At 46.8% G+C, this 72,089-nt stretch overlaps 1 pseudogene; it reads left to right on the top strand.

The window, feature by feature from the left end:
* The first annotated feature begins 29,789 nt into the window (after positions 1-29,789).
* Positions 29,790-44,203, top strand: LOC146869701 (major histocompatibility complex class I-related protein 1-like; annotated as a pseudogene).
* Positions 44,204-72,089: the final 27,886 nt, after the last annotated feature.

Raw genomic sequence — 72,089 nt, 5'->3', positions numbered from 1 at the left:
AACATGTCATGCAACAAAAATCGCTGAAACCATCCTCATTGAAAGCATTGACATCGCCTCTCTGACGGAAACCTGGCTCAATGACCACTCCTCATCAATCCTTGACCTGCTCTCCCCCCCTGGTTACTCCATCCTCAGAAAAGACAGGCTTGATAAAATTGGAGGGGGCCTCGCTATAATTTATAAAGAAGAACTTCAACTCACACCTGTCCAGCACCCTGACCTTACTACTTTTGAATACTTTGGTGGTGAACTTACAGTTCAGGGTTCCCCCCCCTATTCGCCTACATTATATCAACCATCCCCCTGGTGACCCTCTTTCCTTTGTTGAAGAATTGTCTGATCTTCTTATCCAATCATCGATTTCCAAATCTAGAAACCTCTTCCTCGGGGACTTTAACCTCCACTGGAACAAAATCGACGATCCCTAGGTCAATCTCATCACTGACTTTCTTGATATCAGTGACTTGAAACAACTCTACAATTCTCCAACACACTCCAAAGGTGCCACTCTTGACGCGATTTTCACTAGCAAGGAGCTGGCTTCTCTTTCCCACATTATCCCCATTGACTGGTCCGAACCACCACCTCATCCTCTTCATGATCAACATCTCTGTACCCCCCCTTCCACTAATACAATCAAACAAATGAAGCTGACCAGAAATCTTCACCTTATTCCTCTGGGCAAGCTGGAGACTAAACTAAAAGCTCATCTACGGCTTACTCCTCTCTCCAAAGAACCAGTGACCTTACAGAACATTACAACAAATCCATCGTTGAAGTCCTTGACCAAATTGCCCCAGCCAAATTAAAACTGCAAAAAAGTAAACCTTCCAAATCCTGTTTCAATACCGACCTCAACAATGAGAGACGCGCTCTCAGGCAGACTGAACGCACATGGAGGCAACATCCTTCCCCCTGAAATCTTGTCCTCATCAGAGCCGCAAGGGCCAATTAAAAAAAACACATCTTTAATGAAAAGACCTCCTTCTTCCGTTCACAACTTGACCGGGCAAGAAATAGACCTAGGGAACTATTTAGCATTGTCAAAAACCAAACTGCCTCAGCCCCCCCCAAACTTATGGCAACGGTCGAGAGATGTGAAGAAATTGCTAGCTTCTTCTCGGATAAAATCCACTAAGATTGATCAAACCTTCGTCTTAACTCTCCTCCCGCATAGCCAACCTCCCCACCTTAACATTCCCTCTAAGTTCTCCATCCACCCCTACCCCTCCCCCGGACTCTTCCCAACTTCCCCCCATTGTCACCCTTTCTTAACCCTACTACACCATCCCCCAGCTAAAAAACAATGCATCCTGGAATAGCTTTTGTCCAGTTTCAGAACGAGATGTTCTCAACATCATCACCAAGCTTAAACCATCCTCACATACCAGAGATCCCCTCTCTGCCTATCTTGTACGAGACCTAAACACATCATCGACCCATATTGGACCACTATCATCAAATCCTCCCTAGCCTCCGATAGTGTCCCTGCTTCCCTTCAGCTAGGACAAATTACACCCACCATCAAAAACGCTACAGCTAACCCCAATGACTTAAATAATCTGCGCCCTATTTCTAACCTTCCTCTCCTATCTAAGGCCCTGGATAAATGCGCCCTGCTCCAGTTGGACAAACACATCGACTCATTCAACCTCTTAGCTGCTTTACAATCAGGTTTTCGAAAGGGCTGTAGCACTGAAACAGCCATGCTCAACATTATTGATGACATCCATCACTCCTTAGACAAGGGTGAATCCTCCCTTCTCATTCTTCTCGACCTCTCTGCTGCTTTTGATACTGTTAACCATGCTGCCCTATTCAATATTCTCAAAGACAGTTTTGGCTTGGACGGTGCTGTTCTCAAGTGGTTCACCTCCTTTTTCCAACAAAGATCCCAACAAACTAAACTCAGCGATTGCCTTTCTAAACCTCTGTCAGTCACCATGGGGGTCCCCCAGGGCTCTATTCTCTCTCCCACTCTATTCAACCTCTTCATGGAACCCCTCAACCTTATTCTTAAACAAGCGAAAATCTGTTGCCACCTCTATGCTGATCACACCCAACTTTACTATAGGATCAAATCCCATGCCGATGTTCTACATCTCAATGATGCCTTGACTAAGATTCAATTGTGGTTCCATCACAACCACCTCAAATTTAACCCTTAAAAAACCAAAATCATTCTATTCTCCCCTAAAAACAACTCACTCCCTATTCAACACTGGATCTCTGACATCAAAGCTCTCAACTACTCTCTCTCCATCTCTAACTCAGTCAAATCCCTCGGCATTAGCGTCTACCAGAGCCTCAGTCTTACTCCCCACATAAAAAATTCGGCCAAAGGTGCTCTCTTCACACCCTTTATTCCTGCAGATGACTTTAAATCAGTTGTGCAATCATTGGTCCTGTCTAGAATTGACTACGGCAATGCCATTCTCGCTGGAACTCCTAAAGTCCACCTAGCCCCTATCAAATCCGTTCTTAACCTCGCTGCCAGGCTTATTACTGACTGTAAGCGGTTTGATCACATCTACCCCATCCTCAAAGACCTTAAATGGCTTCCTATTGAAGGCACAAAGCCCTCCATCAAAACACCCCATCTTCCCTCTCTGACAAACTCCACAAAGTGGGCTGCACTAGAACAATGAGGAGCACTAACGCTCTCGTCCTTGTCCCTCCTTTATTAAAAAAGAAATCAACACAGTCTTGCGCTTTCTCTGGGAACGCGCCCTCCGTCTGGAATGCCCCCCCTAAAGATCTACGTTGCAACCCCTCCTATCCCAGCTTCAAAAAAGACCTCAAGCTGCTCCTTCTCAATAAATACTGGGGTCCTTAATATATTGTCACTGGCTACTAATTCTTACCCCTGCCTTGTCTGTTTAGGTCCCGTCTACTATTGTGTCACCCGCCCACCCCCACCTCTTTCTATTCTTTCATTTCAACCGCCCCCCCTCTTTATTTTTTGGATAATACTCACCTTCTTCCACCTGCTTTCCCCTTACCCCTCACCCTCCACAGTTGTCCTTCACTTTCTCGCCCTCCCTCCTCCTCACACACTAACTAACTTTGCTTTCTTCCAGCTCTACTATATTCGATCTGTTGTTTGAATTAGGTCTTCCTAGTTAATTTACCCATTTTAAAAAAAACACTGTCTCAAATTTTCAAATTACCGTGTCTCATTACCTCAATGTACTAAAGTTATATTGTAATTCTGTATTACCAAATCCTGTAAAACGCTCTGATACTCTTGGGTCCAGCCAGTGCTATATAAAACCTTTAAAATAAATAAATAAATAAATAAAAAATACAACACTGATGGCGAACCAGGATTGTCTCTTCCACATAGGTTTGACTTTGACAATTGACAGTGTTTTCACGGGTGTAAGTCAACCATAGGAAGCTCATCAGAGTTCCAGTGCTTCTTCCTTTCCCACGCTCCTCGCTGTTCCCCTAAAATATAATTCTTTAACTCTTGTTACACTTAGGAGTTGGGTCTATATTTCAAGAGTGACTAAGGTGTGGCCTGCGGAATTGCTGTTCAGATTCATGGCTCTCACATGTTGCAAGTCCGACAAGTTATTCACGCCATGTCTGTATGCTCCGTGTTGACCAGTCAGCCTTCGGGTGGTCTTCCCTCCAACCTTTTGTCTTACTCCTCCATTTTTGATGATCTCGTTTTTGTTGGACGTAGCACTCTGCACACTTTACCACTGCTGACCAGTGCTAAAGTGCTTGTGCTCACTCCTTTAAACATAGTGAAATTGGCTTACACCAATTGGTGTATTAACTTTACTGCTAAGTCCCTAGTTAAGTGGTAGTACATGTTCCTAGGGCCTTTAGATGCTACTAGTGAGCCTGCAGCACTCATTGTGCCACCCACTTAGGTAGCCCTTTAAACATGTCTCAGGCCTGCCATTGCAGCCTGTAGTGCAGTTTTGATCTGCTATTTCGACCTGGCATATTAAACCTTTTTACAGAGATACATCTTTATTTTCAATACATATAAGTCACCCCTAGGGTAGGTTTTGAACAGCCATTAGGGCACGGTACAGTATATTCAAACAGCTGGACATGTATCTTTAATTTTTACATGTCCTGGTAGTGAGAAACTCTTAAATTCATTTTCACTACTGAAAGGCTTGCCTCCCCTTAGGATAATATTGGGTTACCTTATCATATTTAATATGTGATAACTTTAAATTGGGAGCAGGTAGGAATTTCCAGTTTGGTGGCTAACAAATTGTATTTAAAACCATCTTTAATGGTGAAGTCGAGTTTGAAGTCATAATATTGAAAAGGCCATTTTTACAAATTTGGCATTTTATTGTCCCAACCATTTGGTACTTTCAGTTCATATCCTGAATCACATGACTAGGTGCAGGTGTCAGTTTGCCTTTGTGTATTGCTTCCAGACAGTGAGGCAACGGTGGAATAGGTGTTGGCAGGATGGGGCATCTCGGATTTGAAAGGGAGCGGTGCTTTCACCTGCCACACTTGCACATCACAAAGACTCTGCCCAGCACACTTATAAAGAGTTTCACACTGGTATTTTGTGCCCTCAGACATGCTGGGGCCAGGGCGGAGAGGTGGGAAATTCCAAACACCTCTAGAGGTGGAAACTTCCAGAACCTTCTACTATTTCAAAGCTGCCACCAAGTATAACCATTGGACCTTCAGACCCAACTCTTCAGGGCACCTCTGGACCTGTGGAAGACTCAGAAGAAGGACTGCTGTGCTGCTCTGCTGGGGGAAAGGACTACCTCGCTGCCCTGCTAGTCTGTTGCTATCTGCCCTGCTTCCTGAATGAGAAGAACCGCTCCTCCACTTTGAACCCAGGACCGCCAGAGTCCCTACAGGGGCTAGTTGGCTGACCACCTGAACAAAACCTCAGGGACAGAAAAGGCTTCAATCATCCTGAACCCTTACCTGGGCTCTGCCTAATGGGAGTCCTATCACCCCACAAGTCGGGCGCCTGCTGTCCCGGACCCCTGGAAGCAGGGCTAAATCTGCTCTGCCAGCCCAGCTGTGGTCTCATCAGAACAGATGCTGCACTACGCAAGCCCGATGCCGCTCTTTGCAGTGCCTCATTGGAACTGGTACAGCAGGGTGCAGCGTCGATGCACAGCTGCATCGCAGCCTGCACAGCTGTTTGGAAATGCCGCTGTGCGATGCATCTTCGACACAGACCTCGCACCCTCTCATCTGAACTGATGCAGTGCAACGCAGCCTTAATGAAAGCCCACATGGCAGCTCTCGCAGCTCATCGAAGCCACCTCTTCATGAAGCATCTTTGATGCGGATCTCGCATCGCTTCTCGAGACCGCTGCTGCACGGCACATCGCGCCGCAACCAGGATTTAAGGTACAGTTCTTAGTTGGACTAACTTGGTCCTTGTTTCCCACCCACACACCCTCACAATTGGCCTAAACCTGCGACTTTGTCCCAGTCCGACGTGACCAGATTACCTAGGTTAGCGCTTAGTAATCTTATGCAATATTTTTACCTATACATTTAAAAGTGAACATCACCAGTTTTACTAATTGGATTTTTTGTCATTTTGGTGTCAAATACTTTATTAAATTTCACTCTGGGGCATGACCTGTGTGGCCAGGATGGAGGACGTGCTCGATTGAGCTCCCGTCTGCCGCCCCCGGGGGCAAAGTTACAGCGAAGTGAGCTGCAGCAGCTGGGGAAGCATGACCCCTCAGTGCAGCCCAGCTGGGGAGTGGCCTAGGGGTTAAAGTTGATTACAGAGTAGGACCAGGGGTCACATCACCAATGGAGATGAGGCCGGCATCAGCCTTTCCTTGCGGTGCAAAGATTGGGTGACCAGAATTTTAAAGCCCAAAAAATGGACATTCACGAAACCAGAAGAAGGACTGCAGTTTTACTTCAAGCAAGGGCACAGACTGACAGCTCTCCTCAGCAGAGAATGACAGAACAGGCAGTTAGAACATACATAAAATGCAATTTTTAAACCCAGAAGCTTGCCTGTTAATTAAATTACTTTCTTGAAACAACTGCTAACTACCTATGCTTTGAAAAACATAAAAAAGCACCTCCCACAGTTTTCAGTCGCCCCTCTCAAAAACCGGGACACGAGCTAAATTTCCTGAAATCTGCCGGGACAGCAGGTGAAAAACTGGGACCGTCCGGGTAAATGCGGGACGTCTGGTCACCCTATGCAGAGAGGACCAGACACGAGCGAGCACACCCCTTCGGACTGACTGACGGGTCCTCTGGCCTGGTCACCAGGGCAGACTCTCTTGGTGGACCTTGGAGCATATTATGGGGCACTGCCCTGGGGCTTCAGGGTCTGGGATAGTGGCATTGGGTGGCCCCAGGACAAGCCCTTTCAGGTAGGTAGAGATGGTCGGCAGTCATTCTGGAATCTGCTTCAGCCCCCCATTGATCGGCGTCCCCTTGGCCTGCACCATATGCTGCAAAGCGGAGCCTACCTCGCAGTGCACTGGGCTGGGACTTGGCCCGGGCCTTCTAGGGCGTCCTGGCGGGGATCATATTGGGGCTTAGAGCCAAGGGATCTGGCAGCTCCAGGATCGCCATGAGGGGTCTGGGCTGGCTGCTGGAGAATAGACAGGAGTTAAGGGCCGACTGCTCCTGCTGGCCAGGTAACCGCCCCTGAAGCAAGCGGGTTAGCGCCCCCCTTGAAATGGACTTGGGCATTGGCCCACTAACGGTGGAGGAACACCTGGGGTGGGCACGACCCCTGACTACCTTTCTTATACGTCACAGGGGTGGGGAGCTGAGAGACAGGACATCATTGGCTGTGACAAGGCACCACAGTGCCAGGCTGAGATGGGCGTATCCCTCACATGCTTCTCTCCCCCTCCAAGTTGCGAGTTATCCATGACTCCAAGACTGTGTTCTTTGACCCACCCAAAGATACCTGGACCTTGCTCACTGACCAACAACCACTCATAACCAACCAACCACCACCGTGGCAGTTGACCGATACACCCAATGTGACGGGTCGCGTGAACTAGAGGACGAAAGGAAGGCGACTACGGAAGCGATCACAAAGAAGACGTGGGGACCATCAGAAGTGAAGGCCTCCACGGAATCCAAAGGAGAAAAGTCAGATCATTGAACAGCAACTGAACACACGTTCCAGCCACAATCTGTCGCCGATAAGGACCACACCCCGGGAGAAGTCCCCAATGTTAATTGAGAAAAATCATATAGCATGCCAGCACCATTATACCCTCTGACAGCGATCCCAAGTATCGGTTTCTCTGGGGTTGGCTGATGGATGTTTTTGAAGGCAATGCAGAGGGTCTTGTACTTGATGCGCCTAGCCACCTGCAGCCAATGTAGTCGGCGGATACCGTTGGTCATGGAGCAAGTTCTAGGGAGGCCAAGAAGAGTTCTAGCAGCCGCATTTTGAACCCTCTGCAGATGAAGGATTTCAGCCTTGTTCACCCCCAGGTAGAGTGAACTGGCGTAGACTGGGATGGAGCTCGGGATGGTCCCCCAAGGCAGGGAAGGGTCTGGTGGAATGGTCAAGAGGGCTGAGACTCAGTGATTCCTGGCGGGTTTGAAATTCCAGGAAACAAGAATATGCACATGCTTCGGCAGCACAAGGGTCGCTGTCTCATATAGATTGTTTTTTCCAGCTAAAGATCTCCTCTACTCAACGGGATCACAGATACTCCCCCACGGGATGTCAGACCATGCACCGGTGCTGACTCTCTTTGGTGCCCCATAAGTGAGGAATCGTCCAATGTGGCACCTTGATGCATGACTCCTGGTGGACCACCAGTTTACGGATTACTTGATTGACGAGCCATACGCCTTCCTAGACATAAAAGGGGCACAGTAGAGTCGCTGGGGTTTTGTGAGGCGCATGCAAATCCTCAATAAGAGGTATCACCCGATCCGTAGTTAGGGGAATGGACCCTGAAAAATGGAGCTGCATAACGGAAATGGAAGCCTCAATACTGGCGCGGTAGGGGGGGACCCCAGTAGGTTGATAGACCAGATGCTGCACCAGCTAGAGCTCGATGGAGCGATGCTGCTCTAACTATGCATGGAGGAAGCTCGGAAGGGCTGGATGGCCTCAGTGCGGCGAGTGTAGGAATGGGGGGAGACATCGAGCAAGCTCTTACACTGGTTGGCCTTGAAGAATTCAGTAGCTAGGGTGATACCAAGCATAGCAGATGAGGCTGAGCAAATGGTTGAGGATTCCCAGGGGATTGCAGAGGTCTTTGCCCGATATTACGGAAAGTTATATGAGGTACTGGTCTACCCAGAACGTGAATCATTGACACATCTGCTAGTCGACCTTCGGTGGCCCAACTGGCGGTGGAAGACAGGGCGGCCCTGAAACAAACCATTACTCTCGTGGAGTTGGGAAACACATTGGCAGATCTAAATTCTGGAAAGACGCTGTGTCTACCCAGTGGAATACTACCGCAAGCTTTGGCTGGATGTTCTCCGTCACCTACTCAACTTATTTACTGAGGCTAACTCGAACGGTCATTTCCCACCAGAGTAGACCTGGCAACGCTGTTGGTCCCTTCCAAGCCAGGCTGCCCTCGCCATGACCATGCATTGTATAGGCCCATCTCCTTTATTGATATGGAGATGAAGTTACTCACAAAACCTCTTGCCAACTGCCTGCTATGGGTCATTCCGCATCTGGTCCACCCGGACCAATGTGGTTTTATTCCACGCTGTAGTACCAGATGCTGTATTCGTAGGGTGCCCCTGGCACTGGCTCACACTGAGGCCCTGGGTGGTCCGACAGCTCATATATTCATAGATTTCGGTAAGACATTTGATACCAACAGCTGGTCGTATTTGGAGGAAACCCATATTGGGATGTTGTTTGGACCCAAGTTTCGTGCCTTCATCAGGGTCCCTTACCCTGGTCCACAGGCCTGGGTGTGTGTCAATGGGGTGCAGTCCCATAGCTTTACCATCAGGAGGGGCACCAGACAGGGATTTTCCCTTTCTACCCTTCAGTTTGCATTCGTCATGGAGCCTTTGGGGGTCTAGATCCGGTGCGATGCCCAGGTCTGGGGATTTGACTGGGGCCTTACAACAGAAGATCGAATAGCCCTCTATGCTGACAATATCCTGCTGTTCCTATCTCGACCGGCTGACACCGGACCTTGACTCCTCCGTATATTAGATGTCTTCAGAGTGGCCTCGGAATTAAAGGTCAACTGGGACAGGGGGGCGTGGCTTGGCTGCCGAGCGGAATGGCTGCCTGAAACCGCAGCTCCGCCGATCGAGCACAGAAATCCTTCAATTATTTGCTGAACTGGGGTGCGAGCTCGGACCTCCCCGCCCGAGACGGTAGTCCAGAGTGTCCGCCCTGTGCTCTGGCTGTTCTGACCCCGTCGGAGACACGTGGGCGGAGAGCGGCCCGCGGGAAGCACGGAGACGCGGCGGCCTACAACAATCGCGAGAGCCGGGGCCTTGCGTGTGGAGGGCCCGAAACCTGTTCGAGGGGTGAGGCAGAGGCTGTTCGATCGCCCCAGGAGACGCGCGCCCCGCCGGATGTTCACCCCCTACGGCTGAAACAGTGAAGCTGAGACAGCGGCGGCTGGTGTGGAGGGACACCGAACGTGGACTGGAGGTGCGTCTAGGGGAGAGGCCCGAACGCACTGCTGCGCTCTGGGAGCTAGCTGGCTACCGGGGACGGCGCAAAAGGTCTTGATGCTTGCGATCGGCAGGCGCTGCTGGGCCCTGCTCTGGGAGCATGTGTTGCCGAACCTCATGGTCTGAGACTCTGATCTGTTCCTTTCTCTCGCCTGCCCCTGGATTGAATGCCGGTGAACAGTGCCGGGCCCGATCGGATGATTGCAGTGGCGGCCATTTTCCCTGAAGCAATAGTTCTATGGTCGAAGGTTCCAGGGCGACGATCGGAGAGTCGTGGTCGGCTGCCGTGCATGCCCCGACCATACTGCAGTGATGTTGGGGCGTTGACCTGGGATGCGGACAGTGAACGGCTGTACTAGTGTTGGCCTGCTCCGACGGCCTGCGCTGTGACTCTCCCCGCTTGGTCCGTTTCTCTGTGCCCTATGCGTGCCCCGCCACTGGGGACCCAGCCCTCCTACCTACCAACGAGGCCTAACCGCCCTGCTGCCCTCGACGAGACGCTGGTGGTTGGCGACTGGCGGCGACTGGCGGCGACTGGTGCAGTGTGAGGAGTTCGCGGCTCGGCCGCCCACACATACTACCGGCGCCGGGTGGCGTCCGGTGAGCGGCCATGGGCAAACCGGACACGCGGCAGCCGAAAATCACCTTCGACAAGTCCAAGCAGAAGCCGCCGGACCCAGACCCAGACCTCCGTGAGGCTGAGTCTTCTCGAGCAGACCGGAGTGGTGCTCAGGATGTGGACATTAAAGCCATGTTTCAGGAACTGAAAACAAGTTTACATGGCATTGATGGCAAAATGGATGCGCTGGCGGCCCGCATGGACGGTATCACGTCTCGCATGGACAAACAAGAGGGGAGAGTGGAATCGCTAGAAACACGTGTGGCCGACACGGAGGAAAATCAGACCGGCCTTGCCGGCCAACTGCGGGGCATGGATAAGATCCTGACACTCATACAACAGAAAAATGAGGATTTGGAAGCGCGCTCGAGGCGCAACAACGTCCGCATCACGGGTGTGGCGGAAACGACGGACATAACCAACATGGAGCTCTTTGTTGAACAAATGTGTAAGGATCTGTTTGGGTCGGGTTTGTCTTCGATGTTCCTGGTCGAGAGGGCTCACAGATCATTGGGGCCCAGGCCTAAACCGGGTGCACCGCCCCGGCCTATTATTGCACGAATCTTAAATTATAGGGACCGGGACGTGATCTTACGAATGGCAAGAGACATGTCAGACGTGCAATACAAGGGCAACCACATTGCACTATATACGGACTATACGATGCAGGTTCAGGCCGCTCGAAGGGAATTTTTGCCGGCGAAGAAACTTTTTCAACAGGCGGGCACCAAATACTCCCTCATCTACCCTGCTAAACTCCGGGTCCAAGGTCCCGGTAAACCGTCCTTCTTTGTTGACGCGAAGGCGGCTCTGAAATATGCCAAACAACTGTTAAAGGACCAAAAGTCTCAGGCACCTGCAGATGACCCGGACCAGCGGGACAGGCTAAGTGATGTTGAATGACTGCTCCTGTATGCTTCTTGTTAAGTCGCTGGGTATTGCCTGTCCGCGCTGTGCTGGGCCATAGAGAATGTTTAATTCCCTGGAGAACCAATTTCAGATGCTGGAAGGGAGCTGAGCAGGACTGCGGGATTGGGGGGGGAGGGTCCTTGAGCTGGTACACTAGGCCCGCGCTCGATCGCCCTGTCATGAGTACAGGGCTTGTGGGTGGCCAACCTGCGTACCTCAAGGGATGATTCCCATTCATTGTTCACATCTAGGGACTGTAGTTACAGTTGTCGTAGTTGGGAGGGGGACCTGGGAGGTCATTGCACAACCTGATTGGGGGGTTGGAGCGGGTGGGGTAGGGGTTTGGTCGTGGTTGGGGGTTTTTGTTGAGTTCTATTTAAGTTTCAGAGCTGGGTCGGAGGAGGCGAAAACTGCTATTGAATCGCACATTGTGCACTGCACGCTGCCATGTCGACAGTCACCTATCAAGAGGTGTTCTGGCATTTGCCGGGCAGGCTGCCCAGATGGCCGGGTGGGAAGTGTGCTGTCTGTCAGAGAAGGGTTGCAGGAAGTGACGCAACGAGGAACAGGTCCGTGGCCTGATCGAGTTTTATTCCAATGCTTGTTGCCGTGTGGAGGTTCCCTACCTTGTCGGCGGGCTTACAGATTGCTGAGGCATGGCGGCCCCCATATGTTGAGACCCGCTGGGTTGGAAATGCTTGCTTCGAGATTTGGCAGGAATTGGCCGGGTGACTGGGGGGTTGGTGTATGTCTGATGCTTGCCCGAACTTTGTTAACACGCCTGGTGCTGTGAATAGCATAAAGTGTATTACCTGGAATGTACGGGGCATGAATGATAGACGGAAAGTGAGACTGATACAGGCCTTCCTAATTAGAAAAGGTGCGGACATTTGCCTTCTGCAAGAGACGCACCTGACGGCCAATGCTGCGCAGCTGCTCAGGCACAATCGATGGGGTGAGGTAGTCCACGCTCACTATTCTAACTACTCTAGAGGGGTGGCGATACTTATCAGAAAGGGGCTTCACTGGAGGACGCATGAGGAAATCAGGGACGCAGGGGGCAGGTATGTTCTGTTGGTCGGTTCGCTGTGCGGCGCGAGAGGGATTCTGGTGAATGTGCATGGCCCGAATGACGATAATCCAGAGTTCTACGAGGAATTGTGGCATAGGGTGCGGACCTGTGGACCTGCGGCGATATTGTGGGGAGGTGACTATAATGTGGTACTGTCAGATACTAAATATAGGCAGGGCACAACTCGGGAACATCACCCCAGGGCGTCGGAGGCGCTTGGCCATATTATGCAAGAGGCAGGGCTGGTGGACTCCTGGAGGACACTGCACCCTGAGGCCCGCGCCGGTACGTGTATCACAGCTCATCGTGCGGCCTGGTCCAGATTGGACTTCTGGCTGCTGTCCAGAGATTTGCACTCATCGGTGTTAGAGGTGACTCACTTCCCGCGGTCTCTTTCTGATCATGCCCCGGTTTGCTTGACGCTATCCACGCCGCCGCAGTACATTCAGCCGTTTAGTTGGAGGTTCCCCTCCCGTGCGCTGCGCGACCAGGTCTTCCAGCATTCTTTGCGGGAAAGATTGGAGGAATACTTCGCACTCAACGAGGGCTCAGTAGATTCACCTGGCGTGCTCTGGGAGGCCTGTAAGGCAGTAACCAGGGGTCATTGCATGGCGCTAAAAACTGGGGTTCTGCGCTCCATTAGAGATACCCTGAGCAAGTTGGAATCTGAACTAGCCCAGCTTGAAGCTGCGATGATGGCGGCCCCTTCTGGTGGTGCGAGTGCAGCCTTCAGGACGAAACTGACCAAGTATCAAGAGGAGGCGGAGAGGGAGGTCGCGTTCTTGTCCAAAGATTCTCAGGCCAGACGTTACGGAGAGGGTGATCGAGCTGGAAGAACACTAGCAAACATGCTGCGCCCGCCACGTGGGTCGGAGCATATTCTTGAGCTACACGGGTCAGGGGGTGAAGTGATTCGAGATCCTCCGGCTATACTGACAGTGATGACAGATTACTATAAGGTCTTGTATACCTCTAAGGTGACACCTGATGACACTATTATTAGTGACTACCTGGACACCATAGCACTTGCGTGGTTCAGTAATAATGCCCGACAATATATGGACCTACCCTTCACGCAGGAGGACATTCGAGCGGTGATAGCCGCTATGCCACTCAGCAAGGCACCAGGCCCCGACGGGCTGACGGCGGCCTTCTACAAGGAATATGCAGACCTACTGGTCCCGCGATTGCACAGTGTTTTTGAGGAAGCGATGGAGTTGGGCATCCTCCCTACCTCGATGCGAGAGGCCCTTATCATTACGCTGCTTAAACCTGGCAAAAATCCTGTTACCCCGGACTCATATCGCCCACTCTCGCTAATTAATCTTGACGCCAAAAGTTACGCGAAATTACTCGCTGACCGTCTGAAATTTATGCTGCCACAGATAGCGTTGTCCGATCAGTCGGGCTTTGTAATGGGGAGGTCCACTTCCCACAATCTAAGAGTGCTGTTTGGGCTCCTACATTATTTGGATCCCAAGGTACAAGCCGCGGCCGCATTGCTTGACGCCACTAAGGCGTTCGACTCATTAGAGTGGAAATTCCTACGGGCGTAATTCACTCGCATGGGTTTCAGCCCCTCCTTTGCCAGGCGTATTGGAATACTCTATAATCACCCGACGGCTAGGGTGCGGGTTAATGGTCAGACGTCTGCCCCGATCCCCATCACCAGAGGGACTCGGCAGGGCTGCCCCTTGTCGCCATTGCTGTTCGCCATTGCGACGGAGCCGCTGGCGGCTCGTTTGCGCCAACATCACACTCATCGCAGTATTGGCTTCACATCGCGTGGCCTGTTGGTGTCTATGTACGCCGACGACATAACCATATATATGATGAATCCATCGGACAACTTTGACCCACTGATGCGCGAGGTGACAAGATACAGTGGCCTCACAGGTATCGATATCAACTGGTCGAAGTCGGCGATGTTCCCGCTGACGGACGGTACGAGTCAATGCCATACGGAATTCCCGATTGACTGGGTCACTGATGAGATTAAATACCTGGGCGTACGCTTTAGCCGATCGGTGCAGGACATATGGCTGGCCAATTTTGGTGTGGCCGTGGAGTGGCTGGAGTGTAAGGTGAGGCGCTGGAAGGCGCTGCCGCTATCACTGATGGGCCGCATAGCAATTGCTAAAATGGTGGTCGTTCCTAAGTTTCTTTACTTATTCGTTAACATCCCCCTGCCACTCACTAAGTCGTTCTTCCGTCGGCTTCGCTCCGCCTTGCTTGAACTTGTCTGGGCGGGTAAGCAGCCCAGAGTGGCCTGGAACCTCCTCACACTTCCCTTCCGTCAGGGAGGCCTCGCGGCCCCGGACATGGAACTATATGCGTACAGTGCTCAGGCCCAATACCTGCACTTCTGGCAGCACCCGATCCCTTACCAGCCGCACGTGGCTATTGAGATGGACGTTGCGGCCCCCTTCATGCAGCGGTGTATCAGAGATACAGACGCTCCCGGGATGACATTGATACTGTTGAAATGGTCCGCTGGGCCTGGTCAAGCATTGCCAAACGTGCGGGCGTTGATGATTTATATGCGCCGAGCATGCCCCTTGCGGATAATCCACTATTGGGGCCATTGACGGACGCGGCGGTGGTGCGGCGGGCGCAGGCCAGCGGCCTGAAGGTGGCGGGAGACTTGTACCTGGATGATACCTTCCTTGCATTGCCGGATATGGCGGCAGCGCCGGAACCGACGGCCTCGGAGCTTCTTCTCTACTATCAACTGCGGTCTGCATGCAAGGGCAGGTACCCTATGTTTCCAGATGCTCCGCCGACGCTTGCGGCCCTGGAGGACGTACTCTCGAATTCCTCCGCGCGCAAACTGATCACACGTATTTATAGAGCTACTCAAAACACAGCTCCGGTTGTGCACACTGACTCTAGATCCTCGTGGGAACATGAAGCGGGTATATCTATTACCAAGAAACAGTGGGAGTACTGTTGCTCCCAACTTGAAAACCTATCCCCTAATTATAGGCTGCGGTTGGTACACTTCAACTATCTGCACCGGACTTACCGTACGCCCATGCAACTGTGTAGGATGGGACTGCGGTCTGATGCGAACTGTTGGAGATGCGGTGAGAAGGAGGCCGCGTTCTATCACCTTGTATGGGTGTGTGGTCCCATACGCGACTTCTGGATTGCAGTCTTCAATACCGTGGGGCAGATTGTGGGGGTGGAACTGGAGCCGGACCCACTTGTGGCCCTCTTGGGATTCGTTAGAAATGTGCCTAAGGCCTCAGGTAGGCTTGTGGCCCTTTAACTATTACTTGCCAAGCGTCAAGTAGCGCTACACTGGAAGAAGGCGATGCCGCCGAAAGTGGCGGCCTGGATAAGATCGGCGGTGTACTGTAGGGAGCAGCTGACCTCATACTGGGACCAGCTGCCACAGCGCTCGCGGCCTGTAGATATATGGCAGCCACTGGTGGATTGGTTGGCTAGAACGACAGCGTTGGAAGATGACTAGGCGGTCTGATTGTGGCGTTGGTGACGTGGCGAGGTTGGAGTTTGACTGTGGTGTGCTGTACGTGGTGATCCGCCTGACATAAGTGATCTGGGGTTTGGGGCTCGCTTTCTGTGGGGGGTTGTCAGTCGATTGCGTTGTCTGGGTGGGCTGTGGGCGCAGCGTGAAGGTGATTATGACATTTCGATTATTCATTGTTTGCTTCCTTTCGACTCGGGCTCTCTGTTAGTTTTGTTTTGTTCGGTCCATTGCAAAATGTTGTATTGCTGTTCGAATGTACGACCTCAAATGCTTGGGCGGAGTTCCGCCTCGCAAACTAGCTGCCTGCCTCCGGGTTGTTGGCTGAATAGCAGTGTACTCTTCGATGGAACAATAAAGGTTTTGGAAAACAAAAAAAAAAAAAACAAAAAAAAGTCAACTGGGACAAATCCCTGCTGGTCTCCTTGAGGGGTGATCACCGGGACGAGAATTGGTAACCTCAAGTCCCAATACGTCGTTTTCAATATCTGGGGATTTGCATGTCCTGGAAACCAGGCCTTATCTGGAGCCTGAATATTTGTTTGGTGACGCTGAGGGCTCGGGAGGGCATGGCGCGATAGGACAAGCGCCCCCTTAAACTTATTGATATGATAGCACTCTTCAAAATGATGGCCCTCCTGAGCTCCTCTATTTATTTCAAAAGTACCCGCTATACATCCCAAGAACCTGGTTCACAGCTATCACGGCTTAGGGTGCAGATTTATATGAGCCGACAAACCCCAAGAGTGACATTCTGCAAATGTGTCCACTCGGTCTACAATAGCGGCTTCACTATGGCAGACGTTCGCCTGTACTACTAGTTGACTCAACTCTTGTCCATCAATGATTGGATGCATGGGAGCTGGGGAGATCCAGCGTATCAGGGTGAGCCGTCCCTTTTAGACTTGAATACGATGTTGAGTATCCTTTATGGGGCACCCATTTCGGCCATTCTCCCGGAGGTAACACAGGTGGTGTTTCAGGCTTGCAGAGCGGCCCTCAGATGGACCAGTTGGAACTGCAAAGTTACACTAGAAACCCCCTTGCGGGTGGGCCAGTGGTTGGGCCATGTCTCAAAACAGGGGGGAGTTTAAAGGTTGGGACCATACAGAAGTATCAAAGCTGGGTATGTCTGGGAACGGGGACACATGAGGACGTCACAGAATTTGAGCACAGACTTTCAAATGCTGACCTTTCAATTTTTTCGGTATCTCCATCTCCGACACGTGCTCCATGAATATCACGGAGATCTAGAAGAGGTCCCAGAATTTAACCCTCTGGAGTTTAGGTTGCTTATGGGTCATCTGGGAAAGGGTAGAATATCTCAGCTTGATAAGACCCTGGTAGTCAACTCACCTGACCTGTTGGATCCCTTGAGAGAGAAGTTGGAGGACTAGGTGGGAGCATTGGACGAGGCCGATTGGAGGCATGCATGTGTGGTAACCAGCACACTAGTGATTCCACTAAGGCTCCAATTTGAGCAATTCAAATACCTCCATCAGGCAAATATCCCATTCTTGAGAAACATGGAGGTTACTGGAAGCAAAGAAATGCAGAGTTTAGAGATTTCAAAAGTTTCAAAAATAAGTGAAGTATCTACAAAGACTTCAAAAAAGATAAAACCGAATGAGGACAAGAATGTAATAGGTTTTGCATTTTCAAACACTTCAGGAGTTTCATGTTTCTGTAATGTATTAGTTAATGTTCTATTCCACCCACAACCGGTGTTTGAGAACATGCAACAAAACAAAGATAAACCTTTAAAAGAAGCTGTTAAACTCTGTTGAGTTTAGTATATGTGTGTTCCTCAACTGCATTTATACACAATGTTGTTGATCACTTTAAGGTTGGTTCACAGTTCACTTTGAATGTGCAACATGATGCTCAGGAATTTTTAATGATAGTGCTAAATATGCTAGTAAATGAGGGAACTGAAATTAGTGACTTATTTAATACGCTATTCATGGAATCGGAATCACAAGTGTGTTAATTGCTCCTATTCCGGCAGAGCACACATTGATTCAGAGTGATTTGTGTAACTTACAGAACCAGATAACAGGTCAGCAGCTTACTAAAAACTCTTGGTTAAGACTGTGCAGAAGAACTGCTGTCAAGAGTGCAGGTCAGAACTGCTGTCTACATTAGTTGTGAGACACAGTTCAAAATATCTTATTCTCATGCTAAAGAGATGTAGAGGAGATGGAGGTAAAATAAACATTAATATCACCAACTTCAAAGCTGGTCAGATATATCCATTTACCGGGACACATACACTGCTGTTGCCATCATTTTCCACTACGGAAAGTCGATCACCTCTGGTCCCTACACTGTGTACCTTAAAAATTAATCTGGCTGGACTAAATGTAACAGCACACGTCTTATAGTAAATCAAAGATAACCCTGGAAGCCTCCAATCTCTTATCTCAAATTGTTGGAACCAAAGTTCTAGAAAAAATTATATTTGCATGATTTTATATACATTTAAACAGGCAGAAAGTGTGAAAGTTCCTATTAATTTTCATTATGTGGCCTACCAAGGATAACAACTGTGTAATGAATGAAATGTATCTAATAGTAATGAATTCGTTTTCTATAAAATAACTTAATAATAATATATATGCATGATATAAGTATATTAGATCAGTTTACTAAACAGATTATTTTACTAATTAAACTTACAAACAGTTACTAAAAGTAATGTTCAATAACTAGTCTTTTGCTTTCTACTCTGACTTAGTTCAAAGATGTAGGGTTTTAAAAAAAATCTTAATGGTTTATTATTTCCTCATAACTCATTGATGGTTTGCATTATTGTGAATTATTCACAGCAAATACACTGTTTGTATTCTCACATAAAAGTATGTCATGTATGATACCAGGATATATTCAATGTGAATACAATTTCTGAGAATAAAAAAATATATATAGATTAGTTTTGTAATAAATAACTTTAATAATGATATAGCATTAACATATACACAATGTACATAACATATGATACCCTTTTTGTCAGGATAGATCTAAAAAGAGATATGATTGGAGAGCAGAGTCATGTACTACACATGTTACTACACAGCACTGTGACTGTGGGGAGATCTCTTACCGAAAACTTAACTTGCTGCACAGTCTCCACTGTGAATGCCATTCATCCTGATGAAAGAGGACTGACCATAGCCCACTATATCCCCACATCCTACTGAACACACATATTAACCTGGAGAAATGTATGGAGAGCAGTATTCTTGAACAGGGTAGTGTTCCCTTACACCTCAGAACATACACCTGCTACGCTTTGGAGAAGATTCACCAGAACTGTCCTTTCCTATGTACTACTATCAATACCCACCATGCAAGATGGAGGTCTCAGTGAAGGTGTCAGTCCCTCCATACACTTTACTAAACACATCCATCGCCCTGGGAAGAATTCTCACACATGAGGCGACTGCGTTCCCACGTGGTGCTTCAGTCACCCATCGCCCTGGGGAGAATGTTCACACAAGAAGCGACTCTATTCCCAAGTGGTGCTTCCGTCCCCCATCACCATGGTGAGGACTCCCAGTGGAGAACAGGTGTTCTCTAAATCCTACTAACACTCATCATCTATGGGTGAGGTCTGTCTGAAGGTCTCAGCTCTTCAAAACACTCCGTTATATGCATCTATCGCCCTAAAGAGGCAAATTTGTTCCCATCGGCTACTATTTTGAGTTACTACCCTAGTGACCTCTCTCACTGGACAGTTTATTTTTACCACACACTTTAATACATACATTTGTTTTTCTAGGCATCAGTGTTACTTGCGAGGCTACTCTCTCCCTTTACCCTAATATCAAAAGGCATTTTCTAGTACGTAGTGTGATCTACTACATACACTCATAGCTCTCAAAAAGAAGTCTTACCTTAGAGAGCACTTCTTGCACAGATTATAATACACACATTTCAGAGACAAAATAGATATGTTAGCAGACAGGCAAAGTCTCTCTATACAATGCACTACACACGCTAGTCATTCAAAACAAAAGTCACAACAAAGTCTAACTAGGCCTGGGCGAGAAATTCCGCTCCACTCGCAGAGTTTGCAGAGCTTTTCCCACACTCCGGACCAGAGTTTTTTCCTAGCTCACAATCGCCAGCGGTAAGTTGGCGAGGGAGGACAGTCATATTTCAGACCACCGCCTGGCGAGATTTCTCAATGCTGGCGTTTGGGGATGGCCGCTACCGCTCACATTGAGAAACATTCCGTTTGTGTTGTGGAAGCTGACGCTCGTGTAGAACATCTACTCCAGCGGCAGAAAGAAGCAGCGCCCTCTTGCGCTGCTCGTGATGCAGTTCATGCTGATTTTACAGCGCAGGACACACACCTGGTGCTAAATATCAGCACAAAATAACGCATGCCACCACTTATGGAACTCCATGTAGCCTTGCAGAGTTTTTTGCTCACTTCACGGAGTTCCAGGTAGCGGCACTCCGCCCAGGCCTGATGAAGTCATCTCACCCTGCTCAGAATCTAGTGCAAACATTCAGCATTAAAGACAGCGGTCTCAGAGCAGAGGCCCCTCCCTCGTTGTAGTCTAAAACATACAGCTATCACCATAGAGGGCAGTTCCTCTTCATACTCAGTAGAGACATCAGTGCCTCCACACACCCTGCTGTGCACAGTCAACACACTGGTGAGATGTGTTAACAGACAGGCCAGTCTTTCCCCCATACTCTTCTATACAATCTTTTCACTCTGGGAAGAGGTGTGGGTAGAGAGAATGGGCCTTCACAGACAGATAATAGGACAGTTCCATTCAAATGTGTATACTGCAGACAATGCAGTGACATTTTTGTAGAAATTGTATATTTAAATGACTAATGAAAAGATTATTCCATATATTAAGTAAGATAATACTAAATAGTGAGCAATGTGTAATCTCATAAGAATGTTATGGAACTTGAAAAAAATAGAAGAGATGTGTTCTTGTGGTCCTCCAGCGAGAGTCTTGCGGGAGACTTTTTTTATTTTTTTTAAAGGGGGGGGGGGGGGGCTTTAATATAAACATGGTAGATAATGTTATCATGTAGCCCCCAAAAGAGCCTTTTTCAAGTTTTTAACTTTTTAGAATTTTTTTTTATCCAGGTTTTTTTTCAATTTCTTTTTTTTTGCATGGGGAAAAAACTAAAACATACTGGCTAATCAAAAATTTGGACAGAGAGCTTGGAGAAAAAAAACCTGAAAATTGTTTAGGTGGGCATTTGTGCTCCTGCACAAATTTGTCCTGAACACTATTGCAGAGGGCATACACAAAAATAACAGTACCACCCAACTGGCAGTATAGTACCTTGATGGCATATCCAGGATCACACTGCCTTGCCTGTCTTTGAACCTGCACAGATGCTTATTGTCCTGCCAGTGCTGTGGCAACAGCACTGGAGAAGGATGTACTTCATCACATGCAAGGCGTGCTGGATGCATCGATTTTAAATGAAGTCACATGCCTGTTGTCTCAAAACTGTACCAGTGCCTGTTGCCTCTTGAAAATTAATTCCCACAGAAACCTTTTTGGTGCGCTCAGCTATAATAAAAAGAAATCTCAAACAAAGGAGGTCTTGATGGGTTTCGGGTCCACTGGTGCAGTGCTTGGTCCTAAAACCTCTCTATCAGTGTACGAAGATGACATTTTTTCCAAACAACTACACAAAAGACTACATGGATGGAGAGATTCTTAGAGCTCTGTCCATAGCAGAATCCAAAACAAAAATGAGGGGCAAGGGTGGATTCTTCCTTTTGGAACTACTGACATTGATATTAACCAATCATAATGTTTTAATGGGTGTCTCTTTGCTCTCGGGTCCTCTGGTGATCAGTTTGCTGGAGTCTCACAGGATCACAAAAACGCAGAAAAACATTGTTGATGGTTGTAATGTTGTCATGGATAGTTAATTTTTGTCATTTTCACAATACCTGTAGGATCAGAGTTCCTTCAGAACTACTATTTATATGAAAGGATATCTGATGCACGTCAACTGAGTTCGCCCTGGGTCCCTGCCAATCAGGTTCCCAAGGCCTGTGTTCTTTCCCAAAACTGTGCGTTTTTTTTCACAATTGGCACACCTGCAGCTCACATATAAGTCCCTTTTGAAAGGTACTAGTGGTACTAAGGGCCTTGTGACCGAAGAAGGCCTCTGAGGGCTGCAGCATATGTTGTGCTATGCTCAGAGACCCCTCATCCAAGACATACATGCTGCCATTGCACACTGTATGTTTTGGTGCAGACAAAACTTAAAAGTCGACATGGCACACATGCCTGTGTCCCATGCCCATCCACCACTGTCTGTGGCATAGCTAATTCACTCACAGCCCTAGGGAAGGGTGCACTATACCACCAGTAAGGGCACAGCTGCGTAACCAGGACCAGGACCAGGACCAGGAACTGAACCACTGTAGACAGAACTCAGCAAGAACCCTGCCACCTGCAACTGGATCTGTTGTCCCTCCAGAAACCCTGCAAGGCCTCCAAGAAACTCCAGAAACCTGTCAGCCTTCACCCGGTCACCAAGAATCTCTGGGCTAGAGGTTCTAGTCCCCAGCATCCGCCGGTAAAGAAACCTCAGCAATTGAGGACAGGCACTTGTCTTGACGTGAGTCACTGCTGCAAAAAAAAACAACCGAGATCGCAGTGGGAGAGTACCAGCATTCGTGTCGATGCAACTCTGCCCTGCCAGAAGAAAGCACAGCATCTGGATGGCTACCATGACCTAGCGGGATCCTCTCGGCACAATGAGTTAAGCTGTTCACAGCTCCACTCCTGAGAACCCATATCCTCCTGAAAGTGGCCCTATTGACCTCCTCCTGCACTGCCTGCACGACCATTGACTGTCCAACAATGGAACTCGTACATCCCTGCGAATCTTCATCCCCACAACCTCAACTGCTGAGTTGGGGGGCCTCAATTTAATCTACAGTAACTTGCTGACAAAGAATGAGAGGGTAAAGGTGTTGGCAGACTATTGAATTCTATCGATCTTCATTGTTCTCTACTGATAATCTGTGCATACTGAATATTTCACCCCTTCGGGTGCCCTTAGTCTCCATTGACTAACACTGGGCTCAGTGACCTCTGCACCTGCCGCCCCAGTGCCTCTGGTGGTGCAGTACCTCCCTTACATTGAACCCGGCCCAGTGTTGGTCTAAACCCTCGATGCCTGGAAGAGTAAGTTGTGTACTTACCTATTTGTTCATAACACTGTTTTCCTCCCCTAGGAATGCATTGCATTTCCCATCCTATTGCATACAAAAGTCTATCTATTTCTATTGCAAAGCTCTACCGTCCTATACTGATATCACTAAAGTACTTCTATTACTGTAAAGCATTGTTTACTGCTTTGCAAAACAATTCCTACTGCGTATGAAAAGTATTGCTACTTTTGAACTGTTACTTAACTGCAACTGAGTTCTTCTTGGGTCTCAAAATAAAATAATAAAGTAAATATTTTTGATGTAAAACAGTTGGTTTTGATTCAATCTTTGAGTATGTGCAATCATTTCTTGCTTGATCGTGTACAATAAATGCTTAACACAGCCCTCTGATAAGCCTAACTGCTTGACCACACTACCAAAAGTAGACCTTTTAGTATTATCTACTTTAGACTTTGTAAGCTTCTGGGGATCCACTGGACTCTGTGCACATTATTCCTTACGTTGGTATAGTATATACCAAGCCAGCTTCCTACACTATTATCATCCCAATTTCCAATATACAGTCTTGCAAGTGGTCCGCAAAAGCAAACCAGGAAGTTCTAACTTTTGCCCCCACGGACTGCACGTGGGGAATTGTGAGCTTGACTCTCGTGACCCACCCATGGGAGTTCTATTATGATAAAATAAATATAATATAAACACTTAAATAACATCCTTATTGAACATTTGTTATAAACACTCACACAACACAAAAATCACAAGTGTATACAACAGTATCCAACAATCTTTATGACTGTGCATATCTTGTGAGTGGCTCGCATGACTCTCCAGAGAGTAGAGACACCCATTAAAAAAAGATGTGATTGGTTGATACTAATTCCATACATTATTGAAGGAAGTGATCACTCTCCTATTTTTGTTTGCAATCAGTTCTTTGATATGGAAATATCTACAGAGCCTTGGGGGGATCTTGTCTTACATTATTATTAAAATTGGTGAAATGATGTCTACTTCTGATAGTGATGAACAGAGAGAAGCAGGGCCACCTGAACCTTTTCACCCACCCAAAGAGCTGATTGTGAGGCAAATCTTCAAGATGGCAACAGGTGGGAAGAAGGTGTCTGCAAAGCATGTAAAACGCAAAGTGTGCCATAAGGAGTTTAGTAGAGGCACTAGAAAACCGTACAGTATGGGGACAACAGGAATATTGTGGCACCTAAAGGCAATGCATCCCCAACGTCCAGCTCATGCAGAGATACAGAGGAGTGCAGAGCTAGATGCCTCATCAGGTGCCTCTACATCTCTTCAGAGAGCCCAATCAGCGGCACCTAAGGTTGTAGCAAGGCGGGCCAATAACAAACCTGGCCTATTTAAATAACACAGTATTCTGCAGTCTTTTGTAAAATACAATTTTCTCATCAGAACTAAGTGTTGCAGCCCATGACAAGTTACTACAGGACCATACCTGGCCTCTAGGGATTTGGTTTTTTTTCTGTACTTTTTAAAAAAAGTTTAGAATTCCAAATTTTTTCGGAAAGTTCCTTACTTATGTTTTCCAGTATAAAAAACAAAAACAACAAACAAATCACAAAATGGTTATAAAAAAGCTCTTTTCAGAGCTGCCTATTCTTGTAAAAAAAAAAACACTAAATGATATGTTGTTTGCATTTTCTGTAACTATATGTTACCACTGCCTAACAGTCTATACCCTAAAATTACTTTATTCTAATAAAAATTAACACTAACATTATTGGTGAATCATAGTTCTCTCATTTGTAATTTTAGATTTAAATACTATTAGAGCATTGGAAAGTAAAGAGCTCTGTTGAACACAATGAAATGGCTCACGACTTATAATAGATGTAATCAGCCTAGTGTTCCACTTCCAACAGTCTAATGTATGTCTCTCTGTATGCTCTTTTTGGATTTAGAAAATCTACCCTCTGTGGGTGGAATATTCTAAAAGCCTCACAGCTGTACTCCCTCGGGCTATACTGGTTGTTAAAGGCCCTCTTCTTCATTATAGGCCTTCAGCTGAGGCTCAGTCCTACAACTCGGGTTTAGGGTCTTCAACAACTGGGATAGCCCTCAGTAGTGGGTTATAATCCTATGAGCGGACAGATGAATCTTGTCACACCAAAACCATACCACCCATTATCTTATTATAGAAAATTGGCTCCTTATCTTACCACACAAGTTGGTAGGATGACACCACTGCGTAGGCTGACCTATGTCAATACCCTACCTAATATACATTTCATGAAATCCTATAAAGGAAACCTACATGCCCCATGGGAGGAGAGTGGGGGAGAGACCCCTGTAGTCACACATTCGTCAAGGTGCGTCTCTCGCCGTAACCTATGTTCGTCTACTCTCCTCATCAATTCTCCAGAGCCAATACTCTATATTAGGTAGAGTATTGACATAGGTCAGCCTACGCAGGGGTGTCATCCTACCAACTTGTGTGGTAAGATAAGGAGCCTGTTATATATTTAGGTTGCCCTGATGAATGCCACTGACCCCTTGGGCCAGATAGGCAGAAACATGTTGACAACATTTACCACTACAGTGATGGGGCAATAAGTTTCCCATGCTCACCCGTCTTGTATTGTAATATCATATAATCCCCTCCTCAGAATAAAATTCCTTCTGGCGATTATACTGATTTTTAAACACACTCACTATATGGGCCCCCACTTAGCTTTAGAAGTGCCTCCCTGTCTCCAGGTGTAGGCCGCTCTCCATCAAACCTGGTTTTTGGAGAGCGAGGACTGCCGATGATGAAGCATTACACCTGGTGGTGTGTTAGGACAGTCCTTAACTTTTTGTGAGATGCCATCACCCATTTCACTTAGCATTTTCTAAAGTAAGAAAATACCAACGTTATAAACGTGCAAAAAGAACAATTGATGGACAGGATGCTGAACAATGTCAAACCTTCACCCCCAGTAGAGAGATCATGGCCAAAATGCATACTTTTTTGCACACCATGCCATTCCAGTTCAGACCCAGCCATATGCAAATCAGTCTTGACCCTGTGCCTCATGGGAAGAATCTCTCCCGAACTGCCAGGCTAGGTCCTCCCCGGACCAGAACAAGCATCCTGCATTTTCTGGATTTTACCCCTCATCAGCCTGGCTAGCTTGACTCCAGTGGCATGGAGAGCACAGCATCCATTTCTTGGCATACCCCCTCACTTAGTGCGATAAATGCAATAGAACTATTGATGGACAGGATGCTGAACAATGTCAAGCCTTCATACCCAGCACAGAGATCAGGCCTAAATCCATACTTTTGCACACCATGCCATTCCAGTTTGGACCCAGCCATATGCAAATCAGTCTTGAACCTGTCCAGCCCGATCTACAAGGCCAAGTCCTCCCTGGACCAGAAACAAGCATCCTGGGACTGGTTTGGGTGTATCATGCATAATGCGCTTGAGCTATATAAAAATAGAGTTGGCGCTCAGGAACTCCAAATCCACCACGCTCATAGGGGAGTTTGAGGACCTCCCAGTGAACACGAGGCAGAGAACCAGCCCATATTTAATTGAATGAGCAGCCCTCCCAAAGAAGCAAAAAACTACCGGTAAGAGCAAAAGGAATATTTTTTAAAAGATAAAGAAATCGGGGTAGGACTCTTATTTTATTAATTGCAATGCGCCCTGCCATGCCCAGCGGAAGCTGAATTCACCTTTCCACCTGTGCATCTAGTTTCATTAGCTCAGGTCCATATTTACGGCAAATGACTTCCGAGTGGTCCCTGTGAACATGGATGCCCAGATATTTGGCAGAGTCTGCACACCATTGCAGGGGAATGTCAAGATCACATGGTACTGTGGTGTCTGTGAGTGGAAACAACTCGAACTTGCTCCAGTTAATGCCCAATCTGGAAATCATGTCGAACTGCAGCAGCTTGCACACTAGTGGGGGTACATTGGTCTCCAGGTCACGAATGAACAACAGTATGTCATCAGCATTAAGGGAAGCCAATTGGGTCCCATGGGGGAATCTAGGCCCCTGTGAATATATCTTTTCTGAAGATGGCGCGCAAGAGGGTCCACATCAATAATAAACAAGAGGGGGGAAAGCTGCAGCCGTGTCAGGTGCCGCGTGTTAAAGGAAAAAGGGTCTTTGAGCGTACCGTTTAGATTAAATTTAGCTACTGGTTCCTGATATAAAGGGTGAATCAGCTTACGAAATCTGCTAGGCCAGCCCAACTTTGCCAGTGAAGCGTGCAAAAAGGCCCACTTGATGGAGTCAAATGCCTTTTCTGCATCTAGTAATGCAACCACTGAGGAGACAGAAGGAGAATTTTAATAAGTACTGCAAAGAGGGTGCAGAGATTTATTGAGGTGGCGTGGTGCAGCACACAGCCGGACTGCATGGGGGAGATTATGCAGTCCATTAACAAAGAGAGGCTAGTGGCTGAGACTTTAGCCAGAATTTTAGTATAAAAATTGAGAATAGATAATGGCCGATATGAAGAACAGTGGTAAGAGGGCCTATTGGGTATAAGCAGGATCGTAATGACTGCTTCCCTCAACGCAGGGAGTAAATGGCCACGCTCAAGAGATTCCGCATACATTTCCAATAAATGTGGGCCCAGTAATTGTTTATAGGCCTTATAGAAGTCCCCAGTGAACACATCTAAGCCAGGCACTTTAGACCCACTAAAGTCGTCTATAGACGGCAAGTACTCAGCCAAAACATCTTCCCTGGCGCTCAGTGCGAGTTGTGTAGAACAACTTATAATAGTCAGACAAGTCTGAATTTTAGCAACATCTGTAACTTCTGTGCCATCCGGTCTACACAAATGTGTTACATATGTAGCATGGTATGGTGGGGCGGAGCAGATGCGCTAGCATACGGCCCATTCATTCGCCTTCACCATACTGACGCGCCCAAGCATACGTTCCCAAGTATACAATCTCACGTTAAGCTAGGTCATGGAAGTCATGCAACAATTTCAACCTATCGTGAAGCTGATAATAAAGAGTTGCATCCCTATTAGCTGAGTCCAGAAGCCGAAGCTCCACTTTAGTGAGGTCAGCACAAATACTACGAAGCATTCCTGCATGTTTTGAAATGCATACCCCTCGCACATAGGCTTTAAAGGCCTCCCGCAGTATGGTGGGGATCTCAACAGAGCCAGTATTTATGAAAAAAAATAGACAACAGCCCCCTGAACTCCAGAGCGGAAAACTGTGTCGTGGAGCGCATTAGATAGGAAGCACCACTGTCGAAACATAGGGGTGAAACGGGTATGGGTAATGTCATCACAACAGGGGCATGGTCTGAGAGCGTGTGTGGTAAATGAGCGATAGTGTGCAGTCACAGGAGCGCATTCGGAAACATATACCAATAATCAATGCACATCCACGCAGTATGTGGGGCAGAGTAAAAGGTATATCCCCTCTGTGTTGGAAATTTATGGCCCCATGCATCCGAAAGATGAAATGTGTTAAGAAGGTCTTTGATGGCCCGCTAACCCATCCATCACAAACAGGTAGCGACCAGCATTGTCTGCGACAGTCCGCAGCAGTTGGAAAGGGACACTGTTATGTATATGAATACATACATGATGTGAATAAAAACAATAGTGAGAAAAATATTGATGTGTGCCCATGTAGCTGCTGGGAAACTAGGAGGTAAAACCGTCTCCTGAAGAAAGGCTACGTGGATCCCGTTCCTGCACAACTAGGCTTGGACTTCTCTCCCTTTACAAGGATTATTAAAACCTCTGATATTCCATGACATGCAGGAGTGTGTGATAACCTCGTCTCTACTAGTGTTAGAAAGCATAGCACTGGAAGCTAATGTTCCATAAAAGGAGCGTATAAGGGAAAACCTAGTATGTACCACAACGGTAAGAAGGCTTCAACAATAAACAATACAGAAAACAATTCCAAACACCCACGCCCACTCCAGAAAAAAACTAAACCAGAGAACCCATTTAACACCGAAAAAACTTGTTGATACAAATATAGTGCTGTATACCATAGGGGTGACAACGCCCATTAGAGCAGGCCCGGAAGAAACAATATTGTACATTAATAATAGATATTGAGCAAAATAAGCAATGTATAAACAGATGGCATAGCACAGGACATCGTAATGCATAGTCCAACTATGTGACCTATTTGGAGGGTTGCCTTAATGAGCACAATAAACATTAGCAAAAAAACTCCGGGGACCAGTTACACTGTACGTGCCTCAGGCGAAGCAGGTGCCGCGCCCCCTGAATTAGCTATGCTGGGGCTCGTGACAGATGGAGACTTGCTGGATGAGTGTTTTTTGCATACCTTTTCAGCATCCGCAAGAACATTAAAGATATAAGGCCGGCCATTTAGCTCTGCCCGAAGCCTAAGGGTAAATCATCCCATATTTTGGGCCAAGCTTTTGAAGAGAGCATTTAACATGAGTAAATTTACGACAGACCTCCTGTACCATCTTCGTATAGTCAAGATATAGCGACACTGCAGACCCCTGATATTGTAGAGGTCTTCAGTCACAGGCTAGGCATGGAGAGGTGTCACGGCCTCTGAATGTCAAGGGCCTGGCAATGATTTGCTGGAGCCATGCCCCCTGAATTAGCCAAGGCCCAAGAGTCCGATTTGCTCTCTCAATTATACGGCATCTGAAAAAGACTTTCTATCATAGAGTTATGCCAGTAGTTGTTCCACAAAGCGGTCCATGCATCCCACGTTGGTGGATTCAGGAATGCCAGCAATACGAATGTTATTTCGGTGGGACCTCGCCTCTAGGTCTTCATTCTAAGTTGCAATAGTTTTGAGGAGCCGCTCCACACGTTCAAGACAATTTGCTGTATCTGCGTTACCATCCTTAATTTCCGAGATCCTGCGCTCTGCGCTGTTGATTCTCACATTATGGCATCCAGGCGCTCAGACAGAGCATCAACGCATCGCACCAGAGTGTCAAATCTGGAGTCTATAGACGTGAAGCCAGCCCGCAGCTCAGCCATGATAGAAGCTGTGCCATCTGACAGAGGGTCCACCATTGCATGGTCTGAAGTACTAATAGATTATGAGGGTGAACGGGGTCCCAGCAGGGTCAAAAGTAAGCTCTTTCTGCTTATTGTCACTATGACTCGTTGTAGGCGAGAGTATGTGCCCCAATCAATTCAAAAGAGTTAAAGCACAGCCTTTGTCCCCAGCACTTGGCATCATAGTTCACCCACGTCATGGAAATGGGCAGAATCACCAGCAAGCTGAGCATAGGAAGAGACAGGAGAAAGGCAAGGAAGGCCCAGGGCCAGGCAACAGGAGTGCATCAATAACCAAATGAGTGTCACATCAAAGGCCTAGCCCAGGACCTCCACAGGTACTCCGGCCCCTGGCACTCGTCACACCGCCACCCCCCCTCCACAGGGCCTCCAAAGGCCTCGTCAGGCCACGGTGTATGTGCCGCTCAGCAGGTATCAGGTCTGGGCTTAGATCTGGTCACCGACATCCAGTGTCGATTTCTCTGGCCAGTGGCTTCCTAATCTGCATCCTGCACCGTTACAGGAGTGGCAGATCGCTCAATAATGAAGAGTTTCCGGGCATTGCTCAAGAATTTCTATGCCGTGCGGACGTCTTAATCAACACTAGTCAGCTGTGGTAAAGTGCCTAGAGTCCTAAAGCCAGAAAAACTAATTTTTATCAAACAGACAAAAACAGGAGGTCAAAAGCAAAAAGACAGGGTAAACCACAAAGAGCTGCCAGGTCTAACAATGAGTGATGTCATATGTGAGGTCATAAGCAGTGCATGGTGGGGCGCATGTTGTAGTTAGCTCTGCTAACTATAAAAGGTGAAATTCTGTGTTATTTTAGTTCAAAATGTTTTGTTGACACTGACATATTCACCTAACTATAACATCACTTTAAACTTTGTTTTTTCAGTGCATATAAAAATGTGTGAGTCTGCTTTTAATAAGAAATGGTCTGATTTACAAGAAGCGAGGCTTGGCAGGGTGGGGTTGAGGGTGAAGGGATAGACATAGTGACAGCTGGTTGAGTTTATGAGCATTCTGATAGGTTGGTAATTATGTCAGTGGCAGCTAGCACAGATCAGGGTGGCAGGGTGGAGGGTGGATGGGTTAGAGGTGGCAAAGAAAAATAAATAAACTTCCCTCCTCATCGCGTCTCGCCACGTCTCTCCACCATCGTTTATCCTCATCTCTCCGGGCACAGGAACAAACCACCCAGGAAGCCCCCAGCCTCCCCTAAGCTAATCACAAATCTGCAACGCAGGTTTGTGTAAGGTCTGAATGCTGTGGTTCGGCGCTCAGGTAGGGACTGGGATCCTGGGAATGTTCCCCACCCAGGATGTAATGGAGCCTGGGTGGAGAACATGCAAAGTGTGCATGACGGTTTGGCCAGCCCAGGACGGATGGCCAAACATTCATGCGCACTTAGTGAGTGCAAACCACTCCTCCCGCTGCTATGAGAACAGAGCAGCTCCACCGGCAAACCGGACGCAGAAGGAGCGAATAAAATGATAATACCATCGACTTATCATCATTTGTTTTCTTTTACTTACACGGCTGAAAAGCAGTAGGGTGATGCTACTCCTCCTTATTGGATGAACCGCCACTGACGCATGGCTGTGGTAATTGTGACTTAGGTGGGGTTACCAGGGTACCATGTTTGCCAGGGCGGTCCCGGGTTTTCACCAGCTGTCCCGGCAGATTTTAGGAAATTTAGCTCATGTCCTGGTTTTTACAGAGTGTCGATTGAAAACGGCTTGTGGTTCTTTTTTATGTTTTACCAAGCAGGGATAGTTAGCAGCTGTTTCAAGAAAGCAATTTAATTTACAGACAAGCTACTGGGTTTAAAAGTTGCATTTTATGTTTGTTCTTACTGCTTGTTCTGTCATTCTCTGCTGAGGAGCGCTGTCAGTCTGTGCGCTCGGTTGAAGTAAAATTGTAGTCTGTCACTTTTTGGGAAATGTCCCGGTTTTTGGCTTTAAAATTCCGGTCAACCATGAGTCTAGGGTGACCAGAATTATAGGGCTAGAGCAGCTGACTTTGGACCTGGAGAACCAGGTTCGAGCCTCGGCGTCGGATCCTGTGATTCTGGGCAAATCACTTCACGTCCCCGTGTCCACAAGGGGGACTTGGGGGGGGGCAGCTGACCGCAGGGAGGTCCCCCCACGGGCGGTTTGGGAAGGGGTGTGTGTGGGGGGGTGGGCTGGCCTTGCGCCGGCCATTTTGAATTTGGACTACAATTTTTGTAGCCCAAAAGTAGCCCAACTATAAAAGTGTTGGGCGCCTGCTCCCAGCCATCATTTTAGGTTTGGTGACCTGGTGGCTGGGAGCTTGGCTATTAGTGTTTTTTGTCTCACGAGTATTTTGGCGCAATTACTATTTATAGTGTTTGTAGTCATGGCGTCGCAAGACTTTCGTGTCCTGAAGGCCCTCCGGCTTCTACGGGAGGCAGGCAGGATGGACCTCGTCATCGGCGAGGTCGCGGGGCCGTCGCGGCCTACGCGGCAGGCCTCGACTGGTGTGGCGGCGGCAGTGGCCGCATGTACTTCGCCCAAAAAGCAGAGGTTGGGGCCGGTAAGTGACCGGGGCCGCCCGCGTTTTAGAAAGGCGGCCCCCGCTCAAGTATCACATTTTCCGTTGGTGGTAGCGGGGGAGGCGGGTGTATCAGGCGGGGTGGGTCGGGAGTTGTTGGGCGCCGAGAGCGAGGTGGGCGTGCGGCGTTTTGTGTTCCGCGCTCTTCTTCCTGCCCCGCTGCAAGTGTTAAGCGCGGGGGGGCCGGGGATTTAAGCGGCGCTTGGCTTCACTTACTGGGGCGCCGCGAGCGTTGTAGGTAGCGTCTCGGAGCGAGGGAGAGCTGGGTATGGGAGCAGCGAGGGCATCCCCATCCGGACTTGGTTTCAGTTGAAGATCGTGGGAGTGTGAGGGTGTCAGTTTCTCCGCCTAGGGTGGGTCTGCTGCCCTCGGTCACAGGGAGGGTACGTCAGGGGTTGACAGGAGCGAGGGGGGGGTTGGTTTGGGTGATGAATGTTTAGCATTTGGGGAAATGGAGCCAGCTGAGGAGAGTGGTGATTGGGAGGGGCTTGACATTATTCCTTCATGGGCCGAAGGGGTTCGGGGCCTCGATGAAGGGGACTCTTTGGGGGGTCCCGGGTGAAAGGGCACGAGGGGGGCGCGGGTAAAGGGCTGGGGGCTAGGTTTGGTTATAGTGGTGGGGAGTGGGCTGGGTCGGGTGGTTCGCTGGGTTCGGGGGCCGGTAAAGGAGTTGGTTTTGCGTCTGCGGTGGTTCAGGCAATGTTAGAATGGAGTGGGGATGAGGAAGGGGTGGTGTCTCCTTCCCCGGTTGGTATTGGTCTTTCAGGATTTTCTGGAGGTATTGGGCAGAGAGAGATGTTTCAGAGTGGTGCGGGGCAGGTGTAGCAAGTAGTTTTCAGGGACCCAGCACACCAGTCCAACATTTTTCTTCACAGGTTAGGAAGTGTAGCAGCGCAGCTGACTTGGTAGCGCAAGGTGCGGCCCAGCGGCGCCGAGGAGAAGGGAGGGTGAGGCCTGGCGCGGCACATTCCGTACCATCGGGGGATCCCGTCGCGGCCAGCACACGAAAGTCCGGCGCGACTTCGCTGGCCCCAACGTTCAGCAGGTCATGGTGGTCAGTATTTACACAGGAATTTGATGGTCAAGCCAGTCAACGGTTGGGGGAGGACCGGCGGGTACAGTCGGCTCCCCCGCAGAGGAGATATTCAGGGGCCACTGGGGCCAGTGTGAGTCAAAAGGCAGGGTCCGGTAAGGCCTGTGTGGTGGAATTTGCTAAAGAGGTGTTACAGGCAGAGGAGCCAATTCTGCTGGACTATGAGGAGGATAGTCCTGAAGAAGGGGAATTGCTGGATGATGAGGGGGGGCCTTCTCATGTGTCTGGTAGTTTTTTGCAGATCCCGGGTGCGGTCCCACGTAAGCAGTCAGCGATGGTACGAGCTAAAGGAGAGTGCGGCCCTTCGGTGAGGGCGCTTCCTACAAGGGTTTCTCATGAGAGGTCGGCACGGCGGTCTGAGTCCGTCCGAGTACCCTTCTTAGAGCCAGGTGAGAGCGCTACAACACAGGCCAAACCTAAAATGGTGTCTGTGGGGACGGGAGGAGGGGCTCCCAGCCACCATTTTAGGTTTGGTGACCTGGTGGCTGGGAGCTTGGCTATTAGTGTTTTTTGTCCCCCCCCCCCTTTCCCTCCCACAAAAAACAAGTTTTTCATTTGGTCCCCCCCCTTTTTATATTTTTGCCCCTTTTTCCGTTTTGCTTTTCCTCCATTTCGGAAATTTTTATTGGTGGTTTTTTCTGGGACAGGTGCGCAGGGGTTTTTTAATATGTATTTGTCGCTTGGAGCAGGTGCAGTGCGGGGGTTATTTGAATTTTGACAGTTTTGCCGGAGGTTGGTTGATTAATTTGTTGAGTTGGGTTATCGACAGGGAAAGGATAGGTTGGTTAAGTTTAGTTCGGTTCCACAGTTTGGGTGATGGATAGCTGTAAAGGGGCAGGCAGGGGAGTTTGGTTAACGGAAGGTTTGTATTAAGAGGTTTTGATGGGATTATACAGGAATGTAATGTTTGATATTGTTGTAATGTTGTAATGTACGGGCGGGGGCGGGTTCGAAGAAATTTAGGGGAGGGGGCGGGGTGTGGGGTTAGGTATATGGTTTATTTAGTGAGGTTTAGTTTTGGAAGCCTGTTTGCCGAGGTTTTAAAATTGTAATGTGCACCTGTTCCAATAAAGCGGCCTTTTTCACACAAAGTCTTTGTCCGTGGCCTGTTTCCCCCCCACCCCTCCCTCCCAATATGAATTGTGTAAGGTAACTGGTGCTCGTACTAAGCGCTCCCTGACCTGGGCCGAGTTCGCGCCCCCACTCCCTGCTCCCCAGATTCAGCTGTAGTTCACCTTCCTCTCGCACAGCCTGCAGCTGGATGAGAATGGGGGGGGGGGGTCTCTGTGCTCTGATTGGTTCTTCGGCGCCCCCAGTGGTGTGACGTCACGTGTGTATAAGCTCGAGTCCTGAAGCGCTGAGTTTAAAGCTACGAAGCTTGTTACTTCAGGGACTCCCCCCGCCTCGACCGCAGCCCCCTCCCTCGCAATGACTGCCCCCCTCTTCCTGGTGTTACATGTGGGGGGGTGCTCTCGTCTCTGACCCACTGTACCTCTCTCCCCCCAGGCCCGCACTCACTCCGGTACTTCCAATACTGTCTTTCAGAGCCCCTCCTCGGGGTTCCCCAGTTCTCTGAGCTCGGGTACGTGGATGACGTCCCCATCACCAGTTACACCAGTGAGAGCCGCAGGGTGGAGCCCCGGGCCCCCTGGATGGAGAACGTGACCGTCCAGGACCCCAAGTACTGGGAGAGTGAGACAGAGATGCTCCGAGGGAAGGAGCAGTGGTACAAGACCGGTGTGAGGATCCTGATGGAGCGAGTCAACCAGACTGAGGGTGAGTGAGACTGTGGGAGGGGCAAACAGACCAGCGATGAGTAACATCGGGGGAGGGAGGGCAACCAGACCAGGGGTGAGTGACACCGGCGACACTGGGGGAGGGGCAACCACACCAGGGATGAGTAACATCGGGGGAGGGAGGGCAACCAGACATGGGGTGAGTGAAACCAGGGAGGAGCAACCACACCAGGGGTGAGTGGCACCGGGGAGGAAGGGTAACCAGACCTGAGGGTGAGTGGCACCCGGGCTGGAGTGCTGTGCGGTTTTCATTTTGTGTTTTTTGGACATAAACTTCAGGATGGTGCCAGACTGATTCCGCGCACCCCCTGAGAACCTGTTCGCCTGTAGTCCTACTAGCTCACCCTGCAATCGTAAGTATCCCTAACCCCGAGCCGGTAGCAAATGGATTGTGCAACCTTAGAACATGACAACCCTGACTCACAAGGAATGGTAGTAACAGACCTAGAACCCTCTCACTCAGTCACTCGTGCACGCAGAGAGATGTTCAAGGCGTACACAAAGTGACATTAAAATATTTATTGAAGCACTGTGATCCTTTATGTGCTGAAATGATTATTAGACAGAAGCATACGAGTGTAATTATCATTATTAAAACAGTGAAAAGAATACACAATTCCTCCATTGTGCTGAAGCAGTGTATATATGCTGGCTTAAATATGTGCTATGTATATTGCATTCCTGTCATGCGCTACCTCGCGTAGCAGTCTTGGGCGAGTGACCTGTCAAATCCCAGTACTAGATGATCTAACTCCCCATTACCTGTGGTAAATGTGTGAGGGTCCCCTCTTGGTCACAAGTTGGGCATCCCTCCTCGCAGAGAGAAAACAGAAGTCAGCCGGGCTGAGAGTCCGTCATGCAGCGACCTCACCTATGACAGCAGAGTGCTGCTCTGTCTAAAACAGAAGTGCACCCACAATTTATAACAATAGTGTCCATGCTTCCGTGCCACGACCTCAGCCTGTCTGACATAGTTTACTTACTTATGATAGCCATGTCACCTTTCGGATGATCAACAAACAATAACATTTGCACAATGTACTATTGGGCCTTGTACTGAATGTTCAAGGTGGTCGTGATAGTGTAACCATGAAGTAGGTATTGGTCTTTCAGAGAAACTTATTCTATACTGTCACGCAGGAAAATGTGTTTCAAAGTCACCGTGTATGAAAAGAAGTCAACTTAAGAGGCTTGTAAATGTAATGATAGTTGTCCTTCTACCCAGTCCTGGGCCACCCACATGACGGGTGGTTGACCAGACTGGAGGTTAGTGACACTTGGGAGGGGGCAAACCAGACTGAGTGGAGTGACACCGGGGGAGGGGCAAACAGACCTGGGATGAGTGACACCGGGGAAGGAGGGTAACCAGACTGGGGGTGAGTGACACCGGGGGAGAGTAGGGCCGACTGGGAACACAAACCAGCCCTGGTAATTCAATTGGACCCGTCCGGGAGAGGGGTGGTTGCTAGTGAGAAGCACTGCTGCTGTTTTTGTCTCAGGGGCCTGATATTGCAGCACTGCTTAAAAACGGCCCTCAGTAACAAAAGAGGCCCCATCACTCAAAAAACATACCCCACACTGCCTGGGTGCCGGCCACAGCCACTTCGGAGCTGGGGGAGAGGCAAACCAGACCGAGCATGAGTGACACCAGGGGAGGGCCAACCAGACCAGGGGTGAGTGACACAAGGGGAGCGGCAACCATACTAGCGGTGAATGACACCGAGGGGGGGGATGCAACCAGATGGGGGGTAAGGGACACAGGGGGAGGAGGCAACCAGACTGGGGGTGAGTGACACTGGAGGGAGGGGGTAACCAGACCAGGGGTGAGTGACACCAAGGAGGAGCAACCAGACAGGGAGTAAGTGACTCAGGGTTAATTACAGATTAAGACCGGGGGTGAGCGTTGGGGTTTGGGAGGGGTATGGAGGAATGGCACAGGAAGGGGGGACTCGCCTGCACAGTGCTGTATGACTGTGTATTGACCTTGACTTGGGGAGGTAGAGACCTCGGAAGAGTTGATTTGAGAGGTCAGAGGGGAGGCAGCGTTTGGGGGTGCAAGTGTCTGGAAAACAGGGTGACAGATGCAGTTGCACTGAACATTTTGAGGCGCAGAAGATGTCATTGGTGTTTCTGCCTGCCCCTGAAGGGGGGAGGATAACATGCACCCCCACCCAGGTTGTTCACTCTCACGCAGACACTGTCTGTGCTGTCGTCCAATCTCCCTTTAGCTCCTCCCCCTCATTACTGGGACAGCTTAAATCGAGTGGGGGGGGTTCAGGTCTATACTCACTCTTTGCCTGCGGGTGTTGCACCCCTGCTCTCCCTTCCAGTCCTCACTCTGCTCCCTCATGAACCCCACCCCTCACTCTCCTTTAACCTCTCTTTACCCCAGCTCCCAGGTTTCCCCATTGTCCAGGTGATGTTTGGCTGCAAGCTCTGGGTGAACGGCCCTGCGGGGGCGGAGGGGAGACCGGGATGATTGATTTTATCCCCCTCCGCTCCCGGGCCATCACTCTGCACCTCTCCCACCAGGCTCTCATTTCACCTCTGGTGTTCTGCCACTTACATCACTCTCTGCTGCTCCCTCCCCTTAAAGACAGACTCTGCTCCCCCCAGCGGGTTTCACTGTCTGTCCCCCATCACCCCCAGGCCATCACACTGCTCCATGAGCCCCTCACTCTTTCACCCTTTCCTCAAATCTCCCTCCTCATAATCCAATGCGCTCCAGGAGGACGGCTCTGCTTGGGGTTCTGGCTCCCCTCACTCTCTCCCTGTAGGTGTTGGACCCTTGCTATCCCCTCAGGCCCTCAGTCTGCTCCCTCAGCCCCTCACTCCCCTCTTCTCCCTCCCCCACAGGTCTTCACATTGTCCAGCGGATGATTGGCTGTGAGCTTCGTGACGACGGCTCCACTGGGGAGTTCCTACAATTCGCCTTCGACGGACATGACTTCATCAGCCTCGACAAGGAAAGACTGACCTACACGGCGGCCGTGGATGCGGCCAGGGTCACACAGGACCACTGGAACTCAGACAGGACCAACACCCAGCGATATAAGGACTACCTGGAGGGAGAGTGCATCGAGGATCTGAAGAAATACCTGAAGCTCGGGGAGGAGAGTCTGCAGAGAGGTGGGTTATGGTATTTATATAGCGCTTACTGTCCCACACCAGGCACTTGAGCGCTTGTGTGGACAGGTACTGGTAGCACTGTACTGAACGGAGCTCAAGGTGGGAGCGGGTGGGGGTGAGGAAGGCAGTGTTACCCTCAGGGGGTTGTGCTTTATTTGATATCCCTGTGAAGCACGTTCTGCACCTCTCCCCCCCCACAGCTCACAGTGTCTGGTATTTCTGTTCCCCAGAAGGGGTGACAAAAGGGGGTTTCCAGGAGCAGTGTTACACAGGGGGCACTGCTGTGTTTGGGTGGTTCATGTTATGTGCTGTTATAAAGTGCGCTGTTAACCAGAGGTGTCCTGGCTGTCTCCAATGAATAACAGGGACAACTAAGAGGGGGCCTAGTTCGTTAAAACCCATATTTTCACCTCTTTCCTGAGTGATCAGGTTGGGAGCAGAACGGATAAAGAGAGGCAACTCGTTCTAGCCTTGGCGATACCCAAGATGAAGCATCCTCCTCTCCAGTTAGATTTTTTAAATCTGGGAACAACCAGGGTTCTTGCGCCTGAGGAACGGATGGTTCTATTAGGTACGTACCACATGAATCTTTGTCTAAGGTGGGTGGGTCCAGTGTTGTGTAGCACCTTGAAGGCTGTACACAAAGCTTTAAACTTGATCAAGGTTTTAACAGAGCTGAATTTAGTGGTACCGGACAGAAGTCTGGCAGCAGTGTTTTGAAGCACTTGCAGCTTACTAAGATGTTGTTGCTGCATGTTAAGGTACAACCCACTGCAGTAATCCAGACTTAAGAAGGACACGAGAGTTCAGAACTATTTATTGGGACTCTGAAGAAGTGAAATGTAAGCTCTTTTTGATCATCCTCAGAATAAAAAAGCTGGAAGCTGTCAAGGAATGAACCTGTTCCCCAAAGGTGAGCTTGTAGTATTAGGACTTCCAGGTCTTGACTTTCCTGACGGCCACCAAGATTGGGACCAGAAGGAGGTATTGTTGTCAAAGAGAATGATCTTTTTGTCAGAATTCAACTTTAGGCAGTTGTTGCTCATCCATATGCTGATATCCTTCATACAATCATGAAAATTGCTGCAGGTATTGGTGCCCTGCTTAGATACAGAGACAACAATTTGCATGTCTTGGAGTAGGAGGTCAGAGAGAACCCAAAAGATCCTTTTAAAGGTTGCCAAGGATGAGACACATAAACATTAAACAGAGTCGGCCTGATGGAGAAGCCCTGTTGGACCCCACACAGGAGGGAAAATGGTTCGTAAACGAAGTAGTCGAGAGCCACAAACTGTTTCCTATCCGAAAGTAAGGAACACAACAGAGTCAGAGCTACCCACTGTACTCCAATCCTTGCTAGGTAGTCCAATAATAGGTACTGATGGACCGTCTCACAGGTCGCAGAGAGATCATGTAAGATAGTGCAGCCCTACCTCCGGAATCTAGGTCCTCATCGATTACTTCCGATAATTTAATCGGAGCAGATTTGGTTCTGTGGCCTTCTCTAAAGCTATTTTGTGTATCATCTTGCTGGAGGTTTTCCTGAATATAAGAGGAGAGTTGGAGATTCATGGCTTTTTCAACCAATTTGGCTGGCAGAGGAAGCCGAGAGATAGGCTGAAAATTATTAGGGTCATTAAGATTGAGACTGGGTTTCTTAAGGATAGGAAGTATTGAAGCTAATTCCATTTTTTGGGTAAACACCCTGTTTTAAACATAAGATATTATCGGCCATGAGTTCAGGGACCATTTTCCAAATGGAAACTGGACAAGGATCTAGTGGAGAGCCTGACTTGGCTGAAATGATAAGGTGGAGACCTAATTGGAAGCGAGAGGGGCTAATTCCGAGATGGTGGGCAGGGGATGTGGAGAGATCCGTACAGGATCAGGGTTCAGCTGAGGTTTCCTTAGGGCAGTAACCCTCAAAGTAGATGCCTTCTGCTGTGTTCCGAAAGAATCTCTCGATACTGTCACACAGCGGTTGATTGCTATTGATCTTGGTCACGCGAGGGGAAGTACGTTTCCTTACAGTATTGAACAATTCTTTGTAAGAATATTTATCTCTTTCTGTTAGTTTAGTATAGTACGCTGCTTTTTCCTTAGCTAACATGGCTTTGTAGGTTGAGAGGGAGAGTTTGTATCGATCCTTCTCTAGGCTGTCATAGCTTTTGCGCCATAGGCACTCTTGCACCTTTCACTTGCACAGGTAAAGTGTTCCACACAGTGGGGGGGTTGTACCAGGTGTGTTGTCAACTCCCCCTCCCCGCTTTAGCAGCTGCAGCAGGGGTGGTGTTTTTTATGGGCTTCTTCTGTCTGCAACTCAGCAGACAATAGCTCCTAATTAACGCAAAATGGTGGGAAGGTGAGTGAGTTAAAGATGGATGGATGTGTGAGTTAAATGGTGGGTGGATGAGTGAAGGGGTGAATGGATAGAGGCATGAATAAATGAGTGAAAGGATGGATGTAACAATGGATGTGTGAAAGGGAGGAAAGATGGATGAGGGAGTGAAAGGCTGGATGGATGGCCGGTTTGAAAGGGTGAATGGATGGATGAGTGACGGAATATATAGATGGATGAGTGAAAGGATGGATGTAAAGACGGATAAGTGAAAGACTGGATGAATGAGTGAAAGGGAGGATAGATGAATGGTAGGACGAAAGGGTGGACAGATGGATGAGTGAAAGGGTGGACTGATGGATGAGTGAGTTGATGGATGGATGAGTTAAAGGATGGATGGATATGTGAGTGAAAAGGTGGAAGATAGATGCATGGATGAATGAGAAAAACGGGTGGATGTTAGGATGGATGATTTAAAGAGTGGATAAAATAACATAAAATGTGTATTTGTAAAGCACACGTTCACCTGCAGGTATCTTGGCGCTGAATAACAGATGTTTATTGTTACCCAACTCAATGATACTAATTTTATTGACCCCAGATGGATGAAAGGCTGAGTGGACCCTCCAGGATTTGAACCTGTGACCATGAGGTTGAACATAGGCCCCTGCAGTGGAAGCATTAGTCGACTGAGCCACCACACCTGGCTGGATGGATTGATGAGTGAAAGGGTGGATGGAAGGATGCGTGAAAGAGTGGATGGCTAGATGGATGATGAGTGAACGGAAGGATGGATGAGTGGGTCAAAGGATAAATGGACAGATCGATGAGTGGATTGAGGAGTGATTGGATGTATGGGTGAGTGAAAGGATAGATGTAAGAATGGATGAGTGACAGAATGGATGGATGAGTGAGAGGAGGGCACATGGATAGCTGGAGGAAAGGGAGGATAGATGAATGAGTGAAAGGGAGGACAGATGGATGAGTGGATGGATGGATGAGTTAAAGGATGGGTGGATGTGTGAGTCAAAAGATGGGTGATAAATGCACGGATGAATGAGTAAAATGATGGCTGTAAAGATGGATAAGCAAAAGAGTGAATGGATGGATGGATGAGCGAAAGAATTGATGGATAGATGTTGAGAGAAAGGAAGGATGGATGTGTGAGTGAAAGTATAAATGGATGGATCAATGAGTGGATGATACACAGACTGAGTGGAAGGGTGGATTAATGGATGATTGGATGTATAGATGAGTAAAGGATAGATGTAATGATGGATGAGTGAAAGAATGGATGGATGAGTGAAAGGAGGGTAAATGGAGGGTAGGATGAAAGGTTGGATGTATGTATGAGTGAAAGGGTGGATGGATGGATGCGTGAGTGGACAGATGGATGAGTAAAATTGTAGATGGATAGATGAGTGGATAGATTGGTTGAATGGTGGATAGATGAGTGGAAAGATGGATGGCTGAATAAAAGGGTGGATCAATGGATGAGTGAAAGGGAGGATGGATGGATGGAGTGAAAGGGTTGATGGATGAGCGAAAGGGTGGATGGATGAGCGAAATGGTAAATGGATGAGCGAAAGGATGGATGACTGAAATGATGGATGAATGGAAGAAAGGGGGATGGATAAGTGAAAGGATGGATGACTGAGTAATAGAATGGTATGTTTGATGTATAGGTTTGAAAATGATCGGATAGGTTTGGATATGGAGGGGCGGATGGACAGATGGATTGACCAAATGGTGACAGACTGAATGTTTGATAAAAGACTGAAAAGATAACAATGTGAAGATGATCCTGGGAATATTCCGTGAAGGTGTTGTTTGAAGATATGGTGTTTCGACTCCTTGCAGTGGTGGAGAAGGAATGGAGCTTTTCCTGTCTGGATTGGAACAGTGTTCCAGATCCCAAGAGCACAGCTGGAGGACACCAGGAGTCTTGCCTTCCTGTATTTCTGGATTCTCAATCTGACAAAGATGCTGTAGCCCACCATGCCTGCCCCACTAGCCACCAAGCGCCACCATCCCATGCTGTGTTGTTTCTTGCAGTACTTTGCAAAAAGGAATTTGAAATGATCCCCATGTCTTTATGCACCTCTTGTGACATCACTGAGTTTGTAAAGTGATGTGACTGGGTTACAAAGGTGAGCACTCCTGCAAAATCTAAAGCCATGTTTTTTGCATTTGGTGTCAAGGAATAGTATCCAAGCATGTTCTGGAAAATGGTGCTCTGGATAACTTTTCTAATATGTTGGGATTGCAGTGTAATTGTAGTTATGTTTCCTTCCAGTCTCTCCTAAAACAAGGATTTCACGAACAAAGAGCGGCGCTCGCACCTTTCTGACTGGCTATGCGTATGGATTCTATCTAAGGGTGGGCGTAGTTCGCGAAGTAGCACTTCGCGAAGCTACGCAAAGTGAAGTTCGCACTACGCGAGCTACGCGTAGCACTTCGCGAACTGCGTAGTAACATGTTCGCACTGTGCAAGATGTTGTTTTCAATGATTGCACAGTGCGGACAAGCACCCGGCACTGTGCAATTATTGAAAATGGCATCTTGCACAGTGCGAGCTGTCGTTTTCTGCTGCTCGAGTAGATTTTTACTCGAGCGGCAGCTTTCTCAACGCGAACTGGTAGTTTCTCATCGCGAGCGGTCGCGAGCATACGCGACCCCTCGCAATGAGAATCCTGACCTCCTCGCGTTGGGAATCTCGCCGGGAGGTTTATTTTCCATGCTCGCGATCGCGAACAAGGAAAAAGTCTCGCCGGGATGTCATTTTGCTTGCTCGCGGTCGCCAACTTGACGTTGAGGACCGCGAGCAAGCAAAAAATGACCGCAGCACTACGCAACACTACGCTACGCGTGTTCGCACTGTGCTACGTGCAGTTCGCGTAGTGCGAAGTAGCGCGAACTTCGCAAACTACGCGAGCGTAGCGTAGTGCTTCTCCCAGGCCTAATTCTATCCCAGAGACATCGAGGTGAAATGGGTCAGGAATGGTGTAGAGATACCCTGGGAGTCGAGGGACATCCTGCCAAACCCTGATGGAACCTATCAGGTCAGGACATCTGTGGAAATTCAGGAAGGAGACGAGAAAATGTACATACTTCAGGTGAATCACAGCCTGCCAGAGATTTTGATGGTAGTGTATGCTGAGTGTCCCTCTCCCCCAAGCTTGGAGCATTTCTGTCTAGGAGACGTAGGCCACTGCAGCCTGCTAGAGATTAACTGGTGGTCTTCAAGCAGTGAGGGTGAGGGGTACTTGTATACCCAAGAGGGCGAGGTCAAACTCAGTGTTGGGATAGGGAAGAAGTACTGCCAGTCGAAGATTGCAACTGAGGTATGGTACCTGTGGGACTGAGGGCCTGAGAGAGTGACGCTGCAGCCTGCAGCTGATTGTGTGGTATAAGCATGGCACGCTCATGGGGAGGACACTTGTATATCAGGCATTCTTCATGGGCTCACTATAGTTTGTAAGAGATCGTGACTGAGGTGTACGGGAAACAGATGGTACCCTCAGTGAGGGGGCTCGTGCACCTAAGGAATAGGGGGTGTACCTAGGGCCTTGGGTTTTACCAGAGTGGGTGGGAATCAATGCATCTGCTGGAGATTGATTGTGGTCTGCTGTAAGTATGTGTTTTTACAGGGAGGGGGGCCACAGGCTTGGAAGGATGTGGGTACTCACAGCAGCCAGACAAATATTGACTAGTTTAACCCCTTTGACGCGCTTGACGGAACGGTTCCGTCATGCACGTCGGTTGGGCTGTGCTTATGACGGAACCGTTCCGTCATGGCCCCGCCCGCGCACGGAATCTTCAGCGTGGCGCGGAAATCCGCGCCGCGCTGAAGGGGTTAAGGGCACATCATTGTCTAGGGCAGAGGAATATTTTTATGAGGTTAAGGAATAGATGACAGCAGAGAAAGATTTAATGACTCCCTATGAGTGAATGAATGGTAATTTCTCTAAATGCTCTATATTTACCATTGTGTATGTCGACTCCTTCTTTGCCATAGCCCTCTGCTCTTTTGATAAATTATATTGCAGGAACTGGTCAATTGTGTTTAAATGTGTTCACGGATTGCGACATTTGCACAAAGTCCGTAAAGTCCAGCTTAACAACATGATGGATCTAAGGTGGCTCTGTCCCTGTTGTAGGAGGGACATGTCACTCTATATGATGTTAATTGCTGATGACAATATGTTACTCAGAGAATAAATGCGAGTGGATAAAGTGGGTATACCATTATCAACTAATGCTAGAGCTTTTTCTAAATTAACCCAGTCAATTTCACGTATCAGTTCAGCAGCTTCCTGCTGTGATACCTTCCACAATTCATTATATATTGCATACAAAAAGTGTTTTTGATGTGGCTTTCTAGTTCTTAATAAAAATAATCTGTAAATCCAGTCATCAGAACAGAGAGACAAGTGTTATTTCACCTAATCTAATGTGGAATGTTTTAGCCATTAAAAGACATAATTTCCCACCCTATATGTTGTTACCACTCCTTAGTGTTTGTCTCCATGGAATGTGGGTCTGGTCTGTTGATACTAAAACCTGATGTGTTGTTCAAAAAGTGTGCATGACAACTATTAGTATCTAATGGCCACACTAGCCAAACCCCTGTACTGGACTGTGAAGAATTGTATGTGCCATTCTTAAGCATGTTGTTGAGTTTTTAACTCAGTGTAATTTTCAAAATCTGCAAATATGGGAATGTTTGGTGTATTCATGTCTTTTATCTTGGCCAGGCCGAGGCAGGATGTTTGCTGTACAGTTTATAAAATCATTTATCATGGCATTAGACATGCTCTAAACAAAGTTTCATTGCCCTGAACGTGGCAATCTTTCAGTCCCCAAACTGACTTTAAATCACCATTTTCTTTCCAAAAGTCAAACCCTTCTATTTACATATGGGAAATAAAGGAGGCCGAATAAACCAAGTTCGTCTTACTTAGCATATTTTTCTTCGCCGGGTAACAGAAAAGACTTCGGATCTATGGGGTTGTTGCCAGACAAATATGCAAACATTTCTGCAAAAGTTGTGGAGCTATTCGAAAAGGGTGTAGGACAATGTTCCCACTGTGTCTAATTAAATACTGCACATGGTGTTCTGGCTTTGTGTAAGTAATGAAGTGCATATCTATAACAGAACATTTCATCATTATTGGATCTTCCACTACACATACTTCACAGTCAAATACAGTATAATGATCAAGAACCTCAGCAAGCATAGTTTTGACAGTATGCAGGTCCCAATCATCAGAGATGCTGCTAAGAGTAATAATGTCACTTAGTGATATTTAAATACATATGGTATCTGTAATGTTTCTGTAGGTCCAAATATATCAAATGGAACCTTGTCTTTCACAATTCCATCAATGACAGGAGCTGCGGAAATGTTCATGAGGGACAGATCTCTTTGCACTTTGTTTGATATAGATTGAGGCTTCAATACCTCGGTTACAAGTTCAACAGCAGAGTGTTCTGAGGGATAATCTCCATTCGGAAGCAAAAAGAAAACTGACACAAAACCAATCCACACGAAAAGGAAGAGCAACAAAATGTTAATCTGAATGTAAATCCATGGAGGAAGAATTATGTGTCTTTGAGACAATTTATCAATGCATGAGTTCCATGCGGTGGTGGGTCTGACGAATCTGATGAAATGTCATCAAAGTCGACAAAGTAGCCAGAGTCAATTTCTGCAAAAGCAGGGACCTTACAGGGTTATGTTGAGCTGGTAGTTAACTCCAATTGGGCTCATAAGAAACAATTTTGTTGTTGGAACACAGATTTAAAACCAATTAATTCACATACGGTGATTGTGTGGTGTTGGCAGATGTAACTGGAAGTAGCAAAATTCAGTGTTGTATGACCCCAGTCAGGGAACAAAAGCTTCAGTGTTGGTAAAAGCTTGTAGTGGGATCACTTGTAAGGTAGTGAAAGGATGCAATGCAAGCAACTACCCAGTAGCCCTTGTGACTGACTATGTAGAACTGGCCACATGGTGTGGTTTAATGAGATCAATGGATACAAATCTCTTGTGTTTACAACCAGCAAGGGGCAGTAAATGTACCAACAGGCATTATCATATTATTTATTGCATGTTATTTTCCCTATATTTGCTTTGCAAACATTTGATATATATTTCTGTATATTTTTATAATTAACTGATTATAGGTATATGCATTTTCATTGATTTTATTCATGTATTTTTGGTAATTATGATTTAAATAATTTTTGCATTCATGTTTGGTTACCTTTCAAGTATTTCACCTTATGTGTTGCATTTTGTGCTTTTTTGAGTACATTCACTTCATGTCTCCGTGTGCATGGTTTGATTGGGCACTTTGGGGCAGATTTACAAGCCCCTCGCGCCACTTTTGCATCACTTTTCCAATGTTAAAAGTGACGCAAAAATGGCGCAAGGGGGCTTGTAAATCTGCCCCTTTGTTTATATTTTGCAGGGGAGTTTTTGCTGTTCACGGCATGTGTATAGTCTTTTGTATCTTTTTCCTCACAAGTATGGACTGGTTTCAGGGCATGTGAAGGCAATCAATCATTTTGGAGATTTAAAAACACTGGTTGCACCTGGTTTCCATTTGAACACTACTTAGGAGGCCACGTGGCCTGTCCATGGATCTTCTGGTGCTTTTTAAAAAAAAACAGTATTCATAAACGGTGGCTTCAAGAGTTGGCCATGTTCCACATAAAGGTGGAGTTTATGTGCTGGTTCTTTCACTAGTCACACGTTTATTTTCTGATAAATATTAGGTAAACATATTGGGTTACATTGTCACATTTCATTGTTTATTTTAGGTTTTAGCAGTGTTTGGTTTGAAAGCATGCAACCATCTGTTCCACAGATACCTCATGTGTTTACACAGCAAGCAGATAAGGTTTTATTTTATATTATTCTATCAGGGTTGTTTTACACTTATCTCCAGGTGGTGGTTTAACTCGGGTTCATCACTGAATTTTTGTTGTTTGAACTTGCTTTTATACATGGACTTGGTGGTTTGTCACAGATGAGTTGACATGGGCAGGGTTGTAATTTCAGGCTTTTATGTTAGACAAGTTACATTGCATTTGGGGTAACTGTGGTACGATGCAGTCACGTTTTTATTGAGTTTATTTTTATTGACTGTGTTGATGGGTTCTCTTTAACCATCTTGTATTGTACTTACCCCTTCTGAAGAGAATCATTCTGTAATGCATTGGTTACATACTTCTGACGTTGATTTATGAGTATTATTGAACCTCCATGTGCTGCTGAGAAAATCCTGGATTGGAATCGCTGAGAAATTGGTGATCAAAATGTTTGGTGCATGAAAACATTTGGTTTATGATTTTTGGATTTTTTCACATATATGGCTGTGCATCTTGTTTGGGGAACCTGAAGAGGCTCCAGCTTTTGATACCTTCAACAGTCTGCAATCTGTAAAGTGGGCAAACTCCTTCTTGTCCAAAATTGTTTCTCAACCAGATCCCCGCTCTTTAGAATGCAGCCAAGAATTGCTCATTGTCCTTTTTTGTTTGAGAGAGAGCTTTATATAGTGCTTACTTGACCCGAATTGGGTATCTGAGCGCTTTACATAGCACCAGTTGCATTAAATGAGGACACATACATTTTTGTTAGGCACGGGGAGATTAAGTGATTTGCCCAGAATCACAGGATGTTCAGCGGCATTGCTGAGACTCGAACCCAGTTCCCCCAATTTCAGGTCGCCGGCCCTAGCCGTTAGGCCAACTCCTCTTCACCTCAGTAGTGGCTGAATGTTTCAGTAGCTCATTGCTTTTCGCGTGCTGGTAATCATATAGTTCCTGTAAGACAGCCAAACGTTCACAGATATCTTACGCCGTTTCTGCCACAACTGTTTCTGGACTGTCGAGGTCTTGAACCCACATCTTGACCCCAAAAACAACCTCATAGGGAGTCCGACCACCCAAAGATCTTCTTGGCAGATTATTTAAGGCTCTTTATACCCCATACAGTGGATGGATCCAACTATGAACTGAAACTAATACTCCAGATGTTAAAGACTGTTTTAAGTTAGTTTTTCCTCTCCACAATTGCATTTCCCTTAGAATGATAGGGGGAGGAATAGTGCACAGCCACATCCAAGGTACTCATGGTATCCGGTAAGCCTTAGAGCTGGATGCTGGGCACTGGTCAGAATAAAATTAGGCTACCGCATATGTCCAGATATAGACTTGCAAGTCGTTTATAACAGTTCAATCAACAGCCGATCGCTTGTCCATTCCCATAGGAATCATGAACAGAAATCCACTGCTAACAGAATGTTTTTAATGGAGCCATCACTGTGTAATGGCCCTCAATGGTAAAGATAAATGCATGTCATAGGCTTGTTTGATATTAAGAGAGGTGTCTGTGGTGAATGGGGCTGTGGCAGAAACTTTTATTTGTTGACAAATGTCACATTTAAGGACAAGAGGCCAAGTGTGCAAATACCTTTTTGTGGTCACAAACTGGCTGATTCACAAAATTGCCCTGTTTGTATACACAAAAAGGCTATTTTACATGCACAAATTCCTATGTGCGATTTGCTTATCTATTAGCAAATCGCAAATTAAGTTTGGAATTCAGTATTAGGAAGGGGCATGTTTAGGGCATCCTCGTCTAATAACGAAATGCAGTGGAATGTGTGAATGTTTTGCGACTGAAATATGGTTGCAAAACATTCATATTTTGCTGTCTACTTAAAGTAGGTGGTAACCCATTCACAAATGGAAAGACATCCCCAACGTGCACCTTCCCCTTTGTGAGTGTTTGTTAAAACATATTTTAAGAGCAGGCAGTGGTCCCACGGACCACTGCATACTCTTAAAAAATGAAAAGGCAATGTTTCCTTTTTTTATAAAACACATCCTGTTTTCCTTTAAGGAAAATAGGCTGGATTCCCCCTAAATTTGCTTTATTTAAAAGCAATCACAGACATGGTGGTCTGCTGACCCCAGCAGGCCACCACTCCTGTGATTTTAGCAATTCTCAATGTGTGGCAAACCAAGACCTACCTCATTATTATTCATGAGGTAGGTCTATTTCAAAGGCACATTTGTACATTGGTGTTTGCGATTGCCAAATAGCAAATCTCAAAAATTACCTATTTGGTAATTGCAAACAGTTACCTTTGTGCATGTGGCCCTTAGTCTCTTGTCTGTTTTTACAGACCTGACCACCAGTATTGTTGCTGTTGCCGTGAAACAGTAGCCACTACCCCTTAGTGCAAAAGGAACAATTGATGGGCGGAATGCTGAACAATGCAAACATTCACCCCAGTCACAAAGATCTGGGTTTACTCTATCGTTCTTTTGCTCACCCTCAATGCTGCCATGATTAATTCCGGACTGCGGTCAAAACTAGGAATTACTCTGTCCCCCATTCCGGGGACTTGATTGAACCGTATGTTTTTTTCACTCAGTGGGAAGGAGTATTTTGCTAGAAATTATTTTGGTAAGTGGAGGCCCCAGTGAGAAGCTGTGACAGCCATCATAATGTCTCAATCTACCCTCATACTGGAACGTGTCACTGCAGCTATGACAGCAGTTTGCACTGCTGATTTTGCAACTTCATCAGCCAATGAATTCTCTGTAGTGTGTATTCTTACATGTTGGTGGATCATAGTGCAGATTACATGAGCATGTGGTAAACTTGCTTTAAGGCTTTCCACTTTCCCCAAAGCAATTTATGCTTGATAGTGTGAACGTTTGAGTCTCTGAATCTATTTTGGTTCCAATAGTGCAAGTATTCATTGTAAAACTCGACACAATAATACGAATTACACACAGTAAGTGGGGTGAACTCTTGATCCATTGTCTCTAGTGCCAGATTTAGGGCTTTCAATTCAGCCAACTGTGCTGTGCACTCACCTAGTGACTGCACAAATGATTTTAGAGGTTGGTACTCACCATTTCTCATTTTACCCCTTACCACTGCGCAAGCAGTGGAGTATTGGAGTTTTGTTCCAACAGCAGGCTGGGCATAACCATCAGTGTAAAATATAAAGTCATACTGATCTAGATGCATTATTTCACTGAGCAGAGGGTATTTTTGTTCATATTGTGGGAATGCTTGTGTTTGTAGTGTAGAATCAAATATGTAATCTACATCTGTTGCTGTCAGTGATTTAGCCCATTTAATCCATCTCTGATGTAAGGCTTTCATTTTGGAAACGTTGGCCTTTGTAAAAGCCTCTAAGGCTGGGATGGGAGTCATAGCAATTATGTGTTTCCCCTTAGTCAATGATCTTTCATTCACTACAGCAGTCTGTATTGCTGTCAAGATTTTCTCTGTAGGTGCAAAACACATTTCTGCATTGGAATACAAATGTGAGTTATTTGTAATTGGTACTGTGTTACCTTCATTGAATGTGATATGTGTATCCAGGGGTCCCCTCAATCACACAGATTCCTAAATTTGTTGTGTCTACACATGTGTGTAAGTGTTTCGCTGCGAGCATGCCAGTTTGTACTGCACGCAAAATCTATGTATTGTCTGGTGTCCAACGTGTGTTTTAAAAGTCTGGATGGATCAGGTCATAAAATGGTTTTATCCATTGTGCATAATTTGGTATGTATGTTCTATCCAAAATTTTGAAAAACCAGCAATTATTGTTGTCTTTTTTCATTGTATTTAGTGGTTGTAAGAGTGCACACTTCTTTAGGAAGTGTGGTGCTAAGCTTTTGGCTTCCAGTGACAACTTGTATCTTAAGAACAGGAAACAGGACACTGAGACAGGCCCTTTTTGATTTTTTTAAAATGAATTTGTGCCCCATGTGAGAAAATCCTAGAATTATGGGATTTATTCTGGCCAGATGTGTTTGTAAGTCATCATCCATGAGATGTATTGTATTCAGCATAGGACAATGCTTTGTTGTCAAAGTTCTGTAACATTTCTGTTACGCAGGCAGACAACAATCATATGCTTATAGCCTTGTGGCAATCGACAGAATTGTTTTTGAGACCCTAAGGTGGTAAATATGCGGTCACCCAGTTATCCTTTCCCCCTCCTCCTGTCAGCTTGGGGTTAGATCTTCAGCGTATGGACACACCTGTGGGTGTAACCATGCACTTTACAAGCATTCCTGCTTTCAGGTGCTTTGTTTTGGCAGAGAAACCCATTTGATATGTCTAATGTGGTTTTGTATTTTTATGTGCATTATGGTGCTGATTAGTGCTGAGCTGTGCCTGTTTTCTATGGTAAATGTGCATGTAGCGGTGTTCAAGTGTTTATATTCTAAGATTATTCGAATGAATGATTTGGTTTCATTATCAGAAATAAAGGATTATTCATTGAGGAGGTGCATGTTTCAATTACACCTTGATAGTCAAGTTGTGTGAGAATTTCTCTAACTTGTTGTTTGGCCTTATGTCTAGTGGGAAATCATGGTTGCATTTGTGGGCTTGACCTTATGAGTACAACATCATGGGGGGGGATCCCTCATCCCAGGCCACATGATTGCTGTTGATCAAGGGCCTACTCCGTGGCATATGAATGTTTACATTTTCCCCTTGTGGGACTTCTCTAACAAACTCAGGTGGTCAATCCCTTTCAGCCAAGCGAATGTTGTAACCGAATGAAAAGTTCTCCCAAAAGAGAGTGCTTATTATTCAAGGTATATCACCCTCCATTTGGAGTTGTAATTCATACAACTGACTTGGGATACTAAGTCTATGGTTCGGTGTTTCCACCTGGACATACAATTGCTACTGCCGCCAGACACTCTTGAAGATTCTGACTAATTATCGTGACTTCTGCCGCACTGTCTAGAAGAGTCAGAGCCCACTCCCCATTCAAAACAGAGTCCTCAATATGTGTAGCATGTTTCACTTTTATCCTGCCACTTTCTTCTTCTTAAATTGCGGCTTTTGTTGAGGTTGTTTGTCTTCTTTTTTTAATGGTGATGTTTGAAGAGCGGTGGAAGGTCTTCTTTGGCTTCATGTACTCATCCGACCTGTGCTCCGATCATCCTTCTCTCTCCAAACACTTTTCAGATGACTCATGAAAGGAACAAAAAGGATGTGTATCAGTATAGTGATACCTATCAGGCTGTGTAATAGCATCACAGGTGCAAAAATTATTGCTCTTTTCAGGGGACTCCTGTGGAGGAGATCCACCCTGTGGTTTGCCTTTTTCTTTATTACTCTTTTCACTATCTCAGAATTTGTGATAAGACTCAGGTGCCTGCTTCGAGTTTTCCTTTTTAGAATTACCCTTAAGTTGTGGTTTACTTGGTCTGGATCCCAAAGGATCTCTACCTATGAATGTATAGGTTTCACCAATACATTAAGGAGATTCTTGTTCTTGATCCGCTGGTGGAACTTGTGCGAGATGCTGGTGTACCGCCAAGGCTGCTGCTTCCCTTTTAATAATACTTAAAATAATTGAGGAGACTGTTGCAAACAGCAATGGATGGTGTACCCTGTGTTATGGTATAGACCGCAGCAAATACCGTGCCCCAAGAGGCGCAGTCCTCTACCGGGGTAACCTTCCCTAAAGGCAGTCGCATTCTGAGAATTTTGTGTTTATTTCGAGGTCCCATATGGGGAAACACAGCTTCAAGCTGATTTGTTTTTTGTGCAATCCAGAACAGGATTTCCTCTCATCGGATGGAAACTTTTCCCATTATTGCATTAATAGTTACTGGGCCAATCTCCGGCATCCCTAAATGTGTTTTGCAGCTTGAGCATTCCTGGCTGATTTTATTGTTATTGTTTGCATAATGAACTGTCATACATCTGTATAACCAGACCACACCTGTATAAACTCTGAGTAGCTCTCGAATAGGATTTGTTCCTTATCACCACCAACGTCTCTGGTTAATTGGTGAGTAGGGTCGTTGGGCACATTTAGGAAAACTACTCGGGAGGCCCATTAAATAAATACTGGAACGTTGGTGACGCCAAGTTGCATGGTTGCTACTTTCTCAGTAAGACTGTGCATTTGGGCAACGTAAGCTTCAAAATTAGGTAGTACTGAGTCCATACATACCATCAGAATATGTTGACCTAGTACCTGGTTAGCTCGCAGTGTGCCCTCAAGGCCCCTAACCTGATAGGGCAGAGAATGGTGTCTGTAAACGCAGAACATGACCGTCCTAATTTCCCCCTCCCCAGAAATCGTGGAAACAGATCTTGCCCTTTCGTTTGTACCTCAGGCATACCCAAAGGGAGATACAAGAAGTACACAGATTGGCTTATCAAATGTCTATTGAAGCAATTGGACTCTTTTATAAAATAAGTGCACTGCAATGATTAATAGTAGGAAATAAAATAGTGTAACCAGCATTACAAGGATGGCAAAGAAAATTAAAAATTCAACGATTGTGCATTGGCAGTGATTATACAAATAATGATTTACTCCTACCTAGCTCTTCCTATCCTAATAGGCATGCAGTGTAATAATCCACCAGATGACTTAGTGTGGTCTAACTCCTCTTTTACCGGCAGGTGTGTGTCCTTAGGTAGCCAGACTTGCAACTGGCCGCTGTCCTTTTTAGTATGGTGTTTAGAACTCAGCTGGACTACAATTCGGGCATGAGGCGACCATTGACAATCCATCAAGTTGTTCCTCCGTCTAAACACAGGCTTGGCACAATTTTTGAATTAAACTGGACCCATTTGTTCCGTGCCTGAGTTCTAGTTCTGTTGTCATTGTTTATTGTAGTCATCCAGAGCTATTGCCTTATGGGCAACAACAAACAGAGACATTTTGGGCAGTGTACTAAATCCTTGTACAGAATGTTCTAAGGCCTGATAATGTGCCTACCAAGAAGTGTAACTGTAAGCAAAACCATTTCTGTGTAGATTATCTCTTGAGGCCGGGCAAGCAAATGTGTGTCAAAACTCATTGTTTAAAAAGATGTCAACTTCAAGGGTGAACATGTAAAATGGAAGTGTTTGTCCCCGGATAATGACAGAATTAAGGGCCAGATGTAAGACCCATTTTTGCATGCGCAAATGGGTTTGTGATTGTGAACCCCTTCCCCTTTGCAAATGCATGTAAAAATACTTTTTAAGGGCAGGCAGTGGTCCCAGGAAAAAAGCCCTTAAAATATTAAACTAAAACGTTTAATTTTTAATTTTTTTTAAATGCAGCCCGTTTTCTTTTAAGGAAAAAGGGCTGAATTTTTAAAAAAACTTCTTTATTTCAAAGCAGTCCCAGACATGGTGGCCTGATGAACCCAGCATGCCACCATCCACGGGAGAGCCTGTCATTACCAATGGGCTCGCAAATTGCGAGAGGCTCATTAATATTAGAGTCTCACAATTTGCGACCTCATTGGTAATCGCAAAAAGTGTTAAACACACTGTTGTACATTTTATTTTGCGACTCACAATTAGTCGCAAATTGCGAGGCGCAAAATAAAATGGTTGTACATCTGGCCCTTAAACTTTTCAGAAAACAAAACAATTATTTGTGTCTTTCTCCAACCTTAAAAAGGGTCATACAATATCTAAGGCAGGTATTGCTAGATGGACAGTGAACTGTATCCAAACATGTTACATTAAGGCCATAAGGACATTTTCAGACCGTTCAAAAGCACATTCCTATAGCTGACATCTACAAGGGAACAGCATGGTCAACCCCACACACGTTTACCAAATACTATTGTGTGGGTGTCCTTGCCAACAAGCACCCGTTTGAAGTAGAGTTCTGAGTACTGTTTGTCTCACATCTGCAACATGCACTGACCAGCCTCTGCAAGGTGAGAACTGCTTAACACTCTCTACAGAGCATGAATATCTACAGTCGCACATACTACAAAGGGAATATTTTACTTACCCCGTAAGCATCTGCTGGTTGCATGTAGTGCTGTAGATTCAAATGCACCCACCCTCCTCCCTGGAAGTCATTGGGTGTCACATATGTTCACCTTCTTCTTTTTTACATTACATGGTCATCACTACAAATGGCTTCTAGCTCCCTACACATGCACCTGATGTGCGAAAAACAATTTGAAGATGGAGCCAATGACCATGCGCATTACTTTCCAGAGGATGAGTCACATGGCCTCATGACTCAAAAGACTTCTTTGCAGAAAAGCAAGCTGAAAACGTCCGAGACCAACACTAGAGGGCAGTAGTATGCAGAGTATGTGAATCTACGCTATACATGCAACAAATAGTTGCTTACAGGGTAAGTAGCATAAGCCTTATGATCTAGCTAATGGTTCTAGTATCAATAGGTTAAGTTATGTGTATTTGTAATGCCCTAGGCTAATTGAAAAGCCCGGTCCTCAGCTTCTTGTGGAATTCAGGAAGAGAGGAGGAGGCTCTGATATGGTGTGAGAGGGCGTCCGACACTTTAGGAGCGATCTGGTTCTGTTTTTGGGGAGGATGGTTGCAGGTAGGAGTCCTGTGGACCAGAGGTGTCTGGATGGTTGATGTAAGGAGATGCGACTGTTCAGATAGGTGCGGGGCTTGAGTTGTGTAGTGCCTTGAATGTGTGTGTGAGGAGTTTGAATTGAGCGCGTTTGGGATAGGGAGCCAGAGTAGCTCCCTGAGGTGCGGTGTGATGCGTGTTCAGCGTGGGAGGTGAAGGATGAGTCTGGCTGCAGAGTTATGGATGGTTTATAGTCTTCTAGTCAGTTGCTTGGTGATCATGGAGGGTGTTTCCATCTTCCAAATACAACTAGCTGGTGACAAGGGTGTGCGTGGCAGTTTTTCTACTGTTGCTTGAGAGCCATTTGAAGATCTTCCTCAGCATCTTCAGGGTGTGGAAGCAGGATGCATTGATTGCCAGCATCATCCCTGCACATGCCATTGCACTGCATCCCTGCACTGCGCATTGCTGGCCTTGACTTGTGCGGTCCTCTTCAGTTTGCTGTCAATGATTATGCTGAGGTTCCTGGCGTGGGTTCTGGGTGTGGGTCCGAGTTTCTTTAGCCACCAGTTGGAGTCTCATGGGTGAGGTTTTCTAGCCAAAGATCGCTACTTCTGTCTTGTCAGTTTTGAACTAGAGACAGTTGGCTTTCATCCAGTTAGCCACTTTGGTCATGCAGGGGGTGAACTTGTTTCTTCTACTTACAACATGGGAAACCCAGACCTCAAATATTCATGGAATTATACCAAACACATGAGCGTAAACTATACAGTAAATTTCAAAGCTCAATATAAGCAAAATCACAAAATGCAAGGAACCATCTGATTGATTTAAAAATTATTACTTTCAAACCAATCAGATGATTTCTTGCATTGTGTGGTTTTGGCTATATTAACCTTTGAAATTTACGGTATAGTTTGCTCTCATGTGTTTGGTATAATTCCGTGATGATTTCATTGCTGGGCCACCCACGTTGAAAAGGTAATTTTGGACTTTGTCCTGTAGGGAAGAATAAGGGGACTGATCTTCCAGGCTAGTACACCTTCTTTAACTTTGTTTAAAACGTATACCCATTATGGTGATAAATGTGATAGTTGTTACCTCAGTCTCCTTGTAAATTATTTGTTGTTTCTTTTGTTGAGGGGTTTAATCTGAGAGGAAGAGTATGAGTTACATTCCACCCGCGTAGGAGAGGGTGTGCATGTCGTTTGCAGGGATGAAGCTGGCCAGAGAGATCATGTATGCACTGAAGAGGTTGGGGCTGAGCAAAGAACGTTGTAGCACTGCACAGATGAGTTTACGGGCTTCCAAGGAGTAAGGTGCAAGGTTGACAGCTTGTGTTCTGTTTATTAAGAAGGAGCACATCGATCAGAGAGTTGGTCCTTGAATGCCAATCTCATACAGGCGCCTGATGAGACCATGTCAAATGCTGCAGAGATGTCCAGGAGAATGAGGGCTTCCATGTCTCCTCTGTCATGAATCTTGAAGATGTTGTCTGTGGCTGAGATGAGTGCTGTTTGTGTACTGTGGTTGTGCCTGAATTGAGGCTGTGTGGCATTGAGGAGCTATTGGTTGCAGCGGTGATCGGTGAGGCGTCAGTTGATTCGTTTCTCTAAGACCATTGCCGGCTATGTTAGGAGGGAGATTGGCTGTAGTTGGAAAGCGTGGCTGGGTCAGCAGATGGTTTGTTAAGCATGGATTGATGGTGGCATGTTCCCAGGTTTCATGTAATGCGGCCGACTCCATGGAGGCATTGAGGATGGGTGTTAGTGTTTCGTTGATCAGTACGAGTCCTTTGGTGAAGGCATGGTGGAGGCAAGGGTCAGATGAAGCCCCTAAGTGGATCGTCTTCTTGGCAGCAGTGATATCAACAGTGGTGATGGCAGGTCATGAAGTCAGGGTTTGTTCATCGATCGTGATGGGATGTTGAGTTGCAACAGAAAATGGGTATGGTTAGGTGTCACATTTGCTGTACATGGTGGTGATTTAGGCTAGATGTACGATGATTAGGAATCAGATTTCCTGATTACGATTACCTGCAGATCGTAATAAGGAAATCACTATTCCTAATATATGTAGGAGAGTAAGATCTGCTTCACATGTTTACCTCCACGTTTTGCTGGTGTTTCACTGTTTTTCGACAATAGTGTGGCTGGGACCCTGCTATTCAGGCCTCCAGCCTAGCTGCTTCCTCTGTAAATTGATTGCATGTACTTTAGGTACATTTCAGATTGGATCTGGAGTGCCCTTATAAGCCCCTAGTATATGGTATACTATGTACCCAGGGCATAGGTACCCCAGAGGCCTACCAGGGGCTGAAGCATGTATTATGCCACCCCTGGAAAGCCACCCAAAATGACACCACAGGTCTGCTACTGCAGCCTGGGTAAGGTGGTGCATGCACCCCTTACTGTGATATAGGTTACGTGTATCACTATACATATACACACATATAAACCTATAAGTCACTCCTATGGCAGACCTTGTCAATCCTGAAGGTAGAGTGCTTGGTTCTTGTGTGAAAGGGTGCCCCTGCATGAGCAGAGCCCCTCTGCAGCATTCAGAGTCCCTTCTCTGATGCTGTTTGTAGTGCAACCTGGCCATATACTCTTAAGTGCGTTATAACCCAACGGTAAATGCTAACTTTGGACTTGCTGCATGGAAACATGTCGTGTTTGGTGTCAAAAACCTTGGAATCATACCCCCACAGTAACTGGTGTGGGAGTATGATCCCAGCCTTCTAGAGGGAGAGACATGGCCGTACTGGGTTACCCGATAAAAACTTAATAGAGCCCTGGCATCACAAAATGGATGCTGCAGCCACAGACACGGGTCTGGCCTCCTGCTGCTGACCGAAACTCTGGCAGGGGAGATCTGGACAATAGGTTTCCTGTCAGGCTTATGTGTATTGGGGCTGGGTGGGAGCACTCTGAGTGCTTTGAAGTCCTGCACTGGGGGCACATTTGGTGTCCCTATGCATAGTCCAGCTCAAACCGGTTCAGGGGCTTCCAGCCTCTGCTCTGGTGAGAAACTGGACAAAGGAAATGGGTGTAGCCACCCCTCTTTCGAAAACCTCCCATAGGTAGGTCCCCCTGAGCTAGTCTAACCCCTTCCTTAGGTATAAGTAAGGAACCTCTGTAACCAGAGCTTTAGATATCCCTGGATGAAACTCTGAAGAGGAATCCTGGAACTTCGACGCTCTACTCAAGACTAGAAGACTGAAGAAATCTCCCTTGGGGTGAAGGAGTGACTCCCTTGCTTGGCAAGCACCAACGAAGCAATTTGCCAGTATGCATTTCCGAAGGTCCCACTGGACTCCAAAGTATTTGCAGCCCAGGAAGAGGATTTCCAGACATGTCACAGGCTGACCCAAGTCCCCAGCAAAGCTGAGACCCACAGCCCTTGTGAGTAGCGTGGAACCGGAACTCCTGGTCAACGTGCACTTTTGCAAGTGCATTGACTTCTCGAAGTTTCCTGAAGTCGTGCTTGGGCTGACTTGTAGCCCCTACCTCGAGCACAAAATCCACTGAAGATTGTTGGCCTAGTCACCCCGAGTGACCCGTGGGCCGTCATTTTGTGTTTTGCCTTGAGGTCCCTTTGCAATCGCTGGTCCGTTGACTGGTACCCCCTGAGGGAGTAACTTTCAATTTCCTTGGGCTTTCCTGGTTGCTCCAGACGTGCCCCAACTTCCTACCAAGTGGTGAGTCCCACAGACCTTGCTTGTCTGCACCGAAGCATCTTTCTTGTTTCTGCGTGGGTTGCTGTTGCCAAGGCTTGTTGTGTTCAATCTGGGAACCGACGCGGCAGCACTCGACATCCTTTGTGGGAGAGCTCGAATCCAGCTCCTGGTTGTCCTCGATGCCTCCTGGTCCTCGTGGCTGAAGAGTCAAGCTTCACCTTCTTCACTTGAAATCACCCGACATCGGTGGGCATCTGCCTATCACCTTCCTGGTCACTGGCTAGTGACCGAGACTCTGTCCCCTCTGCTTTCAGGCTCTTCTCATCTTCGATCCAGGCTTGGATCTCTCCGGACACTTCGCATCTTCCAGGCAGCAGCACTTCTTCGCCAGCTTCCATTGAAATAGACCACGCGACCCGACACCATTTGACACCTATGCGCTCGGCTTCCCTGGGTGAGGTAACACGAATACTCCGGTGCTCCAGTGGGTGTTGAACCTAGAACTTCCTAAGTCCCAAAGGGTTTGGTCCTGACTCAATTCTAAGTGTCCCTAATCTTTAAAAATCTAACCACGACTTTCCCCATAGAAGCTGACGGGAGCTTGCGGCTGTGTTCACACACTGCACATGGCCCCCGTGGGTCGCCTGTGTCACTACCTTGGGTGGTTCCTTGGGGTCCCAGCGATTCTACAGGCTCTAGGCCTTGTGTCTAGTTAAGTCGTGGTTCTTATACCACTATTTTAGTATATGGTTTGGCTCGCCCCTAGGGCCTGACGTGTATTTGTGCTATTTTACTGTAATATTTGAAGTGCAACTTATGTGTTTTGACCTCTAGTCTCATAAAGAGACAAGGAGGTTGTGTTTAGTAATAAATACATATATTTTATATATATACCTGGTGTGGATGTTTTTCATTTAGGCACATAAGAGATTATAGACTGGTAAAACAAGCTGCTTTACATTCCTTCAAGACTTAGCCTGAAGGCTGCTCTCCATAGCTACCACTAGGATAGCTTTCAATAAAGGTTGTCTTTAACCTATAACCAGTAAGGAGTTGTTTGAACTGGTACAGGGTGCCCACTATAAGTAGTGGACAGCATATACCAGGCCAACTTCTCACAATATATGAAACTCTTTGAGTTCATTTAGCCATTCCTAGTGGGTTGAAAATAGACCGACCTCATGGTATACAACGTTTACAACGCAACTTTTACACCGCACTACCATTACAACGAAACTGTAACAACGCGAAATCTGTTACAACGCATGCCATTACAACGCATGCCATTACAACGAAATGCACTAGATGGCGTGCTAACATTAGAAATAGTGTAGTTTTACTATCCAAACACCTTCCCTACTGCAACGTGGACTGGAGTTAGAATAGTAAATTATACATTTCTAATGTCAGCACTCCATCTAGTGTACGTCGTTGTAAAGGCTTGCGTTGTAACAGATCTTGCGGTGTAAAAAATGCGTTGTAACGGCATGCGGTGTAAAAGCATGCGTTGTAACGTCATACATCCGACCTCATGAATATTAATGAGGTGCATTGAAATTTGCAATCCCACTTGGATTCGCTGCCATCACAGGGATGGTGGCCTGCTGGGGTCAGCAGACCACTATGTCTTGCAATGCTTTTCAATAAAGAAATCTTTTTTTTGTTTTTTAAATGCAGCCAATTTTCCCTAAAGAAAATGGGAGGCATTTAAAAAGAAAAAATTAAAACATTTAATTTTCATTTTTTAAGAGTAGGCAGTAGCTCGTGGGACCACAACCTGCTCTTAAAAAATATTTATTCAACCATTCTCAAAGGGGAAGTGGTCCACTGAGATTGGATTACTACCAACTTTGAGTTAGTGGTACATTTCAAATATTTTGTGACCCAATTCCACAAGTCACCATTACCATGGACGCCTCTCTTGCCAGCTAGGGGGGCTCACATCTCAACCATTTAACGATACAGGGGCTCTGAGCCCCTCATCCTGATCAGGACAGTCAACATGACCACTATGTATTACCTCCAGAAGCAAAGCGGCACCCACCCTCCTCCTCTGTCAACATAAGTGCAAGAGACCTGGCCCAGGGCGCTCTGCAACCACACGTACCTTCTGGCAAAGTACATCCCCGGAGATGGGTAACAACTTGGCAGACCTGCGCAATAGGATGCATGAACAAGTCCAAGAGTGGGAATCCCACCCGTGGATTGAAAACACCACCTGCAGAGTGGGACCCCGACACGCAGGTCCTACTCCAGTACTTTCATGCTAGGGTACCCGACAGATAGACCTGTTTGTCACTTCTGATACCACTAAAAAGGCCCTAACTTCACCCCTAAAAACCCACACTCACAGTCCACGGACAATGCACTGTGTGAAAACTGGTCAGGGATCTTTTTTGCCCCCCTCCCTCTGCTTCAGTACGTGGTTCAGAAGATGTGGCAAACATCCCAAATGCCTATCTTTGTAGCCCTCATACGGGCCAGACAGCCCTGGTACTCAACACTCCTCGCAATGGCAATCAGCCCTCACGAGGATCACCAACAGGACGGATCTTCTCCCACAGAACCAAGTCCAGATCAGCCACCCAGACCCCAGACAGCTCAATCTAGCAATCTGGTCCTAAAGTTCAGTTACCTGTGCATCCTGCAGGAATGCACAACAGTCAGCATAGACCTACAACATGGACCTGCTATGCTCCAAACTGGGAGAGATGTGTCCATCTCTTATCACCTGGACCTTCATAAACCCAGTGTCAAGGACATTATGTGTTACCTTCTCACCTCCAAAAGTCAGGCCTCGCTTACACTTCTGTACAGCTACATCTATTGGCTATGGCTACATAGATCCAGAGCAGAGAACACTCTTCCCTAGTTTGCATTCCTGTAATCCAAGCCTTTATTGAGGGCTTTAAGAGGGTCTTCCCTTCCAGAGTTACCCTGGGCACCGTATCGAACCTCAATGTGATCCTTTCCAGACTTGTGGGTCTTTCATTTCAGCATTTGCACTCTTGCTGCCCCTTTCAGTTCCTCTCCTGGGAAGCAGCTTACGGTAGCCATAACTTCTCTCAGAGATATCAGCGAGTTACTCCAAGAGCCCTTCATTCAGGTCCACAGAGAACATGCTTGTTCTTAGAATCAACCTAAGGTTCCTCTCCAGACCATAGAGCTACCAGTCTTCTATCCCCATACCTGGCAGCAGGGGGAGCCATCACACCATAGATGTTAAGCACATTCTTGTGTATTACATTGCCAGGACCAAACCTTTCCTCTGGTCTCAACAGTTATTTGTAACCTTTGCAAACATCACAAAGACCAGTCCATTTCTAAAGCCGGTATTGTTAGACGAATAGTGCATCCAAAGCTGCAAATATAAAGTTGAAAGAACCTTCCCTGTTACCCCAGGGTAGATTCTTCCTTGGTAATATCCCATTAGCTAACATAAGGAAGGCAGCCACCTGGTCAACCCCACACACATTCACTGAACACTGTCGGTGCACATCGAGGCCGCCAGCCGGCTATGGTTGCTTAGAATGTCCCAAGGACTTTGTTTCAGGCATTTGCATCAGCCATGCACTGGCCACTGCTTGTAGGGGTTCCTGCTCTATAGTCTGTGCAGAGAATGTGCATCCGCAGTCACACATGCTATGAACGGAAGCTGTTACAGTAAGCATCTGTTCGTAGCATGTAGTGCTTTCGATTCACATTCACCCACCTTCCTCCTCGAAGCATGTGACTCATCCACCAGATCTCTTGTTTATTTATTCAAATAAAAACAATGTGCAAACGCCTGAGCCCACAAGCAGGTGCCAGGAGTACGCGGAGTGTGTGAATCTACAGCACTATACACTAAGAACAGATGCTTACAGGGTAAGTAAACTCTTCCTTTTCAGAGATGCTTTGTATATTCACATCTGTTCACTTTCTGTCTTGGAGTCTGGCTGAGAATGGCAGTTTAGTGGCTCCTTGGCTGTTAAGCCACATCTCTACATAAATGTCTGATATCCCCTCTTTGTGTTACAGAAGCAGAGACTGGAAGCGCCCTGAACCCCCTTAAGCAAGCACTGAGCACCTGACAGGTGATGGAACTAGATGAGGACTCCATCTCTTGGCCTCCATCAGCCTGTGGTCCCAGAGAAGCAGGAAGAAGCAGCCATGTTTGTTGATGTTCCCGTATTCTTGACTGAAATTTAACAAGAGGAAGAAAAAATTAACATGGAATAAGATTTGTATTATGTGTGTTCATTCTATATCTTACATTTACACAACTCTCTTCTGGATTAAACTGTGACTAAATTTCAATTCTGAGACGTTTAACTTTTGTACCTTAGCAAGCAATATGTTTTGACTTTGATTGTTTATAGGAGACCACCCTTAAGAGTACATCACTTTCATGAAGCGTCGACCTCTCACAGTTCCCTTTGCCCGAAGTGTGTGTGTTTCCTGCACTTTGCTTACATCAGTGGGTACTTTGCTTACATCAGTGGGCACTTTGCTTACATCAGTGGGGGTCTGGAAGAGAGGAGACCGTGGGAAGGTGAAGGGTTATGCAGACAGTGACAGCCCTTTAACACTGAGTAGTGCCTAGGACTGCTGCGGGGGCCCAGATGCAAGCAGTGCTCCAGGACCCCATGTGAATAGAAATGTTGTTGATCCATCACTCTCATGCACCGGTGTCACTGCACTTCTGCCCAACCGTGTGATGACAGCTTTGTACCTGGACCTATGACATTAACACTGCTAACGGCTCGCTAAATAGATGTGCGAGCAGTAAACGGCTGCAGACAGAGCTCTGAGGATCAAATCCAGGAATCGCATCTTTAGTCCGTCCTGCGCAGTGAAATCTCCCAGTCCGTGGGGGACATTAAAGAATTTTCACCTCATGACCACCAAGATTTCACTCAAATCTGTAAGTAGGGTGCACAAGCACCAGAGGCATCCAAGAACACTTCTATCAACTCTGCCATGTGTTTGCACGGAGAGCTACCAGGTACTTGTGGTACCTGGCCGTGCAAAGACACAAGTGAATGCAAAGAGCGCTCAACTGCTGATAGGCGTTGTTGCAGAAATGACCGCAAATCGCAGTTGTGCCCTTTTTAGGTCTCGCCTAGCGCTGCAGCGCGAATGCGCTGCCATCGCTTTGCGAGGCATACAGTATACACTCTAGTGTGGAAGCTTTGTGGAAGCTCCGCCCACTCTCTGGCCCATCTTCTTCATTGGCTTAGGTTCTAAATGCTGCCTTCCGATTGGTTTTAAGCTTGTTAGTCCCTCCCCATAACAGCCATGTCAGTCATTTGTATCCTTCCATGGCTACTGACCCCTTCACAGCACAGACTACTTTCTTCTTCTTAGGTCTCGCCTAGCGTTGAAGTCGCCCGCACGCATTGCTATTTGCAATGCAATAGGTCTCGCGTAAATACGAGTCCTATTGCATTGCCAATGCTTGTTGGTATTACTGTAATCTGTTTCACGCAGTGCTTTAGGGTCCCGACATTATATAACCTACCCTGTAGATGAGACAATATCCGCGGTTCAGCAATTAGACTAAAGAATATGCATGCTCTCCGGCTTTCCCTTATTCGCCACGCCAATATCATTCCCGACAGAGCCCACAAAAGGACAGCACAGCTCCAAACAAAATGACTTTGCAGCAATTTATTTTCAAGGCAAACAAACTGTCCATCTCAGAACCATCATTTCAATGTACGCTGCAGAATATGAACATTCTCTATTTCCATACATGTGGGCTAAGTAAAATTCAGCAATCCAACACACTTGAGAACTGATTTCAGACATTTTCAATTGTGCGCCCCATGGAGTATTGTCCTCTTGTTCCGATCATGATATCGCTTCAAGAGGAAAGGTTTATCCATTTGTTAAAAAGAGCCGCTTAAGTGTTTTTTACACTGGAAAATAAACATCCGGGATTTAATTAAAAAAAATCAGAGATTTAAGTACTCGAACATTCCTTGCTGAGTACAAACATGTCCCCTACCTCTCCTGGCCCGACCACTCTCTTGTATGTGACAATCTCTTGGGGCTCCCAGACATTTCCCAGATCACAACGCGGGCAAGAATATGTACTCTGCAGGAGGAAGAGAGGCTCTGCTGCAGGGTGAACCGTGCGCAGCTTGTTCTAAAACCCACGGCATAGCAAATATGCAGTAAGTATGTTTTAAAAATTACTTAAAAGGTTTCTCTTTGCTACAGAGTACATGCAGTTCTCTTAGTTTATTGACTCATTCAAGTAAGTGAATTGTGTAGCTGTGGTGTGCCAGACCCCTGGACTGCTCACTTCACTGGTGTTACATTTTGAAATAATACAGCCTGCTGTGACCGTGGTGTGTATCTCTCAGCCTCTCCTGAGGCTTGTCCAGCACCATGCTGTCATGACACTGCTAACTGCGCCAGCCGGAGTCCGCGAGTCAGCTGACTCTAATTAATGTACGCCATAGGCCCGAGGCAAGCTGGGCTCTGTGTTAGGGCCTCTCACACCCTGTTAGGTGGTTCTGCAGTATAAACGCAAGTCCTTGCTCCTTTTAGTGTTAATTCTTAGCGGAGCCATGTGACCTGCTTTCTAGCCGTCCCCTTTTTTTTTTTCTTTTCCTAGTGGTGACATCTGAGGCTAATATTAGTAGTTACTTCACAAGTCTTACTTTCCTGCTCACAGCATTCGCTTATGAATAAGGTGGCCCCTGCAGTGACAGCTTTACCGACTTAGTTCACCCCACTCCTAAGTGAAAGACCTTTTCCCATCACATTCATTTTTTGCATGGCCTCGTCTTGGACACCAAACACCACCTGGTAAAAGTGAATTGTTTTATTCTCCTTGTTTTACCAGGCTCCTTTTCTTTTATTTTTGTCATTGCTTCTGCCTTTTTATTCTTATTAGTCAATACATTATGCTAACCAAAATTCACAAGTTTATTATATGATCAGCAATGTACAAGAGAAGCAATAGAATAAAACACATACTTCCTATCACTTTTATGAAATATTTAAGTAAACAAGACTGTGTCAAGAACAGAAGTATGGGCATGGTCTTCAATGCTATGTCATGTGAAGTGATGCTCGCCCTCTTTCATATCTGCCAAGGTTTCAGATTGCTATGTATGATTTTTTGATAATTTCGTTGTAATTATGACTCCGCCACCTCATGAATTTGCAGCAGTTTTAAGATCTTAGATTTTCTCGTTGCTCAAATTGGTCAGATTTCTGATATTTATATTTCCCTCATCTTTTATTGGTTGATTTTGCAGGCGAGAAAAGTGTCACTCATAGTGGTTCTAATGGCACACATATTACACAGAAATAATGAAAATGTCACACATAGCAATCTCAAACCTTGGCAGCTATGCTCTCGGGTAATTTCCGCGTTTCCTGCCTCGTGCTTCAGCTACTCGGTGTTTCTCCCACCAGGACACCGGAGCAGTAAACCCCAAGACCTGCAGTGCACAAGGAACTTCACTTCCATTACAGTCCATTAAAGGAGCAAGTTGGTCAGAGCACGGGCCCGAAGCACTTCCACACGTGAGCTGCGGGAGCCTGCGAGTGGAATGTGAATAGGAAAGCACTGCGCCACAGTGGGATGAGTGCTGTGTGTATCGTCGAATGAAAAGCAGTTTTTCAGATGCGACAGTGCTTAGTTTGTCAAATAATGATTACCAGTGCCCAAAGCTCTGCTCAGAAGCCCTATTAAATAAATGTCGGCGGGCCGAATACAAGGGCTCTCTAGAATTGAAACCACCCCAGGCCTCAATCCAGTACCTGACACCCTTGGCTCCTTTATTCCTCTTGCTGGTTCCTGCTGTCTCCCTTTGTGACAGTACTTAAGTCTTTCTCATCCTCCTTCTTTCCCCTTAGTGTGTTTAGGTTGAGCATTCGAGACCTCTTGTATATACTAATTATATATTTATATGTGTATGTTCTATGTGGGCTCTGGAGATCAGCCCTAGGACTTGTCTGCTTCCGCTTAAGGACTTTTTTTTCTGTTCAACTGCCTCTAGTTGTCTTGATTGAAAACAACCAGCAGAGGTCAGTAAAATACCAGAATCACTTTAGCATGCTCTAGGTTCCAGTCCATAGAAATTGTCTTCCACGAGCACCCGTAGACAAAAATATTTTTTTCAAATCTTGTATATTCAGTGATATGACCACCGAAGGCCCTGATTTTATATTAAAAACAGAGCTTTGGACTATACCATTTCCCGCTGAAAGGCAATATTTCTCTTCATGTGTTCCCATACCTGGCGTGTCACGCAGTTTGGTGCTTACTTTCCCTCCATTTTAAAGAACAGTAGATGTTTCCGCACCCAGGCTAATGTGCTGCATAGCTAAATACATATAGGTTCCAAAGGCAAGACCGATTGCATTGCAAATGCTTGTTCAATCTAGGGTTTGGGAATAAGAGGCCATGTTAGTTCTGTGAGGTAATCCAGGGGTCACCGCCGCTTGTACACCCCTATCAGCTGTAAATATCCATCTTAGACGTGTCAAGATCTTGCTGATGCTGGCGGCTCCTCGATGGAGTCCTGCGGGGCAGTGGGGCGGGGGAGGGGTAGAGTGGGGGTAGTAAACTCCGGAATACGGCCAAACAGAGTTGAGAAAATAAATAAATAAAACAAATTACATTGCGTGCGCTGCAAGGCCAAATCGGCGATGCAGCGCGCAATTTAATTCATTTTATTTATTTATTTACTCAACTCTGTTCGGCCGTATTCCAGAGTTTACCCAGAGTGAGTGAGCCAATCCCAAGCCAGCCTACAAGCAGCGCAGGCCACGCAATGGCAGCTTTCTGTCAGTGTCTTAATTTAGCAGCTCTCCAGGTTGTTGCCAGCCCAGGAGGCGCTATAAATGTGTGACCTTCCGTTTCAGTGCGATGATGCGGACCACCGCACTAAAATGTCTTCGTCGAACGCCTGATGCGTGGTACTTGGCAGGGCTTTAATGCTTCCATCCAGGGGAAGACCTCTCTCTGTCGTGATATAATGCAGACAGGGCCCCTTACCAGTCTCTTTCTATAGACCCGATGGATTCTGCTAAATGTGTTCTTTTCATTCACATTGTCAAGAAACAACAATATCCCGTGTTTGTAACCCTGGCTCCAACCAATGTCCATTGCAAAATTCAACAGGCTTTGCTGAAGCCAATAGGCCTACCTTTGACTGCCATCGTTTGCCTTTACTATTACTTATATTCTTTAGAAATTGGTTTTGTAAAACATTATCACAAAAACAAATGAAAAGAGGCTGAATAAGCATGCACACATCTGGAAGGAGAGGTGTACATTTTCAAATATTGTTGAAATAACGTTTTTCAAAAACCATAGAAGTGCCACCTATCCATGCTCACGCAGGTGCACAGGTTTCTGTTCTTGAATGGCTTTTGTAATAACATTTTACAGAAACCATTTCAAAAGAAAAGATTTAATTTTCAGAAAGAAATATGTTGTAGAGAAAAAGATCGGTCAGGGGGGCCACACTGCATTACAAAGTTGTGGCACGATGTGGTACAACATGGTAGACGCACCACAATGTGGCGCGACATGGTGTTCCCATTTTTCCATGCTATCCCTTCCACTTGGCCTAGGAATATATCGGGATCTTGTGATGTCATTCAGGTCAAAGGGTGTGTGATGTCACTTCTCCTACCTCTGGCTTTTATGGTGAATCAACGTCCATGGTTCATAGAGGTTGTGAGGTTGTGTCTGACAAAATGAGGTCCAGGGAGATCACGTGCACTGTCGAATTGTCCCTAACCCCGGCAGTTCTCGGGTCATGGCTGCATTCGTCTGTTTCATCAGCCCTGCCAAGTACCACGCATCAGGGGTCGGAATAATGCATTTTAATGCTGATGTCCGCATCACAGCACTAAAAGGCATTAGTCACACATTAAAACTCCGACGCCCTCACGTGTGAATCCGTGAAGGTGGAAAATATAATTAAACTGCAGCCCGAGCGATTCGGCGAAAGCTGCTATGTGCTGCTGGCAGTCCCCGGAAATGTACTTTTAGTCTCAGCCCGCCAAGCCTGAACTTGCTGCCTACGATCACAGGAGGGCGCGTAGCTTTAACTTAAAAGATAAACAGTATGTGCAGACCAGCTGCTCATGTGGCTCCGGCACCTCTTTTGTACCTGGCACGGCAGAGTTTATTGGGTCAGGGGGCGGCAGCTCTCTGATTGTGTCCTGTGCCGTGCACGTCACATCCAGACTGGGTAACACCCTGTAATGAACCACACTGTAACTCCGGGGCTCGAGCAGGCAGCGGTGCCCTGAGCAGCTTCCCTCCTGCTTCCAGCAACATTGCCAGTGTGTTGATGGTCATCTTGACGTAGTGCATGAGGCGAGGCGAGCTGCTGTATTTATTTCAATTTAATGAATCTAGCTTAATCAGTCTACACTCTACCGTGGGTCTGGAGAGAGAGAGCCCCAAACTCAGGCGGCTCGTTGGCACGAGTGGAGTTTGCCAGGTGAGTGAGGCAACAAAACAAGGCAAGCTGAGCCAGAGCCGAGCCAGTGCACGAGCAGAGCATTTAAAATATTTGCCATGTAAACTATGCCTCAGTGAGCTATTCACAAACCGTGGGACTGGCGGCACTGGGCTGTCTTTTAACAAGTGTGAGTATGCATAAGGTGTGAAACTAAGAAACAATTACATATCATTGTGAAAAACATGTAAATAATGAAAATGAGGACGAAAGTAATGAAGGAGGGAAGTGAAAGAAGGTCAGAAAAAGGACTGCAAGGGAGAAGTGGAGTTATGGAAGGAAGAGAGAGATTAAAACAAAAAGGAAGAATGAAGTAGAGATCAAAGATGTACAGATGGAGCATAAACGAAATGAATAGCTCAAACACAAAAGGAAACAAGCATTTACAATGCAATGGTCTCGGCAATATTATAGGTAGAGCTATTGGTATTGCTCATTTTTTAAAAATTATTTTTGTATCCCTAAATAAATGGCATTGTCATTTCTATTGGCATTAGCTTTTTTTTTTTTTTGCATATGTGATACCTATTGCATTAGCAGAGAGAGAGTGAGGTAGTGAGATAGAGAGTGAGGTATTGAAATAGAGAGTGAGGTAGTGAGAGAGAGTGAGGTAGATAGAGAGTGAGGTAGTGAGATAGAGAGTGAGGTAGATAGAGAGTGAGGTTGTGAGATAGAGAGTGAGGTAGATAGAGAGTGAGGTAGTGAGATAGAGAGTGAGGTAGTGAAAGAGTGAGGTAGTGAGGGAGAGGGATGTTGTGATGTAGTGAGATAGAGAGAGAGGTAGTGAAAGAGAGTGAAATTGAGTTAGTGAGATAGAAATATATAAATACACCAGGGCACAAGTCCTAAAAAACAGAAGTTCGGGGACGCTCCAAGTTAGGTGGTGTCACCAGAAGTGATGTCACGGAATTTGCCAGTCTCAGTCTGCAATGCGGTGAATACATACAAGATACAAGTAGAGGTGTAATAATGAACAGAAAAAAATGTGCTAGTGACTCAAACGCTAGTTTGGGCTGAATGAGCGACCGCCAGTAAGGCTCCCAGTAAGGAGCTAGACATTTTTGACAGGCATCTTAAAGCTAACGTGGGGGTGTGGAGAGACGTGCCAACAACTCTATTGCCTGTACGAGCAGTGATGCCAAACACGTAATGACTAACTGATCTGCCAGGTGGCCATCCCCGTATCCTGTGTGACATCTTCACCCAGAAACCTGCAATTTGCATATTTTCAGGTCAAGGTAAAGTTTTAAAATCCCAAAGTAGCAGTTTATGTCAGCTAAAGGACAAGACTGGCTCCAAGCGTCAAACGTAACAGCGACCAACTTGCCACCATATAAAGTGGAAAGTGCATCAGCTGAAGTAGCTCCCACTGTTAGGCTCCTGCTCCCTCTCCACTGCTAACATCGACCCTCTGCACTCCGTGTTGCTCTTCGTCGCTTCCCCTACACCCTCCCTGCTCCCCGCCCCCAGGTACCTGGTCAGGTCGCGATAGTCCAGGAAGGACAGGATGAGCAGCAAAGGGTCAGTGGGCAGTGGGCAGTGTGTCCAGGCTCAGCACCACGGACGCCGCCATCTTCAGACTGTCCAGGGCTCGCTCTCTCATGGAAACTGAAGACGGACTAGCTAACGTACAGGTCGGTTGTCCTGGGTCGGCTCTACGTCCGCCATCTTGTGAAGATGCGGTGTCTGCGGCTGCCCTCTGTTACTGCCGCGAGGTGCCTTGAGTGGGTAG

This window comes from Triturus cristatus, chromosome 1_1 (assembly GCF_964204655.1).
Source record: "Triturus cristatus chromosome 1_1, aTriCri1.1, whole genome shotgun sequence".
NCBI classification, from domain to species: domain Eukaryota; kingdom Metazoa; phylum Chordata; class Amphibia; order Caudata; family Salamandridae; genus Triturus; species Triturus cristatus.
The sequence above is the reverse complement of the archived record's forward strand: the minus strand, read 5'-3'. Positions and strand labels throughout refer to the sequence as shown.